Raw genomic sequence first — 72,089 nt, forward strand, 5'->3', positions numbered from 1 at the left:
CCACTGTTTCGTTCAGAATATTTTTTCTTGTTTTCCTCCTCTAAAAGCTAGGTGCGTCTTATGGTCAGGTGCGTCTTATGGAGCGAAAAATACGGTAATTCTAAGCTCATGTATAAGCTCCTTATGCAGCCACACTAGTGTCCTTAAATGCCTCCCGCTTTTTTATTTTGTTGGAATTGTCTGTATTTGGGCCTTCTTCAGTTTTTTACCTTTTAGAAGCTCCCATCCATTTTGGATTCCCTTCTCTTTGAGTATTTCTGACCATGGGATCTCACTCAGTAGCTCCTTAAGCTCTTTGAAATTGGCCTTATTAAAGTCCAGAGTGCATGTCCGACTACACTCAGCTTTTCCTTGCCTCTGTATCATGAAATCCAGGAGCACACGGTCACTTCTTCCCAAGTTTCTCAGTACTTTCATTTCATTAATCAGTTCCTCCCTGTTGGTGAGGACCAGGCCCAGATGCACCAGTGCTTTTTCTGGAAGAAACAGCTCCTGCCCAGTAAGACCATTCTGTACATCTCAAGTCCTTGGAGTTGTACAGTAGTAAAAGAAAACACTTTCTACATTCATAAGGCAGCTCTCTCCAGCATTCATAGGTTCTGGGTTGCAAAAATGGTCTAATGAGGGGGGGGGGGCACCGCAACCCACTTGGCTGAAGCCCTACAAAACTGTGGAGTCTGCTGCCTTTCCTACTTTATTCTAGACCATTTGACCTCTCCACTCTCTTTTCTTCCAGGGGCTCAATATCTGGCAGATTTTTTGCTTTTGAAGAACAGCATACAAATCAATATGGCTAACTTGATCCAAAACACCCACCCACCTCACTCACACACGAAAACAAAGATCACCACAGCCAATCACAAACAAACAATCACATCCTAGGCCAACCCCACCTCTCTCACCACCAAAGGAACACAAGTGAACAACACAAGCACGCTGACACCAAACTACATACATTAAGCATAATAGAAACACCGCTACCCGACCCCACCCCCATCCATCTCCCCTCCTTCCACCCTCCTTCCTTCCTTCCTTCCTTCCTTCCTTTCTTTCTTTCTTTCTTTCTTTCTTTGTTTGTTTTTCTTTTCTTTTTTCTTCTCCCCCTAATGCCTCAACAAATGAAATGGATTTGTAAAAATGTTACACGGGGGGGGGGGGGGAAATACGAGGCATTACACTTACACTGTAAAACAAGAAAACCCTTAATAAAATATTAAAAAAAAAATCTAATGAAGTCTGAAGGCTCATTTTGGCAGCGATGGTGGGAAGAACCTTAAAGAAGTGGATTTGCCCAACATATAAAATGCCTTTCAGATGAGATAATGTGTTTGCACAACATTTTGCTTTTCCTAAATGATGGATCAGAGGTGGGCAGGGGGGGGGCAGGCAGCCTTCGCAGGGCTAAGCAGGGTGGGTGGGTGGAGAGGTCAAGTCTTTGTTCCTTTATGATGGGAAAATAAACAGTAATTGGTTAAATTCCTTTCTGCTTCTACTGAGTGACCGGACAAAAATCCCCCAAGTGTCTTGCAAGCACAGACTGATTAATAATAAACAGAATCTGTCACATTAGCAAAAATATATAAACCCCAGCTGCATAGTTTACTCAGCACACGGAAGATGTTGTCAGCATATTAGTAATCATATTTTACAGCTTAAATAACTAAAGGAGAGAGAGAGAGAGAGAGAGAGAGAGAGAGAGATTTCCACCCTTTTAGAAAGCTTAGAAACTGGAAGTTAGGTCTTAAGAGGAAACAAAGCAGCCATCTTTCAAGTCCTTCAGTAATACAGTCTATATAAGTAAAAATTATGGACTGGTTCATGTCTCCTATTCACTACCAACTTCCAGCACGATTGGGCTTCCATTGGGCAGGGAAGAATCAGAAGTGGGACAAAATAGCACCTGGTTATTCCTTTCTATTGTATTTATTGTTATAGGCTTGGTGGGGGATCAGTCTAGGTGATACCTGCAGGTCTCTTCCAAACCTGTGGTCCTGTGTAGGTAAAGCAACAAATCTTTAAGAAGAAACCTGCTGAACTGGTCAAATTTGTTTCTTTGTAAGAAGCTGGCCAGTTAAGTATTGCCATTTATATGTCTAAAGAAGTTGGCCAGTTGCCATAGAGACAAATCAGTGGCCCTTTTCCCACCTCACCTGGCCGGATGCATCATCATCCAAGGAAGGAGACAAATAGGCCAAGAGGAATATGTGTACGTGAGCTTGGCTGATGCTGGAGACACAAAGGCTTGTCTTGCTCTGTGCTAGAATCAAAGCAATGGCTTGGAGATCTCCCAGGGAACCTAATGGGGAGACAAGATTGGTTGGCGTGAGCTCCTCCGTCCTATCCTCAGGTTTAAATATGCATAAATAAAATCATATGTGCTAAAGACACCACAGTCTCCATTGACCTTCATTTGAAAGGAAACCAAACCCTGAGGTAGCTCAGTTGGTTAGAGCATGGTGGTGATAACGCCAAGGTCACAAGTTTGATCCCCGTTTGGGACACTTGCATATTCCTGCACTGCTGTTTTGGGACTACAACTCCCATCATCCCTAGCTAACAGGACCAGTGATCAGGGATGATGGGAACTGTAGTCTCAAAACAGCTGGAGGGCCAAGTTTGGCCATGCCTGGACTAGATGATCCTCAGGGTCCCTTCCAACTCTACAGTTCTATGATTTGAAATTTGGAACCCTGGAGTCTCTCGCCGCTCGGGAGATTGGGATGCATGTAGCATTATTTTTATAAGTCTTTCCTTCCACTAACCTTTACCATGTCGCAGGGAGAAGTTCCTGCCACTGTGGAAAGTAGGTAGGGAGCAGCAGATTGAGGAGAGGGACGGAAAACAGCAAGACACTTAACACTCTCTGTGAAAAGAGTGAGCTCACGTATTAGGGCATGAACACACTAAAACCCTCTGCAACCAAAGCAGATGCTCTAACCCTCATCCACAACCTTTCTCCCAAACATGGAGGGCAACACCTTGCCTTCTTGGGGAATGACCATTCCAAAATAGACACGTAATGCATATTTTCATAAAGATTACGCTCCACCACTGCCAGGCCTTCAGGGCTGCGATAGCGTAGGAGGGACATTTTGCTCGCAAGCTGCCTATCTCTTTATCTTCCCTCCTGCCCCCTTTGTGGAGTAAATAATGTGTTCGTTGACATCATAGGGTCCGGTTGTCAGATGAGAAGGCAGGGCTGGCAGCCAGAGGGAAACGAACAAGCTAGCAGCCATCACCCGTGCCTCCTCCTGACACACACGCTGCCCAGCTATTATTGCATGCAGCAGCCAATGCTGATTTAAATGCTGCCTCTTGCAGCTAATAATTAGCAGCCTCCACTCAAAGGCCACCCACCCTCTCCCCCTCTGGCGTGTGGTCAATGCATCTCTGACTCATCGAGAGATGTTCCATGCTTTAGGGGGGGAAATTATGTGAAAGATGAAAACAAAACAGAGAGAGAGATTGAAATGTGCCAGATGTCAATACCTACAGACAGCAACGGAGCAGCCCTCTTCTCTTTGCTTACATATTAGGGCAAACATCTCAAATATGTGTGACATGCCAGGAAGCCCCACATTCCCTTCGCATTAGCATTCTTCCAGGGGTGGAAACGTGAGATCATCGTCCCTCCCGTACCACCAAATCTGGACACAGTAATAGCAAGGAGGGAGGCAGAAGACTGCATACCTACAAGGCCCCAGAAGCTGACATTGCAATCTTTTTTTCAGTGCCGGGGCAAGACTTCCATAAGAACATAAGCAGAAGCATTTACTGTGGAATGGAGAGAAAGGCTCAGAGGCTGTGTTTGGTCTACAGACCCCAGGTTCCCCACCTCTGGTCTAATAATAAAAACGTGGGAGATATTTATCATTATTTTATTTATTAAATATGTATACCGCCCTTTACCCGCTGGTATAGACAGGGCCAGATTTAGGTTTGATGAGGCCCTAAGCTACTGAAGGTAATGGGGCCCTTTATGGCGCTGTGGGTTAAGCCACAAAGCCTAGGACTTGCCAATCGGAAGGTCGGTGGTTCGAATCCCAGTGACGGGGTGAGCTCCTGTTGCTCGGTCCCTGCTCCTGCCAACCTAGCAGTTCGAAAGCACATCAAGTGTAAGTAGATAAATAGGTACCGTTCCAGTGGGAAGGTAAACGGCATTTCCGTGCGCTGCTCTGGTTCGCCAGAAGTGGCTTAGTCATGCTGGCCACATGACCCGGAAGCTGTACGTCGGCTCCCTTGGCCAGTAAAGTGAGATGAGTGCCGCAAGCCCAGAGTTGGTCATGACTGGACCTAATGGTCAGGGTCCTTTACCTTTACCTATATGTCCAGCTATCCTTTGTCAACAACAAATTGTCACTGTTTTTTGTGTTGAATATATGGTAATTTATGGACCTAATATGTATCTAAAGCCATTTGCGCATGTTGCCATGCAACCAGTCCATGCAGAATGTAGGCACCCTATATATAGAAATGAGCAAACTAGTGATATTTTAGGGAGCAGGCTAGCAGGCGGGGCCCATTACTTACATCATAGGAGCCTACATAACACAAAACACTGTTGCTGTAAGTAGGTTTTATTTTATTTGTTTTTTATCTTATATTTTGGAAATGTACATTCAGATTTTTTTCCTTTAATTTTTTGGGGGGGCCGCCAAGAGAGTGGGGCCCTAAGCTATAGCTTGTTTAGCTTATACGTAAATCAGGTGCTGGGTATGGATGATAATCCTGGACGTAAGAGAGTCCAAAATTCCTGTCTTTGGTTTTCTCCTCATCACCATCCCTGCAACCACGTTTGCCCTGAACCCCAATTCTCCTTTTCAATGAGGTTCCCTAAAGCTTGCAACCAGGGGAAGAAAGAAGCAGAGGAGGAAAGACCTGTGAACATATCTCCTTCCGATATCAGATGCAGCACTTGGATTGTTACGAAATACACACTTTTAAAACTGTGTCCATGTACATAAACAGCAGCTACTGGTTTAAGATGAGATGATGTAGCGACGGCCATAAATCAGCGTAAGGAACTCCCAGCGAGGGTACTTCTCCTTGCCCTTTCCCTGCTTGCACAAAAACATCACAGCGCTATGTCGGCGCAGTTCAGAACGAAAACACCCGCGTCTGACATTTTCTTAACAGCAGGCTGTGAGCCCAACAATGCAAAATGTTAATTGAAATTACTGATTCACGTGGCTTTATAACAAGCCTCGTCATTTGAGTGAGGCCCACATGGGGCGGGCATGGGGAACCTCCGGGGTGTGAGTCACATTAGGCCCATCAAGGGTCCTAGTTTAGACCGCTTTCTCCAGCCCGTGCCCACCTGCCCCCTCTGATGCCATATGATGTCCAGTGTGCATGGCAGAGAAAGTGCATTAAAAGGCACTTCCAATCGTTCCTCAGCAAGCAGAGCTCGCTGTCTGCACTGACAGCAATCCCAGCTGGGATTGGATGCACCCAGGAGCTTTTGATAGCAGTCAAGTCCTTCCAAAAGCAGGACTTGCCGTCAAGAGCCCCCTGTACATGGTTTTAACAGAGGTAATGCTTGAATGGGAGTGTGGGGGGTGAATATTATTATTATTATTATTATTATTATTATTAGGAACCAGGCAGAGGGCCTTCTCGGTATTCTCGGTATTGGCACCCTCCCTGTGGAACGCTCTCCCAGCACATGTCAAGGAAATAAATAACTACCTGACTTTTAGAAGACGTCTGAAGGCAGCCCTGTTTAGGGAAGTTTTTAATGTTTGATGTTTTATCGTGTTCTTACTATTCTCCTGGGAGCCGCTCAGAGTGGTTGGGGAAACCCAGCCAGATGGGCGAGGTATAAATATACTACTATTACTACTACTACTACTACTAATAATAATAATAATTTTATAGCAGGGATGAGGAACCTTTTTTCTCTTGAGAGATTCCCTTGGCTGGTGATACGTCAGGGGCCTAATGAACCATCTTGGTTGTGAGTCCTGGAAGACCTGCACCCTCCCTTGCAGGCCTTTCCCCACCTGGCCTGGGAACGTGGTTCCTGGATTGACTCCAGCTACAAAAGCTGAGGCTGACTCTTGGCTTGGTGTATTGTTTAGGGGTTTGGGGGAGGGGGTTGCTGCTGTTACTGATATAAATTTTTTGTATTGCTATTTTTAAATCCTCTTATGATTTAAGTAGAAATTGTCCCACTTGCTTGTGTACTTTTTGATGTGTTTTATTTATTGTTTGTGACTGCTTTTGCTATATTTGTAATTCTATTATTTTTCCAAGTTGCATGGCGCCTTGAGCATGACTTTTACTATGGAAAGGCGACATACAAACAAAATGATGTATGTAATTGTGTATGAAAGCGGGGGGGGGGGGGGCTTTGTCAATGGTGGGCAGTGCTAAAGCCAAAAGTGGGTGGGGCACCTTGTTTCTCTCTCCTTGCCACATCCTTTCACATTTCCAACTGCTTCCATACCTCCACATGAAATTAGACCAAGTTCAGCCGTAGGCTGCCCACTCTGGTTTTTCTAGAAACATAGAAGACTGCCTTATATTTGTTTCATCGAGAAGGAGAAGAAGAAGAGGGGGAGGGGGAGGAGGAGGAGTTTGGATTTGATATCCCGCTTTATCACTACACGAAGGAGTCTCAAAGCGGCTAACAATCTCCTTTACCTTCCTCCCCCACAACAAACACTCTGTGAGGTGAGTGGGGCTGAGAGACTTCAGAGAAGTGTGACTAGCCCAAGGTCACCCAGCAGCTGCATGTGGAGGAGCAGGGAAGCGAACCCAGTTCACCAGATTACGAGTCCACCGCTCTTAACCACCACACCACACTGGCTCTCCATTGAGCCCCCACAATCGCCTGATCAGATTCATGCAGGCTGTGGAGGGTCTCAAGCAGAGGTCTTTTCCATTGCTCACTGCCCATTCATTTCAGGTTCTGTATGGTTCCTCCCTGCAAAGCTGGTCACTGTATTTACAACAGCCCCTTAAGGCAGGGATATTGCCACAATATACTGTTGGATTCCAAGTGCCACCATCCCAGACCATTGGGCATGCTGGATGTGACTGATAGGAGTTAAGAGCCCACCACCAACATCTAGGGGGGTCTAGCCTTCAGGTGAGGGACAAGGTCACCTACCCAGCCCTCTAGTTGGCCAGAAATCTGAGTCTAAATCACTGCAGTGCATTCAACCTTTTGTTCATTATTTTGCCATGCTGGCATTGTTAATTTTTAAGAAGACTCAAATTTAGGGCAGCTGCTTATATAAGCATGCCAACCGAGTGACGTCCTTTGCAAAAATAATTTGAGCATCTCAGGGGTATCCCCCACCCCCACCCCTCAATTTTCTGCGAAGAACTGGGTGTGTGTTTTGTACTGCATAGTATGAACAGTCCTGGAAATTACACTGTAGTCATCATGACCCCAGAGGCCTCTTCCAGCCGCATGATTCTAAACAGAACCATTGATTGATGGTTCTTTCCAGAACACAGCTAAGACAGAAATGAACATGTCAGCAGTGCTGACGTCCTTACCAGTGTGCGGCGTTCACTGCAGATGGCTATCAGTGTCAAAGAAAAAAATCCTGCAACAACTCTTAACCCTAGCAAATAAAAAGCAATTTTAATAAGAGTACTCCCAACACACTGCTCTTTCGAAAGGCATTCTCTCTCACTCCCGCTCTGTGTCAAATTTATTTTTCCTCCCCAGCAATGTTGGGGGAAGAGACCAGCGAAACCTATGTACAGCTTGTGCTGCTTGCTCCTACGGCTGAGAATAAAGCAATTTAGCCGTAGGAGGAAGCATGGAAGTTAAGCCTAGCTCTGCAGACACAAAGCTCTGTAGTTTTTCTCATTCAAGAATTGTTTGCACTCTTCCTAAGCATGCCACTTTCAATCCAGAGTGAGTCTAGATCCTCCCATCCCAAAGGATTGGGTGTGGTTACTCCACACCCATTTGAAAACTCTTCCCTTGATTTAAGTTATCCCTTTTCCTCCCTGCACATGTACCAGGTGCAGAAGGAAACTCTGGTCGCAATTTGGGTACAGGTCCACCAACAATGTCCTTTGGGCAGGTGTGGATACACACATGGGCACACTACAGGGGTAATGCAGAATCAATCTGTTTATTTCTTCAGTTCCCATACCCTCCAACATTTCTCCGATGAAAATAGGGACGTCCCATTCCATAATGATAATTTTACTATTTATACCCCACACATCTTACTGGGTTGCCTCAGCCACGCTGGACAGCTTGGAAACTGTCCAGAGTGGCTGGGGCAACCATTAAACATTTTTTTAAAAAAACAACTTCCCTATACAGAAATGCCTTCAGGCGGCTCGGGGGTCAGATAACTCCACACCCTCCAACATTTCTCAAATGAAAATAGGGGCATTCTAAAGGAAAAGCAGGACATTCTGGGATCAAATCAGAAACTGGGATGGCTTCTCTAAATCAGGGGTGTCGCTGGAAAATAGGGACAATGGAGGGTCTCAGTTTCTCAAGAAGCACATTTCGGGGACAAAAGGTATGCAATAGATCGAGACTGTGCATGGATGGCATAGAAAAAACAAGTACTCTCCAATATTTTTAGAATAAAATGTTGTGTGTGTATATATATATATAGCAATGACACGGAGCCATGACTTCTCCAGATCATCATTTAGCATACAATTACACCTATCTAGGGTGTGCGCATCACAATTCCAAAGGAATTCAAGAAGTCTAGAATGGGAGTTGTGAGTCTGGCAGGCTCTTGATAATCTCAGCTTTCTTTTCATTTATTTAAAAAACCACCACCATGTTTCTAGGCCTTATCGTTGTGAAGATACGTTGTGAAAGCAGGTGCAACGCATACTGAAGTTCCAGAAAGCCAGAGAGGTGGATGAATAAAATTTTCATTGGCTCAGGGACTTCCGGAGGTGGCGCAAAACGGCAATGGCGGTCCTCTTTACTATGTGAAGAGGGGCTCCGCGAAAAAGGGTCGTCCGCTGCGGCAAAGCGGAGACCCATCAAGAAAAACCACAGGCAGAGCGAGCCTGTGGCCGTGGGACTCGGCGGGCGCCAAAAGCCCCCCCAGAAACGAAGAAGGAACCCCGTAAGGGGCTCCGGAACGTGAAAGGGGGAGCGGCGCTGTGAGTTCATCGCTCTTTTCGTGGATGCAAAGCCGCGCTGCTGCTGCTGATGAGCGCCGACCTTTCTTCTTGAAAACATCGAAATTGGCTGCAACATACCCGTGAGTAAGGGGAACTAAATATCGGACTAAAATTTTGGAATTTGGCTGAAAACGGGAGGCGAGTAACAGGAAGTCCGTCTCCCGATCTTGCTAACTATATCAAAGCAACGGTTCAGAAGAGCGCTGAAGCGTATAAAAGGGATTGCAAAAGCAAAACGAGGGTGTATTTGATAGACTTTGTAGTGAAAAGACAAGCAGGAAATCTTTGTAAAATTTGTGGACTTTATTCTTGGAACTTTCTTCCTAATTTTGAACTATGCGGAGTTAAAAGGGACAACCCAGCTGTCGGACTGTCAGTGTGCAAAAGAGAACTGTCAAACTGCTGATACTGTTATTGGAGTTTAAACTGATACATAGACTGAGACATTAACGTTTAAACACTGTTGCTGGGACCTTTCTTGACACCTTGTGGCCTTTTTTCAAGAAATAGAAAGCCCGGGGGACCTTCCTTTTGTGCTCTGGAACTACTAAGATTTAATATAGGGAACATAAGAACTTCAATGGCGGAAAAGAGTTCTCTCCTTCCTTGAAACTTTGAAATACCCCCCCTAGAGGATTGTGGAGACATAGAGGCCTGGGAACTGTACTTTATTGTGATTTTCTGTGGTTAAATTGTTTACACTCTGGACTTGTCTGACTTATGGAACAAAAGAAAATTTGACCTTGAACAGAGGCAGGTGTGGAATGAGTGGCTCAGGGAGAACAAGAGCAGCTAAAGCTAAAGAAAAAGAAAAGAAACCAGTGCAACTTGTTCAAACAACCCTATCTCATCAACGAAGATCATCTGTCCCAACTGTGCTGACAGCACAGGAGGTGGAAGCTGAAGAGCCTGCTGCAGAAGATATGGCAACTGGAGGATCTGAAATAGTCCTGAAACAAATTTTGGAACAACTGGCAATTTTAAATCAAAAAGTGGACAATCAATCATCAAAAATTGACCAAGCTACATCCTCTATTAGTAAATTATCTGAGCAGGTTTCCCAGCACACTCAAGCAATTGAGAAATTGCAAGGAGCCACGGCTGAAAACTATAAATTAGCTGTGGAAGCTAGTCAAAAAGCAGAACAGGCGAACAAAAAGGTTGATGAGATCAAGGGGGAAGTAAGGCCTCTGAAAAGACAGGTAGGGGAACAACAAGCCTACCTGTCATTGGTTGAATTGAAAAGTAAGGAAAATAATCTCAGGTTAAGGGCCATCCCAGAACTGGAGGAAGGAAATTTACAGGGATTTTTAACACTTTTGTTCTCCAAATTCTGGGGGATTGAGGAAGACAAGGATTTTAAAATTGTGACGGCCTTTAGACTGGGAAAATCGATAAAGAAGGATAAGTCCAGAGACTGTTTGGTTATTTTGAGATCAAGCGAGGAAAGAGACAAGATACTAGGCCTACATTTTAAAAAATCTTTGGAGATAGAAGGTAAAAAGGCTGAAATTTACAGAGACATACCCAAACATCTTTTGGATCTTAGGACCACTTACACAGATTTGACCAAACTGCTGAGATACAACACAATCCCTTATAGGTGGGAGTTTCCGCAAGGACTATCATTTACTTACAAAGGAAGGAAAGTAAGAATTAAAACACCTGAGGACCAACAGAAGTTCTTACACGACCACGAGGAGGACCTCCAGAAAGGAGCCGCAGCTTCTTGGCCACCACCACCACCGGGACCATCTCCAAAACCTACACCGCCTGGATCTGGACCAGCATTACCACCTCCGGGATCGGAGGGAAACCTAGACACCCCACTGTAGGACCCACCAATTAGACCAGGATGTCGTTGCAGCTTCTCAGTTGGAATATAAATGGCGGAAATTCTCCGGAAAAAAGAAGAAAAGTATTTCATATTTTGAAAAAAGAACAATTGGACATTATTTGCCTGCAAGAAACGCATGTGACAAGGCTCCACAGAAAAGTGCTAATTAACAAAAGACTAGGCCAAGAATTTATTTCTTCGGATAAAGTTAAGAAAAGAGGGGTGGTGATATATGCAAAGGAGAGCCTGTCACCGAAACTTTTATTTAAAGACGAACACGGCAGAATTTTGGCGATTGAAATTCAGACACAAGGAGAAAAATTTTTGATATTAGGAATATATGCTCCAAATGAAGGAAAATCGGAATTTTTCAGGAAGCTGCATGAGATTATGCTGGACTACTTAGACTACAACAACATTATTATGATGGGTGATATGAATGGGGTTGTGTCTGTAAATATGGATAAGTCGCAAAGCGCTAACATAACGAAAGATGGTAGACTACCTAAAACTTTTTTTGAAATGACTGACAATGTGGACTTAATTGACATATGGAGGGTTAAGAACCCCCTAGGAAAAGAAGGAACTTTCTTTTCTGAAGCTCATCTGACATGGACACGAATCGACCAAATATGGATAACTAGAGGACTGGCACCCAAGACTAGAAAGGTGGAAATCTGCCCAAAAACCTGCTCCGACCATAATGCTTTGAAAATGGAACTGAGACTAAATACAACCGGATCCTTTAGATGGAAAATGAATGACACCTTACTAAGGGACGAGAAGATTGTTAAGAAGGCCCAAAAAACTTTAAAGGACTATTTTGAGATAATTTTAAATACCACTGTGGAAAAAAGAACAATCTGGGACGCAAGTAAAGCAGTCATGAGAGGGTTTCTAATACAACAAAATACGATCAAGAAAAAGCTCTGGAATGAAAAGAAGGAGAAGATATTGGAAAAAATAAGAGATGGAGAGAAAAAACTAAGATCCAGGCCCAAGTCGAAGGAAGTGCTGAGAGAAGTGAAATTTTTCCAAGCACAATATTTGAAATTGATAAATCAAGAGGTGGAATGGAAAATTAAACAAATGAAACAAAGATCTTTTGAATCAGCAAATAAGTGTGGGAAACTGCTAGCATGGCAGTTGAAAAAGAGACAAAATCTTAATACAGTTACAAATCTAGAGATTGAAGGGAGAATGGTTCAGAAACCTGAGGAAATTAGAAAGTGCTTCCAGAGATATTTCAAAGAACTTTATTCACAAGGGCCACAGAAAGATTCGGAGGTGGACCAATTTCTTAAAACCAACGGATTACAGAAAATACCTCAGGAAATGAGAACAATCCTGAATAGTAATATCACACAGCAAGAAATTGCAAGTGCCATTCAGAACCTCCAATTAGGCAAATCTCCAGGCCCTGATGGACTTACCTCCAAATATTATAAGGTTCTGAAGGACTACTTGATACAACCTTTGTTGGAGGTTTGTAACCAGATTATGGAGGGGAGGAAGGCACCGGAAACGTGGAAAGAAGCCTTCATCACATTGATACCCAAACTAGAAACTGAAAAGACCCAGCTTAAGAACTACCACCCCATCTCACTCCTAAATGTGGATTACAAAATTTTTGCAGACATTTTGGCAAGTAGGTTTAAAAAAGTGCTTAATGAAGTGATCCATAAGGACCAGGCAGGCTTTCTCCCTGGTAGGCATTTGTTTGACAACACAAGAAACATCATCGATATTTTGGAACTTTTACAAACAAATCTCAACACTAGAGCGGTGTTAATCTTTATTGATGTGGAGAAAGCCTTTGACAACATTTCTTGGATGTTTATGAAGAAAAATTTGGAAGGGATGGGAGTGGGGCGGGGGTTTGAAAATGGAATAGAAGCAATATATTCAGAACAAAAAGCCAAATTGATAGTAAACAATGTGGTGACAGAGGAGTTTAAAATTGAAAAAGGGACACGGCAGGGGTGCCCTCTATCCCCCCTATTGTTTATTTCAGTTCTGGAGGTGCTATTGAACATGATTAGAAAGGACCGGTTGGTACAGGGAATTGAGGTCGGAGTGAAACAATATAAATTGAAAGCATTTGCAGATGACCTGGTATTAACATTACAGGAGCCAGTCTCTAGTACTAAAAGAGTGTTAGAATTAATTTCTGACTTTGGTCGGGTGGCGGGATTTAAGCTGAACAAGCAAAAAACTAAGGTTTTAGCAAAAAATTTGACAACTACAGAAACAGATGAGTTCCTGAAAGAAACAGAATTAAATGTGGTTAAAAAAGTAAAATACCTAGGGGTGTATCTGACCTCCAAAAATTTGAATTTGTTTAAAGACAACTACGAGAAATGTTGGTCAGAAATCAAAAGAGATTTGGAAACGTGGTCAAGATTGAAACTTTCCTTGTTGGGCCGAATAGCAGCTATAAAGATGAATGTATTGCCAAAAATGTTATTTTTATTCCAGGCCCTACAGATCGTGGACAAGGTGGAATGTTTTGGAAAGTGGCAGAAGGATATTTCTAAGTTTGTTTGGCAGGGCAAAAAGACCCGAATAAAGTTTAAAATATTAACTGATGCGAAAGAAAGAGGGGGATTTGCCCTGCCAGACTTGAGGTTATATTATGAATCCGCAGCCTTCTGCTGGTTGAAAGATTGGATCTTACTGGAAAACACTGATGTCCTAGATCTGGAAGGGTTTGACAATGCTTTTGGGTGGCATGCATATTTGTGGTATGACAAGGTTAAAGTGCACAAATTGTTTAAAAACCACATTGTTAGGAGAGCAATTTTAATGGTCTGGACAAAATATAAAGACTTATTGGAGAGTAAGACTCCGAGGTGGCTCTCACCGGTGGAGGCCAAGGCACGTAAGAGACTTAACATGGAGGCCAATTGGCCTAAATATGGGGAAATAATTGAAAAGATTGGAGACAATTGGAGGTTGCAGAGCTTGGAAAAATTAAAAAACAAGGTGCGAGATTGGTTGCATTATGCACAAATTCAAGAGGTTTTTAAAGTAGACAAGAAGGTTGGATTCCAGGTGGAAAAATCGAAACTAGAGACAGAACTGTTAGAACCAAAAAGTAAACTACTTTCGAGAATGTATAACCTGCTGCTTAAATGGAATACTCAGGATGAGACAGTCAAATCCGCCATGATAAAGTGGGCGCAGGATTTGGGGCATAACATTATGTTTGAAGACTGGGAAAGGTTATGGAACACCGGAATGAAATTTACGGCATGTAGTGCCTTGAAGGAAAACATTATGAAAATGATATACCGGTGGTACATGACCCCAGTCAAGCTTGCCAAGATATATCACCTGTCTGATAATAAATGTTGGAAATGTAAAGAGGCGGAAGGGACATTCTTTCACCTCTGGTGGACCTGCCCGAAAGTGAAGGCCTTTTGGGAGATGATTCATAATGAACTAAAAAAGGTACTTAGATTTACCTTACCTAAGAAACCAGAGGCCTTCCTCCTGGGCATGGTGGACCAGAGAGTGCTTAAGAAGGACAGAACTTTTTTTATGTACGCTACTACAGCAGCAAGGATCCTGATTGCAAAGCATTGGAAGACACAAGATTTACCCACACTGGAGGAATGGCACACGCAGTTGATGGACTACATGGAACTGGCCGAAATGACTGGCAGAATCCAAGACTTGGGAGAAGAAACAATTGAGGAGGACTGGAAAAAATTTAAGGACTATCTGAAAAAACATTATAAGCTGTATGAATGTTAAAAAATGCACCTTTTAGGAAATTCTAGCTTCAGTAATGTTAAACTAAAGAAATGGAAATTAAGGCACAAGAAGTCAGAGATAGAATAATGAAACAACTTTATTGTGTTTAAATGAAAATGTACATGATTTGGGTTATAACACATTTGAAATTGGGTAACATGATAAAATGAAGGATACAACAAGTATTGAACCAAGTTAACAAATTGCTGATGTTATGTATCACAGAGAATGCAGGGTTGGGAGGATGTGGGGAAGTCCAGTAGACTTGGAAAAAAGAACAAGAAAATTTGTAACCTTTCTACTTTACTCTTATAATATGTTCTTTATTCTTTTTTCTGTATTTCACAAACTCAATAAAAAATATTATAAAAAAAAAAATTCATTGGCTCAGGAGGAAGCATCCTTGCCTCTCCCTTGATAAGGGAAAAAAACCAAGTGATGCAAATGCATTGTGTGTGTCTGTGTGCAGAATTCAACATTTCTCAGTCCAATTTTTTTAAAAGCACACACTGGTCTGGCTATGCCTAATTCATTTGTAGATAGCAATCAACATGTGTCCCATTCATGGTTTTCATATAGACCCATAAAGGGAATAAAGTAGTCTTTCCTGGATGAAAATCCCAAAGAGTTGGGGCTGCCAGCTTCAAATTAAAAGCGAAGCTCACGCGCAAGGAAATCCCTAAACTGTTATGTCTGAAATAAAAGCTCTTCGTTCTGTTTAGGGAATGATAGTGCTTGAAGTGCAAGTCAATCCCGCAACATAAGGGAAATCCCTCAACCTGGCATCCTATTAGAAAGACCTGGACTGAAAGCAGTGGGTTTTATGGCAGTTCGCGACCAGCCTTTTTTTCACAGGCAAAACCACAGATCGCTCTGCTTCCCTTCTTCGGCTCCTAAAGAACGCTGGTACATCTGTTGGCTTGATGCTCATATAAACAGACTGCAAAAAACTGCAGCTAAACTAAAATGAACCCCCGAGGTCTGATCAGCAGCAGATTTACTTCTTGCAGGCACTGCTGTGTTTTTGAAATTGGCGCAGGGGGCTCAGCGTGGCTGTTTTATTGATTGGATTTGGAGGGGGGGACAAGTGGGCTGATTCGAGAGACGCCATCATTGAGTTGTGTTTGCAGCTTTGACAGGAGCCAAAAATATCCCCGCCCCCCTCCACAATTGGGTTATTGGGGAAGAGGAGGCAACGCAGAGGTGAGCAGCTCATCTGGGGGTTTGTGTTTGGAACTGGCAGCCTGAGGAACAAATGACCCGACCCTCAGTGCTGTGCACATGTTGAAAACAGCAATGCTAAACACACATTAAAATAATTAAATTCAAATAAAGATGGCAGCAACTGCTAACAAACCTAAACGGCAGCAGAAAGGTCCTTAACATATACTTGATGTCTGTTTCAAATGAAATGACATGCTTGCCGCATGAATGGCATGAGGTAGCTTAGGTGCCGCCACCAACCAGGCCCTGCTGCTGATAGCCATCCGATAATAATACAGTGGTACCTCAGGTTACAGACGCTTCAGGTTACAGACTCTGCTAACCCAGGAATAGTACCTCGGGTTAAGAACGTTACCTCAGGATGAGAACAGAAATTGCTGGTGCGGCAGCAGCGGGAGGCCCCATTAGCTAAAGTGGTACCTCAGGTTAAGAACAGTTTCAGGTTAAGAACGGACCTCCGGAACGAGGTCTTAACCCGAGGTACCACTGTAATCATCATCATCATCATCTATACCCCACCCATCTGGCTGGGTTTCCACACCCCCCAACATTTCTCTGATGAAAATAAGGACATCCTATTTCATAATGTTGTTGTTGTTGTTGTTGTTGTTGTTGTTACCCACCCATCTGACTGGGTTGCCTCAGCCACTCTGGGCGGCTTCCAACATACATAAAAACATGATAAAACATTAAACATTTTTTTAAAAACTTCCCTATACAGGGCTGCCTTCACATGTCTTCTAAAGGTTGCATCTCCTTGGCTCGTGGGTCGCACAACTCCACAGCCTCCAACATTTCTCCAATGAAATTAGAGACGTCCTATGAAAAAGAGGGATGTTCCGGGATCAAATCAGAAACTGGGACGGCTTCTGTAAATCCGGGACTGTCCCTGGAAAAAAGGGACACTTGGAGGGTTTGCCATCCATCAACCTCTATGGGGAGGGGAATCCTAAGCAGGGCTTCAGATAAAGCTATTGGATAGTGCTCCACCTCAGATACAGGAGAAGAAGAAGAGAAGGAGGAGGAGGAGTTTGGATTTGATATCCCGCCTTTCACTCCCCTTCAGGAGTCTCAAAGCGGCTAACATTCTCCTTTCCCTTCCTCCCCCACAACAGTTACAGATAGGTAGCCGTGTTGGTCTGCCATAGTCAAAACAAAAAAAATTCCTTCCAGTAGCACCTTAAAGACCAACTAAGTCAGTTCTCCCCCACAACAAACACTCTGTGAGGTGAGTGGGGCTGAGAGACTTCAGAGAAGTGTGACTGGCCCAAGGTCACCCAGCAGCTGCATGTGGAGGAGCAGGGAAGCAAACCCAGTTCACCAGATTACGAGTCTACCGCTCTTAACCACTACACCACACTGGCTCTCAGAGAAGTGGGTGGCAGGCTCTCAGAGAGGTGAATTCTTTGTTACATTTATATCCCACTGCTTCTCCAAGTAGCTCATGACGGCGTACATCAGGTGTTGCTGAACTACAGCTCCCCCAGCCAATGGCCAGGGATGATAGGAGTGGTAGCTCACTCGCATCAGGGGAGCCCAAGGTTCCCCACCCCCCTGGTGTATATGGTTTCTTCCCCCTCCCTCTTTGGTCCTCACAACAACCCTATGAGGTAGTTACAGATAGGTAGCCGTGTTGGTCTGCCATAGTCAAAACAAAAAAAAATTCCTTCCAGTAGCACCTTAAAGACCAACTAAGTTAGTTCTTGGTATGAGCTTTCGTGTGCATGCACACTTCTTCAGATACCTGAAGAATCTGAAGAAGTGTGCATGCACACGAAAGCTCATACCAAGAACTAACTTAGTTGGTCTTTAAGGTGCTACTGGAAGGAATTTTTTTTGTTTTGCCTATGAGGTAGGTTAGGCTAAGACAGAGCGACAGGTCAAGTGAGGCTTCTTGGCCGAGTGAAGATGTGAATGGGGGTCTTCTCACTGCTAGTCACCCCGGGGCTCTGTTGGGAGGAAAGGGAATATATAAACTGAATAAAGGATACCATCATTATCTGGTTCTAAGCCAGACTAAGGCATTTTTTATCCACTCAGGCCTTGGGTCACCTCTACAGTGATGCTCACCTTTTAGTGGAGAAAGATAGAACTTCTCCTTATTGTGCTATTGGATGAATATTTTAGATGTTCTGTATTACGCATTGATTTAATATTTTCTAGCTCTTGTTTGCATTTCATCTTGATACTAAAGCAATAAATACAAATCATCATCCTGATTCTCTAACCACACTAATCATATAACTGCCTGACTAGTGATAGGTTTTTTTTTAGTTTTTGTTACTGCAGCTTCTGGTAGGGTATTTAATTTAATCTGGGTCTCATATATATGCCCTGCTATTTTATTTTGCAGCCTTTTCCCTATTGGCAGCCTAGTTAGACAGGAGCATCATCTGGAATTTTGCATGTCATGAACCAATGTGCTTTGAGTAATGATGTGCAAAATTCCAGAGTCTGTTAACAGGGAGTGACTCAGATGACCTGCTTGCCTGCCAGGAATAGGAAACAGGAGTGAGCGCTTTGCATTATATAAGAATAGGAAAAAGCAGCTGCTGCACGCAATGTTAACATACAGTGGCCTTCACTGTTAAAAGAATCTCTTATAAAGCACATAAATTCCTGCCGGTTGTGGAATAATGTGCCAGGCCCTCAGCACCAGCAGGAAGACACCAACAAATTCCTCAGGGACCTCCAAACACATGAATCTGCCTGAGCCCTACACTCAGCACCAGAGATCCATCCCCATGTTTCTCTTCCAAAGGAGGTGCAAAAGGTGGCAATGACAGAAAAGGCCTTTTCAGTGGTGGCTCCCCATTACAGAACTTCCTCCTCAGGGAAACTCACCTGGCACTAACACTCCCAGCTTTTAGGCACTGGGCAAGGTTTATCCAGGTTTATCCAGGTTGATCATAAAGGCGTGTGATTCTCTTTTTTTTAAAAAGATTTTTATTAAAGTTTCCAAGATTTTATAAAACACGAAAATAAGCAATACAATAATACAAACAAACAAGGAAAAAATAAATAAATAAACAAGTATAATTTCAATCCCTTATTTTCTTGTAACTTACTTCCCCGACTTCCTCATACCTCCCCTTTCTGTATTCCAATTTCTAATTTATTAATTCAGCAAATCCTTTCCCTTATTTTTCATTTAATTTTTAGTCTCTCTTTTCTTTTACTTATCCATTACAGCTGGAAACCACATAATTTCTAAACCAACGTCATTCTAACATTCATTAATTTTACAGTATTTCTTAAGATAGTCCTTGAATTTCTTCCAATCTTCTTCCGCTGTCTCTCTCCCCTGGTCTCGGATTCTGCCAGTCATCTCTGCCAGTCCCATATAATCTATCACCTTCATCTGCCATTCTTCCAAGGTGTGTAGATCTTGTGTCTTCCAATACTTTGCGATGAGTATTCTTGCTGCTGTTGTAGCATACCATAAAGGCGTGTGATTCTCACCTGGAACTCAGTAAGATACAATGATTTGAATGCGCTATAAACATGCAACCCCAGAAGGCACCAGAGAGCAGGAAATTTTTATACAAGTTTTTCCAAAGGGTTTTGTTGTTGCTATAACGATCTAATTTCTGGCTTATTTATAGTGTGTTTTCCCCCCCCCTCTGTGTGTAGATCCATCCCTGGTTTGGGTGTTCACCTTTTACTGGGGCAGGATTAGCCCCTTTTCTTCTTGATGATGGAAAGTGCATTATTCCATGTCATGGTTTTAAAAAGTTCTGCATTTTAGTATTGTGAATTTTAACATTCTGCAAGTCACTTTGAGAAAAGAGGTGAACAAATATAACATGCAACAGCAAAATAAAGTAAATAATAAATTGGAGCATGTCTGGAAGAGGGAAACCATGCTGGTAAGGAGTGTGGAAATCAAATCTTACAGGGAATCGTTGAAAGGGCTGGGTTTGTTAGCATGGAGATTAAGGGGAGACATGATAGTGGAGATGCGATATCTGAAAGGATCGCATGTAGAAGAAGGTAGAGCAGGCTTGTTTTCAGGCTTCCCCCCAAAAACTGCTGTGGGATTTCCCTGATCCTCTGAATCAGATCTGCGGAATGTGTTGAGCGCACATGCAGGAAGAAGAAGAAGAAGAGGAGTTTGGATTTGATATCCCGCCTTTCACTCCCTTTTTAAGGAGTCTCAAAGCGGCTAACAATCTCCTTTTCCCTTCCTCTCCCACAACAAACACTCTGTGAAGTGAGTGAGGCTGAGAGACTTCAAAGAAGTGTGACTAGCCCAAGGTCACCCAGCAGCTGCATGTGGAGGAGTGGGGAAGCGAACCTGGTTCACCAGATTACGAGTCTACCGCTCTTAACCACTACACCACGACATGGGGGGAAAGTTCTACTATGCAAGCAGGAATCCTTGCACTGCTTATCACTGCATGGGACACAGCCATTTGTCTTGCCCTCTGGAGCAGCTGAAACCGAGTGCTCTCCATCTTCTGTACGACAGCCTTTTAGGTATTTGATTACCAATCTCCTGTCTCTCCTTACTTTCTGCAATGGGTTGAAAGGTGCAGGGAGGAAGATTTCGGCAACGTGTTGTTGGCATCCGTCTGTCTGGGGAGACAATGGAGGAGTGCGCCATTGGGGACAAGTCAAGCCATTGGAGAGTTACTGCACCTGCTGTAGCTGTAGAGACCGATATGGGAGAGACATGTTTTGTTGCAGATCAAGGCGTCCAGTTGTGCTGATGGCATTTCTTCTCTCTGCGCTCCTCCCAGCCATCATTCCTCCTCTGGCCACTGCTGTGGATGAACAACCTGACTGTCTGTCCCCAGGCACTGAGGTCATCTGCAAGGGATTCCCACATGGCGGGGGTGATGTTGCCAGCCTTTATGTTTTGTCTGCAGACCTCTTTGTAACACGCAGTTGGTCTGCCAACGGGCCTGGTGCCTGAAGCCAGCTCCCTGCAGAGCACACCCTTGGGGATCCTGCCATCTTCCATTCTGTGGACATGACCAACCCAGCGTAGACGTCGCTGAGACAGAAATGCAAACATGCTGGGACAGTGGGCTTGAGAGAGCACATCTTTCTTTCTTTCTTTCTTTCTTTCTTTCTTTCTTTCTTTCTTTCTTTCTTTCTTTCATAACTTTTTATTCAAAATTAAAACAAAACATATTATCCAGAAATATATCATCCTTATTTCCCCCCATTTTTCCTCCCTCCCCCCACAGAACCCACCCACCCCCTGACTTCCCTCAGTTCCAGTCTATGATTTCTCTAATAATGCTGTTTTCTGCATGTTACACAGTTGTATAAATCCTCAAACTATTTAGCTGATTATTATCAATAAAAAAATTGTGAATGTTTATTCAAAACCAGCCAAGGAGTCCAGTTCGCTTTGTTGTGTCTTCAAATACTCTGTAAAGGGTTCCCATTCATCTTTAAAGTCACAGTTATCCTTGTCCCGTAGCTTACATGTCAGTTTTGCCAGTTCTACATAGTCCATCAATTTTTCTTGCCATGATACTTTAGTTGGGGTTTCTTCAGTCTTCCATCCTTGTGCTACCAGAACTCTCGCGGCCGTTGTCGCATACATGAAGATGTTTTCCAGCTTTTTAAGCAGATCTTTCCCTACAATCCCTAATAAAAATGCTTCAGGTTTTTTTAACAAATGTTAAATGGAACATTTTCTTCTATTCGTTGTATATCATTTCCCAAAAATTTTAAATTACCTTACAACCCCACCACATATGATAAAATGTCCCCTCCTTTTCCTTACATTTCCAACATATATTTGAACTAGTTTTGTACATGTTCCCTAACTGCACTGGTGTTGTGTAGCATCTGTACATCATCTTCATGTAATTCTCCTTCAATAGGGTACAATCTGTAAAGTGCACATCTTTCTTTGAGACTCTGCCCTGCCATGGGATGCCCAAAATTGTCCTCCTATGCACATATGGAAGGCATTGTTCCTGGAGGGTGCAAGTTGCCCACTATAGGAATAACAGAGATGACGGGAGGTTGAATGCGGGTGAGCTGTGCAGAAGCACGCTGGCAAGCATGCTCCAAAGAGGCCGCCGGCTAGCTCTGCCGAGGCTCCTTTTATTAGTAGAAGTCAACAATTAGAAACAGTAGTGAAACTACCCTGAACATGACGTATTTCCATCTAAGCACATTTCCAGCGTTGGCAAATACACGTGTCAGCAGGTGTTTCCTTAAAATATTCCCCGATACTTGATTACGTCTGCATCCCCGGTCATGCTCCAGCCAAGCATTATATCTAGTAAACATATCTGTGAGAGGACAAATGGTCAGGGGGAAAGCCCTGTTTTCTAGTCAAGAAGGCAAGAGGTCAGGGAGAGAAGGTGCAATGCTCCTTGACACACTGTTGCATGTCTGGTGCGAGGTTTGCCTTCGCAAAGCGGAGCGTTACCTCAGCCCATGGCTCACTTCCATAAGGCAGCGTGCTCAACATGCAAGCCTGGAGACACTCCCTAACAGGAACACTGTCTGTCATTTAGCTACTGGGCCAGGCTCAAGATGTTGGTAGGTAAAGGTAAAGGGACCCCTGACCGTTAAGTCCAGTCATGACCGACTCTGGGGTTGCAGCACTCACCTCGCTTTATTGGCCAAGGGAGCCGGCGTACAGCTTCTGGGTCATGTGGCCAGCATGAATAAGCCGCTTCTGGCGAACCAGAGCAGCACAGGGAAACGCTGTTTACCTTCCCGCCGGAGCAGTACCTGTTTATCTACTTGCACTTTGACGTGCTTTTGAACTGCTAGGTTGGCAGGAGCAGGGACCGAGCAACGGGAGCTCACCCTGTCGCGGGGGATTCGAACCGCCAACCTTCTGATCGGCAAGTCCTAGGCTCTGTGGTTTAACCCACAGCGCCACCTGCGTCCCCAAGATGTTGGTATCAGTGTACAAAGCCCGGTATACAGCTTGGGAGCAGGATATTTAAAATATTGTCTAACTGCCCTAGATACCCAACTAGTCACTGCAGAAGAGAGCATCCAGCAGATAGCATCCTATCAGGAGGCCCATTCTTCACAATGTTCAAATCAGTCCTTTAGTGCATCAAAACCAGCCCTTTAGAACTGCATCCCATTTTTCATCAGACAGATGCCCTTCCTATTTTCCTTTCATAGAATCATAAAATTGTAGAGATGGAAGGGACCCTTAGGGTCATCTAATCCAACCCTCCGCAATGCAGAAATCTCAACTAAAGCATCCATGACAGAAGGTCGTCCAATGTCTGCTTAAAAACCTTTTAAAAAAAAATAAAGATTGCAAACTGTATCAATCAAAAACTGATTAATTTTTTCCCTCTGGGCCAGAGGTTTATGCACCATTTTCCATGGTGCCAAATGCTGTGGTTGCTAGGCATGCAAATAGGGCTGAGAGGAGGGTGGGGATTGGTATAATGGCTGCTGCTATTGCAAAGACCTTGCTGGCTCACTAAAAAAGAAGAAAACTGTGATAGACTCCCTCTGCCATTCCTTGGGTATTGGCATTTGGGGTCTCTCTCCGACGTGAAAGGTTGAAAACTTCCCCCAGACGCAGTCAATTAGTTTTATTTTCCTCTCCACTTCCCAACAGTTCCTCTCCCTCTCCCACACTGGAAAAGAAGTTCGGGAGTGTAAAGCAGACTCAGAAAGGTTTTGAAACATTATTAGAATACATTTGAATATACATCAGAGTTAATATAACATTTGCGTTCTTCATTGACAGATGGGCCCTTTACGCCCCCTTCCTTTTTACAAACACCACGTTTGTGCCCCTAAGAAAAATCGTTAGGGGATCAATGTTGCTATTTGAAGGATATTTTCCATTCCAGCGGAGAACAAGGAAAATTGGTATTAGGTGACATCTACTGACTGACGGAAGGTACCACAGCTCTGCTTTCCACAGAAACCCCAAAGCCAGTCTTGTTTTTTTAGAATGCTTTCCCCTTTTCACAGGAATAAACGGATAGCCACCAGCTTGCAGATGAGGACCTATGAGTAAGTGACGATAAGCTGGGTTTTCTTTTTGTGTGCTGGGTACGTCCTTAGTGGACTGGGCTCTAAGACCACACGGTTCCAAACACTTTTGATTTCTTTTGGCTTGTGGTTTCAGGCAGGATGCTATCAGTAACTTCCTAGCAGCAGCACCATTTCCTAAAGGTTATTCATCTAAAGCAAAAATGGGAAGTCTTTTTTCAACTGAGGGCCACTTTCCTGTGGAAGTAATCTGTCAGGGGCCACGTGTCAGCAATGGGCAAGATCAGAGCCAAAAACAAAGATGCCTGCATTTTTAAAAATGTGCATGCTAAAAAATGCAAAAGCAAATTCAATGTGATGTTTAGTGTTGGTCCTTGCCGTATCTGGTTTTCATAAAAAAAAATTTTTTTTGCATGAATTTTTTTTTTGGCATGAACTTTTTTTTTTGCATGAAATTAAAGCAATTTCCCCCAAAAAATGATAAATTTGGTGCCCAATCCAATGTGGGCATATTCTTAGTCAATCAAAACATTGGAAGCAATTGATTGGCTCGATTGCCTAAGCCATGGGTAGGCAAACTAAGGCCCAGGGGCCAGATCCGGCCCAATTACCTTCTAAATCTGGCCCGCGGATGGTCTGGGAATCAGCATGTTTTTACATCAGTAGAATGTGCCCTTTTATTTAAAATGCATCTATGGGTTATTTGTGGGGCATAGGAATTTGTTCATTTTTCCCCCTTCAAAATATAGTCCGGCCCCCCACAAGGTCTGAGGGACAGTGTACCGGTCCCCTGCTGAAAAAGTTTGCTGACCCCTGGCCTAAGCGTTGCAGCCCACTTTTTATTTAATAACATAGTCTAATTTTGGGGGGAAAATCTGAGCAGTTGTAAAGGCTTAAGCACCCAGCTACGCCAACCCCAATGCCCTGGATTTTGTGGCTGAGGTGAGCATAGAAGCCCGTGCGCCATTGTGCACTTGAAGGGAGCTTAAAAGCCTGAAACGGAACTCCATACAATGCCGCCCGACTGCCAAACATTACACCCACAGTATGTTAAGCGAAAAGAAGTGACTAAACACAGCTTTCTCTCTGTTTGGAGGGGTTTGGCAGACTGGCACAAATTGGAAGGCTGTGGTGGGCAGATTTGTTCCAGCTATTTTTTGATTTTATGCAAATAGCAGAATGCAGAATGCCAAACTATCTCCGGCTGTGACTGACAGTGCTGACAGTCCCACATTGCAATGACATCTGGGGAAGTGCGAGGAGAGGGGGGGAGGAAAGCCACTCCGTTTCCTTTAATAGAAAATATAAAGGACAATCATGGAAGACGAGATAGTGCTGGCGGGTGCTGAACATGAATAATCTCAACCTATCTGTGCAGTGTCTGCCAAATTGAAAAGACACACACTATGATGTTTCCTACTAATGAGACATTTAGGAACATAGTTTAACTTCTTCAGTTCATGAGCCTCCAGATTGCTGGGTGAGAATTCTGGGTATTGTAGTCAACCCAAGATTCCCTGTTTTAGAATTTAGGAGGCTGCCTTACACGGAGTCAGACCCATTGGTCCATCTAGCTCAATATTGTCGGCACTGACCGGCAGGTGCTCCCTAGGGTTTCAGAAAGTAGTCTATCTCCCTACCTGGATTGAACCTTGGTCCTTCTCCATGGACAACAGATGCTCTGAACTACAACCCTTTTCTCAGTCTCGCCCGCATCTCTGTGTGAACCTCTGCTTTTGGCTTGGTGTGTTAGCATCAGATTGGCAACAGTCAACCAACCAACCAACCAACCAACCAACCAACCAACCAACCAAACTGTTGCTACTTAGGCAAAGGCCATGTCATGGACTGGTTGGACTGGAAACCATCTGGTGGGGGGAACAGTGGCGTAGCGTGGGTTGTCAGCACTCGGGGCAAGGCAAGTAATTTGCACCCTCTAACCTATGGATTTGCGCCCCCTAACCCGTGGATTTGCGCCCCCTAACCCTAACCCCCAGATGTTGCGCCCAGTGCGGCCAGCCCCCCTGCACCCCCCACGCTACGCTACTGGGGGGGGGGGAACCATCTGGAGGACCGTCAAGGGAAGAAGGATACGTCTCCCAAACTGGGCTAGATTTAGGCTTGATGAGGCCCTAAGCTAGTGAAGGTAATGGGAACCTTTATATGTCCAGCTGTTCTTTGTCAACAACAAATTGTTGCTGTTTGTTGTTGTTGTTGAATATATGCTTTATGGTAATTTATGGATCTAATAGATCCATACACAACACAAAACACTGTTGCTGTATGTAGGTTTTATTTTATTTGTTTTTATTTTATATTTTGGTACATTCAGGTGTGTGTGTTTTTTTAATGGGGAGGGGGCAAGAGAGTGGAACCCTAAGCTGTAGCTCGTTTAGCTTACATGTAAATCCGTCACTGCTCCCAAAGACAACTCTGCTATAAATCCCAAATTGGCACGGGAGAAATTGTCCAGGGTAGAGGGGCGGAGATGATGATGATGATGATGATGATGATGATTTCAATTTATACACTGCCCTATACTTGGAGGTCTCAGGGCAGTTCACAAACAAGACCACAACATATAAAATCAAGCCAAAAACAATAACCCAATAGAAAACACTCTGAAAAGAGCCACATTCTAAAAGGGTGTTAGATGTCAATAAGATCAACCAAAGGCCTAAAGGTGCACAGTGGTACTTCTGGTTAAGAACTTAATTCATTCTGGAGGTCCGTTCTTAACCTGAAACTGTTCTTAACCTGAGGTACCACTTTAGCTAATGGGGGCCCCCACTACCGCCGCGCGATTTCTGTTCTCATCCTGAAGCAAAGTTCTTAACCCGAGGTACTATTTCTGGGTTAGCGGAGTCTGTAACCTGAAGCGTCTGTAACCCGAGGTACCACTGTATAATGAAGACACCAGGCAAACTTCCTTGGGGAGAGCATTCCACAGATGGGGAACCACTGCAGAGAAGGCTCGTTCTCGTGTTGCCACCCTCCGGACCTCTCGAGGAGGCAGCACATGAAGGAGAGCCTTGGAAGATGATCTCAGGGTTCGGGTAGGTCCTTGAGGTATTGCGGTCTTGGGTCGTTTGATAAGTAAGGAACTTAGAAGGAAATGCTTAGGGATGAACGTACATATTTTGGGGACAACTAAACCCATCCAAGGGACGCAGGTGGCGCTGTGGGTTAAAGCCTCAGCGCCTAGGACTTGCCGATTGAAAGGTCGGCGGTTCGAATCCCTGCGCCGGGGTGCGCTCCCGCTGCTCGGTCCCAGCGCCTGCCAACCTAGCAGTTCGAAAGCACCTCCGGGTGCAAGTAGATAAATAGGGACCGCTTACCAGCGGGAAGGTAAACGGCGTTTCCGTGTGCAGCTCTGGCTCGCCAGATACAGCTTTGTCACGCTGGCCACGTGACCCGGAAGTGTCTCCGGACAGCACTGGCCCCTGGCCTCTTAAGTGAGATGGGCGCACAACCCCAGAGTCTGTCAAGACTGGCCCGTACGGGCAGGGGTACCTTTACCTTTACTAAAGCCATCCAAAAGCAAAACACAAACATAACCCTGGTGCTGGAATGTGATGAAGTGATAACAGAGGCATCTGCTAGTTCAATTTATGCCTGAGCAGCTTAGGAGGGATTTGATATGCATTTATTATTTTTGAAATCCGTAACGTTCTTATCTCTTCCAACTCATGAACGTATGTGTGTATGTGCTGCTGCGGGAACATGTGAGAATGTGTGACAGCAATCAGTTTAAGAGCCATATACATTTGCGAAAGAGTCCAGACTTTCCAGACAGGGAAAGGCAAAGATCTCCGTCTTCTAGCAGAGGAACGCTACAAGGCATTATTAGAATCAAGTTTCGGGACCAGATCTCTAGAGGTTCACAGTTGACGTCACTGCCTTGACTTCAGGCCCTCGTGCCTTAATTAAAGCATGGCACTTCCACCATTTTCCTGCTAGGCAAGGCCCTCGATGTCACAGAGTCAATGGGCTCAGTGCCAGGAGCATGCCCTGTGCCTGCCAGCAGTGGCAAGGTCAAGACAATTCTTTAGCGCACAAGTGAAAGGCTTTGCAAGCATGGGAGAAGGCATTTCAGGTCTTCTAACATGATCATCATGTATACACTGCAAATGGCCGCACATGAACAAAACACTTGCTTGTCCTTGGACACATATATTACACAAGGGACAAAAGTTCTGGCACTGGTCCAGCACAGCTCAACACAAAAAGTAGCTCTGTTCACGTGCCGCCATTTGTAAATCGGAACCCCTGTTTGGTTTCCTAGTGATCTGGGCTGCTTTTTGCTCTCTCACCCCCACACCCCCCCCCCCCCCGTATTCAGCATGCACATGCCTCAGAGGTATTGAGGCAGCTGACACTTCTTCAGTATAACTTTCTAGCTCGTGTGAAATGCACAGTTGTAATATCTCAACGTAGCATGGCTTTGGAAAATCCATACAGAGCAGCATAGCTGAGCTCCTGCTGCTTCAGGTCACGCCACCGTTCACTTCTGCTACAGCCCCCACGGGCCAACCGTCTGGGTGGAATGCAAGTCAATAGAGATTCAGTGATTGAATGAATGATTTGCCAACACTGGCTCGGCGATATACATTCCTGAGCAAAAGCTCAGAATATCCCCGGTGTACCAGTAAAATGCATGGCTCTGCACCTACTAAGGATGTATAGAGAGCTGGTACCAGAATTTGGGTGATGTGGAAAGGGTTCCAGAAATGACAGGGCCCTGGGAGAAGATTAGATAGATAGATAGATAGATAGATACCCTCCAAGTGTTCCTGTTTTCCAGGGACAGTTATGCATTTACAAAAGCTGTCCTGGTTTCTGATTTGATCCCGGAATGTCCGCTTTTCCTTAGAACGTCCCTATTTTTGTCAGAGAAATGTTGTAGGATATGGTAGGACATTCCTATTTTCATCAGAGAAATGTTGGAGGGTATGGAATAGGACATCCCTATTGTCATTGGAGAAATTTTGAAGGGGACGTCTCTATTTTCATGGGAGAAATGTTGAAGGGTATGTAGATAGAAAGATACAGATATGGATAGATTGATCGATCACCCAACTTACTTTCCCCTTCATTCGCTGTTCAGCTCCCCAATATACTTGTTTTTAATATTTTATTTTCAAAATTTATAATCAGAATAATGCATAAATTCAATACTTTCCCAAAAATACAATATAGACTCCCCTGCTCCCCTCTCCTGGATTCCAATTTTCTCCCCCATAATTTCTTGCATCTCATTTTATTTCTCCAAACTCTGCTTTCCCTCTTATTTATCTTAATTTCTGATTGTATAATTACATAAACGTTGTATCAAACCTTGTAATGTTTTAATATATTTACAGTGGTATTTTAGGCTATAATTTTTTTTCATTCCTGCTCAAACTTTTTCTCATCTTGATCTCTGATCTTCACAGTCATCTTTGCCATTTCGGCATAGTCTATCATCTTAGTTATACATTCTTCTTTTGTTGGTACCTTCTCCTCTTTTCAGTTCTGGGCAAGCAGCATTCTTGCGGCTGTTGTCGCATACATAAATAGTCTTTTTAAAGTCCCTTGGAATTCTATCAATGCACCAATTTCTGGTAAACCCACCCAAGTTTCAAATGAGTTAGAAAACACACACACCCAGTGAAAACCAAAATCAAGGCAAACAAAAAGGGGTTAAATCAATTTGATCCAACCTGAAGGCCTTTAGATGATGTGGACTACAACTCCCATCAGTGAACGTGACTTGTGGAGTCGAGTTCCAGTCCAAAACAAATGGAGGACACTAGTTTGGGGAAGACAGGGTTAAATGTTCTCCCTGTTCCTTCTCTCATTATACTTCCTTCCTTTTGTTATACTTGGGGGGGGGGGGGGGAATCCCAAGTAGAACAGCTCTTGTGAGGGAGCTATAGACTGTAACTAATTGCAATCATCTGCTCTCAAGCACCACCCCACATAACCCAAAGAAACCCTCTACAAGTCCCTAAAGGCCAGCAGTGTTTAAGGGACTTCTCAAGTTATTTATTAAAATATTCTCTACCATTTATTTATATAAAATACTTGTATACCGCCATTTCATTATTAACCCGCCCATTTGCAACAATAGCAAATCCACTATAAAATCTGCATGTGTATGTATGTGTGTGTGTATATATATATATCACCAGCTTACAGAAAGTATTTTTAATTGCCTGCATAAGCAGCAGAAGAAAGTTTTTCAGCCAATTCTTAAAAAGATTAATATAGAAGATGTCTGCTATTGTTATGTTATCACCATGTTTTTAAAACCTCAAACCCTTTTGCAGGGCAGGGCAATGTTTTCTCCCTTGATATTAAAATGCACCAAACTCATTGTTAGGCAAATAATATGTAGGCGTGCCGCGAAAACGAAAAGTGGCAAGAAGCCGTCGTATGAAAGGCAGCCTACTGTCTGTCGAGTCTTCTGCCGTACCATTATTTAGTCCAAAAAGAAAGTAATTTCAAAATCTAGATGCACTAAGTGCTAAAGGCTGGCTGTATGGGGAGGGAAGGGGGAATGAATGGGGACATATTGAGACTGATGGCTTTGTTGTGATGACAGTGAAGTTAATAACACAAGAGACAAGCAGCAAAATCCATTTTAGATTTCAAAATTAAACTGCGCAGCGCTGACAGCATCCTAGTGACCATTACTGGAGCTAATTTTTATCTTGTAATGACTTTGTAGATCTGACTAGACAATGAGGCACGCTACAAAACGCTCCGGAAATGCTGTTAATTACTTTGATTTGTTATTCAGTTCTCATCTCATATTATCTTCAAAGCCAATGATTCAAGGCAGCAGTGTTCAACCTTTTGAGACCCAGGGCTGCCTTTGAATCCATGCCCACTTTTTATTACATATTTGTCCTGTCGATCTGCTTCTTTTTTTCTCTCCAGGTGGGAACAGCCACAGCCCATGCTGGAGAACATACAAGGTGGTGCCAAATCTAATCCTATACATTTCCAGCTGAAAGGATCATGTATCAAATGCGATGGAAGACCCTCTTCCTAAGACCTTAGACAGCGGATGCCTGTTGGAATAGACAGCAGCAGTGGAAGGGCCAATGATAGGATTCCATCCCAATCTTTCTCCTTTGCACCTACCATTATCTCTTCTCTCTAAAAACAACATTGAAAACAGCCTGTTTCTGCATTGGGGGAGGTCTGTAGTAGGGCTGGGAGATCTATCATCCAAAATAGGTTTGAAGTCATGGTATCAGTTTCATAATTTTTGACCTGGCAATATATCACAAATCATGATATATGTATGGGTGTGTGTGCGTGCGTGCACTATGCACAAATCACAATGCAGGAAAAACCATGAAGCCAGCCAGCGCCTCTACAGTGGTACCTTGGTTCCCAAACGGCTTGGCTCCCAAATCGGCTTCTGAACGCCGCAAACCTACAAGTGTTCCGGTTTGTGAATATTTTTTGGAAGCCAAATGTCCAACACTGCTTCCAATTGAGTGCAGGAAGCTCCTGCAGCCAATCAGAAGCCGCACCTTGGTTTTTGAACGGTTTCGGGAGTCAAATGGACTCCCGGAACGGATTACATTTGACAGCCAAGGTACCACTGTAGATAGCTCTATCCTTATTTCAGACACTGTGACATATCAGTATATTGCACTGTTTAGCTGGTGATACCTTGTGATGTTGAAGACCAGTTATCGAGCAGCCCTAGTCTGTACTTCAGTGGTAGAATATCTGCTTTGCCTGCAGAAGATCCCAGGATTCAGTCCCTGGCATCTCAAGGAAAGTCTGGGAAAAATTCCCTCTCTTGTAACCCTGGAGAGCTGCTGCCAGCCAGTGTAATTAATGCTGAGCTAAATGGACCAATGGTGTCCCCATAACTTCATACATTCCTAAAAGGCAAAATTTGATGGCAATTGTACGCATGCTGAGTGGCTGGGGGTGGAAAGCTTGTAAGTGTGGACCTGTCCTTCCATCATTTGGCCCCTGAAGCTTCAGGGAAGTGCCAGAAGACACCTGTATGGCTGGGTCCTCAACAGTCTGCTTTAAGGCTCTGTGAGAATTTGAGTCCAGGCCTCCTCACCTCCAATGCTCAGTCCACAAGTCTACATGTATCCCAACAGCAAAGCGGGAGATTAATGCAGCTGGCATACGCAAACGGCACATTCAGAGCAGGAGATCGCTCTGAAGATTATCTCGCACAGCTCTGCACAACTTTATATTTCCCATTCTTCAGCTTCCATGTGTCTGCTTTATAATGTAGAATCACAGCAGTAAAGGAAATTGTTGTTGCCTGCGCAATTTAATGGTCTGAAATTCTTTCCACAAAGAGGCACTTTTAGGATCAGTTATAAAAATACATAAAGGCTTATACCGTATTTTGATATAGATGCCGATTCAGAATATACTGCTCAGATCGTTTACTTTGACTTGAGAATACAAACAAGCCTGAAAAATGTCTGGAACCAGGGGATTTCCCAAAAGCAGAAGAAAAGCACTTTTTAGTTGTTGTTTCACCCCCTGCTCTGAAGTAGCTTAACGAAAATAAAAAATCAAAAAATCGTGAATTTATACATTCATCCCTAATCTAATACACCAATGCATCCAAGTCAATAAATCATGCTAAATATATCAGTACACTGACTTTGCTCACGAGATCTAGAATCCTGCACTAAAGTTATGAAAACTGCTCATCAGCATGCAGCATGCCATACGTTATTTCTTCTGCAAGTTAAGGAGGTACATATATAGGGCTCTCTGTGCACATTTATTGTGCTAACGTTTAAAACACAACTTTGTGAAAATTCACTGTCCTTTGCCTGGCAAGATCTGTGCCTTATGAATAAACAAATGGATCAAATTCTGCTCTCGGTTACGTTACCATAAATCCAAAAAATTGCAGTTGACTGCAGTGGCGCTACTGTTTTATTAAAGTCCAGAATTATGCCCTAGGAGATTCTCTTTTTCACATCCCATTATTAAGCAAATGAAACACATAAGAAGTTGCTATCCAGCGTACACTTCCTTGGGAGTAAATCTCACTGAACTCAGTGAGACTTATTTCTGAGTAGGCATGCACGGGAGCAAGAAATAAGTAAGTTATCTAATGGTAATTTTAAAAAGAGCCATCTATTTTCCTCTGCTATTTCACGACTTCCCGGGATGCTTGGGATTACACAGAATTAACTGTCATTGGGTTTGTTTACAAATTCCCAGAGCGCTCAAAGTCAAGGCATACTAGTTAGACGGCTTGATTTGTATCTTTAGTTGCAAATAGAAAAGGAGGGAATTTTCTAACACATTTTCTTTTTTTAAAACCTTGGCTGCTAGCTTTCCCCAGTTAAGAGGAGGTATGCCTCAATCCATTAACTGTTTTCTTACGTTTGTGACTGCACATCCCTGGTTTTCCTGTGTAAGTAGACAATACCCATCTACAAATGTGTCTAATCCGTGACCCGGTTTATCAGACATGATGCCCTAATGAAATCTCTTGTGTTCAAAGGATGTGTGCCACTAAGCCAGCCTTCCCCAGCCTTCTGTGCCCAGATTTTCCTGGACCTCCACCCCCATCATCTCCAGCCAACATGGCCAATGGTCATGGGTGGAGGGGGTTGCAGTGGGTCTTAGCAGATTCCCACCTGTATTGATTTAACTATCTTTAAAAAGGAATCCTTCACACAGTCAATGGAAATATAGGAATGGATGGGGAAAGTATTAGGAATTCAGAAAAAGTATTTTAAGGTGAGCAGCAAAGAAGGGATGGAAAATAAGCACCATGAAAGGAAAGTGGAAAGTCAGCTTTGAAATTAGTGGTAAATTAGAATTTGTTAAAAATTTGGAAAGCTAATAAAAATTAACTGGCAAAAATAAGTAAATAAAAAAGGAAGCCTTCTGTCAAGAATCCTGCATCAATCTACGACCCACGCAAGAACAGAAATGGTAAGAGGTATGTAGACTGTTGTATTTTCTTGATGAAGTCTCAGTTATTTTTAAATAATAGAGCCTTTTTCCTCAAAGTACATTCAGAAACCAAGAGCCTGATACCATCTCAAAACTTACAGATTTATGACAGTATGTGATTTTGAGTGTGCGTCATGCATCTGATAGCATAGATTCCAGCCCATAAAAAGATTAAGCAGCAATAAATCTTGTTTAAATTTAACATGTGACAGCTCCTGGTGTTTTTGTTGCAGTAGACCAACTTGACCACCCATGTGGAATTTGGTACATTCAGAAATCATGAGGGGGAGCCTTTTTCAAGAAAAATGTAGAGCTGCAAAGTTCAAAATCTATTGAGCCATGAAAATAAAACTGGTCTCCTAAAGCAGCTTTTGATATTTTCGTCCAGCTTCTCTTAAGAGTTTTGGATCTTTTCAGTTATTAGCATTGCGTTTGTACTACAGACGAACAGGTTGCAGCTGCCGTGGGTTTAATTGCTAAGAAAAGGGAGCAATGAAAAAGGTGTGGTTGCAGTATTTTATTACATTTTTGTGCAACAAAACCTAAACTGTGTGGATGGTTTCAGCCGAGAACAAAGATCTATTCTCTTTCTACACGGCTGTTCTTTGGGTTTTACCTTGAAAAAGAGCCCCATCCATTCAGGGTAAAATAGTGGGTTGCCAAATAATCAACACAAGCTGTCCACCCTGGCCTGAAAAATAAAGCTTAATTTTATACAGAATTCATTCATTTAATAAAAACTCTTTCAGCAATCATAATAAAAATATTAACAAACAGGTTGCAAATATTGTATAGAACACACATTTTTATACACATTGGCTGTACAGAAGTTTGGGTATTTTGGAAATACTGTGTACTACTGGAGGGGAAAATAGCAGAGGAATAAAGGATTATGTTTTCAGAAAATACTTATTTCCCTGCCCAACAAATAGTATCAGCTGCCATAATGAGAAAGAGAGAAAGCATATTTCAGTTTCTCATTGCCAACATGGCATTTATGTCCCAAATGAGATTCCGTAATTGATCCATAATTTGCTTCAGCTGTTGATTCTTCTGTTTCAGTTTCTGCGGAAAGAAAAAGTTTGTCAACACTGGCGTCTAGTCAGGTTACGTATTCTGAATTTAAATTGTGGGGGTGTGTGGCAGGGCATAGGGCAGCACAGAGGTCTACTACAGGAAACCCCCAATTTGCCACGGGGGTTGCATTCCGAGTCATCGTGCGCATAAGCCCATCCTGCCCCCTTCTGGGTACAAAAATGGTGGGCGCATGCACAAACACATGCAAAACAGGGGGTGCCTGCACTTAGTGCCAAAGAAGCATATGGGCAATTGTATATCGAGTAGTTAGTGATCTGACATGGTTACCCTTCCTGCCTCTGTTCCTTCCCCCTCCCTGTCTCTTATTAAGTTATTTGACGGCATGGGAACAGCCTTTAATGTCCTAATCAGCTGGGAGGAAGTGATAGCGCTGGTTACCTTCTTTGATGTTGGACATTTTTTTGAGAAAGTGAGGCCCTGGGAGGGGGGTGGCTAATGAATGATCTGCACACAGCCAGCTAGGCAAGCCACACAGGCTAGCTATCTATAAACTGGATGGTTGTGGGCAGAGTGTTGGAGAAGCTCGTGCACGGACTGATCGGCCGCGGGGCCGTGCAAACTGAGGCTACCTGGGGGAGTCACTTCGTCGCTTCTTGAGGGTTTCTAAGTGGCAGATTGAAGTGCTTGCTTGGTATGTATCTATTGCTTGCTGTCTGGAATAAAACCTTTAATCTTCTCACTCACTTGTGTTTTGTATTACTTCTGAATCTCATTTTAAAAGAACCACCTTGCATTTGGCAAGACAAGAAGCACATCAAGGTGGAAGGCCCTAGATTAATGACAGATGTTGACAGAAAATAGCAGTCAGTCAGGGCACACTGTAGCGGATTCTCCCAACCTGCTGTCATCTGGATGTTTTTGGATTACAACACTCATCATCCTGGACAGTTGGCTATACTGAATGGAGCCGATGGGTGTTCTAGTCCAAGACATGTGGAGAACACCAGGTTGGGGAAGATTTCATTATAGAAACATTCTCTTTCGGCGTATCCTTGCCCATCTTCCTTCTGCGGACAAGGCCATTTCCATGAAAAGCCATTGGAAAAGGGCAACACGCACCTCATTCTTCTTGCAATATTGTATTTCCATATTAGCAAGCAGACCTTGGTCCAGATTCCAGAGGAGCAGGTCTTTCGATATGAAGCTAATGTACACTGCGTAGGAATAATGTTCAGGCATTGGGAAGATTGCTAGTGTGGGGGGAGCCATGGAGAAAGAGCCGTGCCAGCTTGCCGAATAGCTTTGCCAATACACTTTGAGCTTGATTTACAGCTGAAACAAATCCCCTTGAGCGAAAACGTCTAATAGTGCTGAATTCTATTAAGCTCCGAGAGGTCCACAAATAAATCCTAGCCTTGTACTTCTATGATAATGCACTCCCAATTCTGCCCACCAGTGCCTTCACTGATAACACAAGGAACTTGCACCTGCACTTGCCTATTGTTTTAGCTGATAGCCACCAGTTTGTGCAAACCTAGCATATAACTTGGTGTTGCCATGAATTTTACAAGTTGCTACAAAGCTGTATTTTACATGGCTGTGAAAGGCTTATCAAAGCGCTTTCAGTGTTGCCAAGAGGAGGAATTATTGCTCTGCCTATACATTCATGGTGACTGAACACCAAGTATGTACAGAGGCGTTTGCAATTTCTGTTTCACAGTGTGATGTCACTTAGGCCTTTTGACATAAAGAATTTAATCCTCATTTCCCCCCCTCCTGGAGCCATTTTTTTTTATTCAGCCAGAATCTAATAAAGTTCAACTTGGTTTGGCTGAATAGCATTTTGCCTCCTATGTTAGCAAGTGCAATGTGGATTTGCTGTAGAAGATAGGAGCCATGCCAACCCAGGGACATTGCGGATGATGAATGTGCTTCCCGGGGTGCAACTCTTCAGATCTGAGTGCTACATACTGCACGGCTTTGCCTCCAAAATACCTCTCTGGGATTTTCTCTGGACTGTAAAAAAGAACTCTCCACCATGCTGTGACTTTTAAACTTCCAATGCTTTTTAATTTTTTTGGAACACTCAACACAGTTCACACAGTGTGGAGAAAACACTTTTGAGCACTGCAGTGCACTCCATAGCTGCTACTGATGCTGCCAAAGCCACACTGGACGCATTTCAAGCATATTCCATATTACAAGTTACACCCAATACCACATGCTTTAAAAAGAAAAAGGAAGCTTCAAGCCCTTTGTGCAAAACTGGCTGGTTCATTATATATATGCATCTCACAGCTGCTTCTGATTTGCCAAATATACAGAATGTACCCAAAGGAAAATGGCACCTAGCTGAGTTATCATTCTCAAACCGAGCATCAGGGAAGTGGATTAGAAGACACCCCGTTGCTTGAGGATCCAAGGACAGGGGATTCTCTGCCTAAGAGGAAAGAGGCGAGCGGTTTCATCCCCCAAAGGGAGGACTATATTTAGGTTATTGGGCTAAACAGCTTTGAAGAGCCACAGTTGAATGGCAGAGCATCTGCCTTGCATGTCGAAGGTCACAGGCTCAATCCCTGTCATCTCCAGGTAGGGCTCGGAATGCCCCATGTCTGGAACCCTGGAGCGTCGCTGCCAGTCATTGTAGATAATAATGAGCTATATGGACCAACTGGTCTAAGGCAGCTTCCTATGGTCCTATGGCGCTCTGAAGTGTACCATCAGTGATACAAAACACACGTAACACTGATGTGGCTTCTTAGAAGAGCAAAGCTGTGAGGTGAAGTTGGGGTGGGGCTGTCTAGCAAGGCTAAAGTTAGCAAGACAGACAGTCCAGTCCCTGGCATCTCTAGCTGAAAGGTTGCTGGTGAAACAGGCCTGGGAGAAACCTCTGCCTTAGTCCATGGACTACAAGTCAATAACAGAAAACACTGGGCTAGGTGACCAAAAAGTCTGATTCAGTATTATCACTATTCTACTGCACGAGAAAGCACAAAACTGCCCTTATTCACAGCACCGGAAGAAGTTCTTTACACTCATGCAATGCTAAATTCTGCAAACCACACATACCAAACGCCTGGCCTGGACTAGAGTCTGGATGGGCATACAAGTTGTCCCACACAAACCGCTGAACACAGTAACCTGATCAGGTACTGCCACAGAACTCAACTCACTTGCACATCCTGAAAGTACAAAAGAAAAGGGAGCAGAGAAAGGGCAAAAAGGGGAGAAACCGTTTGAAAAAGAGATCCACCATAGCACATGCCCCATTGTTACAGACCAGAGGACTGAAGGGAACCAGCTGTTTTGCACAGTTCGTCTATTTGCTTGTAGCGGTACAAGTGCTGCTATAGCAGCAAATTCTTGACAAGGCAGCACTTGCATCTGGGAAGCAGGCCTCCCTTTGTAAACTGCAAGGGAATGGTGATTGATCACAGGGCAGAATGCTGCCAGCTTCTCATCCAGGCTCTTAACTAAATCATTTTAGTTGGGGATCCTGACCGTTAGTACTTGAAGATTCAGTGGGTATAGTCAATGCCTTGATGAATTAGCAAGTCCTCAAGAACTCCCCTCAAACACAGCTGAAGCGCCTTAAGAGGATGCCATCACGGCCAACACAGGGAAGCAGATGCTGGATCACGCCTTTAGCCTGTCCTCAAATAGTTGGCATTCAAGTCCCTTTGCCTTTCCTGCAGCTCTGCTTTGAATCCCCTTTCTGTTTGTCAGCAGTGACCTTTTGCGCCACTGTCATTCTGTTGACTCGTGAGCAGTCTGTTCTTCACCATCACCCTCCAGTGTTGTTGCTGCTGAGCCAGCCAGAAATCCCTGAGCCCTTGCACCCCACTTGTACATCAGTGATAGCATTAAATATAAGTTGTTTTTACTGAGCTTTTAATCTCTGGTTCCAATTTCCAACAGTGTATTAAAGCACTAACTCTCCATCTCACATGAAAGCCTACATCCAGCATTCTACAAATTTCTTTCTCTCTCTCCAACATTATCATTTTCCCCATACCAGAAACTGCAGCTGTATAAGTCAAGGCACTGGATGGAACATCTACTTACAGAAAGAATGCCTTCACAGCTACGCACCCAAGTTCGTCCTGACTTGGCATCAAATGTTCAAAGGAGTTCTGTGCCTTGATATCTGTTGGAAAGGCTCTTTCTAATCACTAGGATTAGTTACAATTCAGATATTGCAACTTGGAATAAAGCCCCTGCAGCAAATTTTTAGAGCAAAGGGGTGAGGGAATATGTGTGCTGTGGGAGGCAATAAATCTGAGTTGTCTTGACAATTTTCCTCCCGCCCTCCCTTTTTAAGGTGTCCTTGAGAGTAGAACCCTATAAAGGGTTCCATCTTTTCTTCTCCCAACCTTTTGCCAAAAAGGACAAGTGAATCGTTTTGCGCTTGCTGCTTTCATTTTTTCAGCCATAGCTACAGTAAACACTGAAGGTTTCTATGAAATCACTTGGCTTCTTCATATAACCCATCCTTTTATTAAAGTTGCTGTTAATACCAGCTGTGTCAAATGCCCAACAAGAGCGCATGCAGAATGAACCACTGCAATTATTACTAGATTTCATAGAATAATAATAGAATTGTAGAGTTGGAAGGGACCCTGAGGAATATCGAGTCCAAACCCCTGCAGTGCAGGAATATGCAGCTGTCCCACACGGGGATCGAAGCTGCAACCTTGGTGTTATCAGCACCACACTCTAACCAAGTGAGCTATCCACTGGATTCATAGTGTAGTTACAGCCAGTGTATTTTCTGAAAGCTGGTCTTAACCTGAAAAGCCTTTGTCTTGGGGCCCCACGACCTGAAGGAACAACTCTCCCCATGCCTCTTCCTATATGTGCCCCACCAAACAGTAAGGTTATCTAAAAAGGTAAAGGAAAAGGACCCCTGACAGTTAAGTCCAGTCGCGAACGACTCTGGGGTTGCAGCGCTCATCTCGCTTTACTGGCCGTGGGAGCCAATGTTTGTCCACAGTTTTTCCAGGTCATGTGGCCAGCATGACTAAGCTGCTTCTGGCGAAACCAGAGCAGTGCACGGAAACACCATTTACCTTCCCGCTGGAGTGGTACCTATTTATCTACTTGCACTTTGATGTGCTTTCTAACTGCTAGGTAGGCAGGAGCAGGGACCAAGCAACAGGAGCTCACCCCGTCGCGGGTAATTCAATCAGCAAGCCCTAGGCTCTGTGGTTTAGACCACAGTGCCACCCGCGTCCCTTTTAAAGTAACCTATAGAGACCCTTTTCTAGGTGCCGCCTCCTGCTGAAATTCGGAGAGTGGCAACAAAAGAAGTATTCTCAGTGGTGGACTCCCGCCAGCCTTTGAAACGAGCCCAGGGAAACTCACCAGGCACCCACATTACAATATTTTTTTTGCCACCATGCAAAGGCTTCCCCTACTCCCAGGTTCTTCAGCTGTTTCCAGATGTTTAGTATCCATAGTAGTTGTTTTAGTGTTTTGGGGGTTTTAACATCTTCTCCTAGTCAGTGTTGAATATGGCTTATTGGGACTGCTGCTTCCTTAAGGAAATTCTGTGTGTCTTATTACAGACTTTGTTTAAACTGAGATTTTGTTATTGATGTTTGTTTTATTATTTACTTATTAATTTAAATGCTATTTAATGCCCAGATAGGCTTCTAAGCAGTTTACAAGCATAAAAACCAATTGCGAAAGCATTAAAATATAAACGCCCATAATTAAAATATGCAAGAAAGCAGTCTCATTAAAACAAAGGAGTCTCAGGTCAACGGATCATGGGAACGACTGGTAGGATGCTTTCTTATGCATGCAATTTTAAAATTCTATTTGTGGTATTGCAAATTTTTGTTTTAACTGTACGCTGCCTAGAAGCATTTTGCATTAGGCAACACTTAAAATGCTGTTAACAACTACTTACTAATATAAGCATGGAGCAATTGTCATTGGTGAACAAATGCCACTGACCTTGTGTTGTTCTTCCTTATGGGAGGAAGGCTGTTCCCCAATAGGGATGCCAATTGCCCACCCAGAGGTTGTGCATGTAATTTTAAATGCTCCACACCATTGAGAGAGGCTAGTTGCTCTGATTCCCTTCCTATACTGCCCTCCTTGCTCATCCTTCTTTCCCTCCTGCTTTTGTCTGAAAAAAACCTTTATTCCATCCCTACTCGCTTGTGGGGATGGAATAAAGGTTTTTTCAGACAAAAGCAGGAGGGAAAGAAGGATGAGCAAGGAGGGCAGTATAGGAGGGGAATTTAAAGCTAAAAGGACAGTCCTGGGCAAGGACCTAGCAGTCCTATGCAACCGCCAATACTTCTGACTATCACTGTTTACCTCCCAATGGTTGAACCAGGCTGTAAAGAACGTTCCAGCAGACTCCCAAGTTCATAGAAGGACCATCTCAAAAAACACCCTTTTGCACACCATCTGCCTGTGTGATTGCCAAGTTCCTGGATTGGTCTGGCCTTTGCTTGGCTAACACAGTATGTGTTTGAGGCTCATGCTTCCAGTTTCAGCAGCTAACTTCCAGGAACCTGTGAAAAAGACTGCACCCTCCCAGCCAAAAGCTTGAATATGGTTGCCTGCAGCCTGGACATAAGTCTTTGGATTGCAAGAAGTGGCCCAATGTTCCAGGAACACAGAATCATAGAGTTGGAAGGGATCCTTTGGGTGATCTGGTCCAACCCCCTGAAATGCAGGAATCTCAACTAAAGCATCCTTGACAAACACAGATCTTCTGTATGTCCAACTACAGATATTGTTATTCGCCATTTTTTAAGAAGCATATGTGCCCTTCCTAAAGTAGCTGCTTCTCAGGCTCTAGATATTAAATGAAATAACTATATATAGGAATGAGAATGTGTCCTTCAGAAAACTAACATGACAGGTTAGGCAAGGGACACAATTAGAGTTGCTGGTGACAGCTCAGCTTTTGTCCCACAGGCAAACATTCAACTACAACGTTCCTATCAAATAGGCTACAATGCCAGAAAATAAGGACTGATGCAATTTTTTCTACACAAGACAAAATCACAGCTATCTGGAGCAAGGAGACAGTGATGAGCAACAGATTGGTTAAAACAAAAAAAACAACAGAGTAATTTGTTAAGATTATGGGCGGCATTCAATTAAGTTTTACTGTGAGTAGACCCACTGAAATTTAGCAGGCCTAAGTTGGTCATGTTTATTAGCTTATTAATAAATTAAACTTATTAACTGAGACCTCCAGGTATAGGGCAGTATATAAATTCAATAAACAACAACAACTTCAATGGGCCTATATTCTGTAGGACTAGCAAATACCAACCCATGGGTTGTATCCAGTGCAAGACTTACTCAGAGTAGATCCACTGGAGTTAATGAGCATAACTACATTATGTTCATCAATTCCAATGGGCCTACTCTGAGTAGGATGAGCATTGGCTGTAACCCTATGGATAGAATTCAATGTTGCATTAAGCTAACTGTTCTGTCTGGCAAGCAGAAATGCTTGTACTGATGGAGCAATCTTCCCTCTTCTCCCTCCTACTCCACACATGCTGTTCTGGGGGTTCTTCTGACCACAAGCCAATTGGGGGTGTGGAGGGGGAAGAGAGCAGGGAAACTCCAATGCACTAGCTGGGCTTCTTGCTGTCAGTTTGCATTTCTTAGCACAGAAAGTATTGATCTGATGTGGAGAGATCTTTTCTATTCTGATTAGTTCAAGAGGGTTCTAGAAGGTTTCTTCTCTTTGTGAAAGAAGTTTTATTACTATGTGAGACTTTGCGCCTGCCCATTTAGGGGAAATAGGAAGCCCAGAGCATTTATTTTTTAGATGTCCCTTTTATGACGAGATACGCAGAGATACCATTGACCCTCAGCTGGAGAGGCTTGCTAACCTTTCGGATAAGTCTAAACTCAATTCTCTCCTCTTAGGCAAAGAACACAAGACGACCTGGATGGTCGCCAGATTCTGTGCGCATATTTGCAGGCGCAGACCACACCCTGAAACAAATTAGTTCACTAGGAAAACAGTTGAAGTTGGCCTCCATGGTTTCAGGGCCAATTTGTATGGTAGCCCAAATTTTAGGCCTTTATGTGTATATGCGTTTATCTCAGATTTTAATCTTTAAGCTGTTGTTGTACAAATGTTTTAAATGTATTTTTTATTCTGGTGAAAGCTGTCCCAGTTGTGCTTTTCCAGCTGGTCTTTGACCGTAATAAAATTATGTACGTATGTACTATGTGAGAGAGACAGGAAGAAGGTTTCTGATGTTTGGGTTATTTCTCTGGGGAGCTGAGTACAGATGGTTTAAACTGTTACTGTTATCTTTCTGCCAAGGTCGCATTGACTATAATAATAGTGCCAGGAGGAGCCTGGGTTTCACTCACTTTCTCTTCTATCTCTCTTTTTTTCTTATGTTCTGTTTCTGTATGCTATAGTGTTAAGGTTTAGTCTTATTATAAGTTTGTAAGTTTTATTGCAAGTGCTGCAACTGGATTTTTATGGACTGTGCCAATCCTAAATGTTTTAGATTTGTGACCATTTATGTTCATTTGCCTTTTATACCAGTAAAGCTCTGCTGGATGAAGCACAATTGCCTCTGGTCTATTTTTTGGAAACTCTGCTACGTGTTTTAAGTTTTTTCCTCCTCCTGCACTGGCACGACAGTTGTGCTGGCTTTCACTACTACAGGTATTTAATTGAATCTGGCACTATTTCATTTCCGTGACTCAGAAGTATGTTTAAGGCTGTACAGGCAAACTAGTAAAGAAAGCTTCTGTTAGGAACTTTGCTGCATGCAAATCGTATCAACTATTACCTTGTTCACTTCCATGATTTCCCTTCTCTCTTCACTAGCAAAGAGAAGCTGGCTGGCTGCTCCTCGATCATCATGCTTAGAGCCATCCTCCTCGACATAAGGAATGAGTTGCTGCAAAGGTTAACAAAGCTGCTGTATAAAACATGCTCTATAAAATATCCTGAGAGCTTTTCGTAAAACCACGAATGAAAAACCATGCCCTAAAACTTGTCAGCCAAGATAAATATGAAATTACAGAAACACTAGCTTTTTAAAATCACATTTCTATTTTATTTATTTGTCATTGGACATCTTAAAAACTGAATACAGCTACTCTTGTGCAAATGCTTAATACTGATTATTATTTATTAAATTTATATCCCACCCTTCTTTCCAAAGAAGCCTTGGGCAGATAAAAAGAAGAGTTCAAACAGCTTTAAACAATTCAAATACAGATGCAGGCTGGGAAAGATCTCAAAAGGGTTAAAAATATGCTCCATGAAATATTTCCCCTCACAGCCAAGGGGCATAAGCAGAAAAGAGGAATTCTAAAATGCACTGGTTCAAGCCTGAAACCAGAGAAAGTGGTCCACAGAATGGGAAAAATCCAGCAACACACAAGTAGGCATCCACTTTGTTACGCAACTTCCTCTTGCCCCCTGCAGCATCTCCTGCTCTGGAGATTGGAGGACCCCCCTAGAACAGGTTTTGGGGACATACTATGGGGTGGGAGTGGGGAAGGTGGGAGAAGGGAAACCAGATGCCCTGTTGCACAACTGTAAAGCAAGCGGTTACAATTGGATCTCTCACCATGTGACTTACTGACTTACTGAAATATATACAGCATGATCTAAATATCTGTACCACTCCTCCACTTACCTCTATTGGAACAGTTTCAAGTCCTGCACAGTTTTCATTGCATTTGTCATAGACCAATCTGAGTTTCCTAAAAAGTATTGCAAGCTGACGCAGATGTTCTTGAAGCTTCCCTAATCGGTCTTGATATGTGCCTGTATGATAGGTGACACCGTTCGGAAGCTGGAGGGGGAATGAATGAAATCCATGATTACATTTCATCTATACTGAAAAATCAAAACAATTACAGAGATGCATATTTCTTGCAAACACCTCCCCCAGCCATTAATGCTAACTGCAGTACTTGTTCCAACTAGTTCAATATTGTTTTCATTTATTTACTTTTATCCTCTATGTGAATCAGCTATTGTGTACATAAATTTCGTGAGATTTCGGGGGGGGGGGGGGGAGTATAGAACAGTTAGCCAGGTACTTCATTCCAGCTCATATTCTCCATAAAACTGTGGAAGTTTTGGTTCTAAACTTGTTACATCGAAGTGAGCCCTACCAAAATGAGTGGAATTTACATATGTTTTAGTACGCTAAGGATTGAAGGCTTTTGCAAGACCATTTTTAATCAATTATGAGGAAAGAATATTATTCTGCAAGTAAAGAATCTGGTGACAAAATCTTTCCTAGGATGGTATATAAACAATATCTCATGGAGCAATACATTCCAGGGAATATATTCTGCACTTCTGAAAGATTTTTTTTAAAATGTACTTTCCCAGTATTAGGTATAAATTGGCGTATCCAGTGAAAATATTGAACTGTTTAAAAAAATTCAGAGTAACCTAAGTAGAACAGTACCTGCTATCCCCAAGGTGTACAGAGCTAAAGGAGTGTTGAGTTTATTTAGTAAGCAACGCAGGACATTTATTCCATACTGGAATAAAAAAAGTATCCTGCGAAGAATTTGCAGAGAGCTACTGTCGTCATTGCTGCAGGCCAGTTAGTGCCAACTATAACTTTTATCTGCTTGTCTTGTTCTTGCATCTGTATAATATTTTAATGTTCCATTATTTTAATGTTGTATTTTATTTTTGTTTTTCAGTTGTAATCAATCATCTTGTTTTTATTATTGCTTGTAAGCCGCTCTGAGCCCGGCCTTGGCTGGGGAGGGCGGGGTATAAATAAAAAATTATTATTATTATTATTATTATATTATCAATTTGAACCATTCTTTGGATGCTTTAAATATTAAAGTGTTTCTGTCTTTATATTACAAGTACTTGGCCAGCACAGTGCCTCAGAGCCAACTCCTCCCTTTCAGGTGCCCAAACTCTTTCCATACCACCTTGCAATTTGCTTGCATTTCCTCTTCTAGATTTGACCCCATTCCGAGAGCTGAGAACAGAGAACTCATTCAAGTGGGTGGGGGAAGACATTGGATGTGTATGTGTGTGTTGTTTGTGAGGAAGACAGAGAGAGACGGGTTTCTTCGCCTGCTGCTGCCCACCTGCATGTTCCTCAACAGCTGGAAGATCTCCATGGTGCGAAACACAATGTCCTGCACCGTCTCTTGCCCGATACGGCACAGCGAAGCCGTGTTCACTTCCCGAGCGGCCTGGGATTGGGGTCCCGAAAACGGCCCGGGGGCCATCCCTGCTCCGGCCAGGGGAGGGGTGGACATGTTTGCTGCTGTGTGGAGGAAGGAGAGGTTAAAAAAACCAAAACGGCCTCGGTCCAGTATACCTGAAGGAGCATCTCCACCCCCATCGTTCAACCCAGACACTGAGGTCCAGCTCCGAGGGCCTTCTGGCGGTTCCCTCATTGCGAGAAGTGAGGTAACAGGGAACCAGACAGAGGGCCTTCTCGGTAGTGGCACCCGCCCTGTGGAACGCCCTCCCTTCAGATGTGAAGGAAATAAGCAGCTATCCTATCTTTAAAAGACATCTGAAAGCAGCCCTGTTCAGGGAAGTTTTTAATATTTAATGCTGTATTGTTTTCAACACTCGATTGGAAGCTGCCCAGAGTGGCTGTGGAAACTCACCCAGATGGGCGGGGTATAAATAATAAATTATTATTATATTATTATTAAAAACCCACAAAAAAACGGAACGTCAAGACATGCATACACGTGTGTGTGCCACAGCCAGCAGGGTTATATTTCTCTGCGCTTTCTCTACGGTTCTGGACCTGATTAAAGGATTCGGGACCCTTGGCCCAGAGCAGCAGCAGCAGCAGCCACCAACCCACATTCAGGGGCACCCAGAGGCACCTAGACGAGCCTCCTTCCGTACCGGCCAGCCCGGCGTACTCCAGCGCTTTCCGGGCCGGGAGAACCGAGAGAGGCCGCCGCCGCCGCGAGAGGGGAGGAGACGCTTCCTTCCGCTTCAGGTACAGAGCAGCCGGGCAGAGAGCGCGCAGCTCAGATTAAAAGCGACGGAAGGGAAAGGAGGGGGAAACGCCTCGCGACGGCGACGGCGCCGTGACGCTACTTCCGCTTCCGGGAGGGACGACGTATCCTCCCCTTGGCCGTCCAGTGTCCTTCCCGGAAACGGAAGCGAAGGGTCTCCCCGCAGAGGGTTGTGTTGGTGGGTCTGGGAGCATAAAGCAGATGACGTATTATCCTAGGTGCTAATAAAGCAGCGGGGTATATGAGTATTAACAATAGTATATTAATGGGCAGCCCGGGTATGGAATACAAGAAAATTTAGTTATTATTAATTAATTAATTAATTAATTAATTAATAATTATTAATAATAAAGTAGCGGGGTATTTTAATTAGTATATAAGTATAGAGAATAGTATATTCATGTGCAGTGTGGGTGGGGAATACAAGAAAATTTAGTTATTATTAATTAATTAATTAATTAATTATTATTAATAAAGTAGCGGGGTATTTTAATTAGTATATAAGTATAGAGAATAGTATATTAATGGGCAGTGTGGGTGGGGAATAGAAGAGAATTTAGTTATTATGATTAATTATTTAGAGGTGGGGTGTTTTTAATGCATTTCTTTAACACACACCCCAAATTTTAGCTTTGATGTATTTATGAGTTGGCTGGCTATAACTCGGTTTGGCATGACGAAGCAGCTAACACGTTTAATAGATCGCTGAACGTCACAGTGAGAAAAGCGGTTCAGGTGGGTCGAGGGATATAAGAAAGACTATATCCATAAAGAAGCAGGATAGGATGGGAAGTTTTAAGAAATATCGGCATTCCTAATAAAGAGGCAGGACAGGGGAATGTAAGAAATGTTATTTCTTGCTCATTATTTAGAAGTGGGTGGAATGTTTTTAATGCCTTTCGCCCCCGCCCCCAGCTTGGTTTTAATGTATCTGTGGACGGGGAGAGGGGCTTGGCGGGTCGGCTTGGATTTCAGTCGCTTTGGCGAAACAAAGGGGGCAAGCAGATAAATGAAATAATGAGGCAGCCAGTGCCAGTGGGTAGAGGAATGTGAGGAAGATTATTAGTTAAACTGATGTTAATGAAATAGTCAGTGTAGGTGAGTCTGGAAATTAAGGAATATTGTATTAATAAAGAGGCAGACAGTGCGGGTGGGATGGGGAGTATAAGAGAGATTGTTATTAGTGTTAATAATGAGGCATTATTAAAGATGCCAGCAACAAGATTATAATAATATCTGTAAGTAGGTTCTAGCTTTCCTATTATACTGAAAGCTATGCTGTGTCACCTGGAAACCTTTCGTTTAATTTCAGCCAGCAAAGGAGGGAGATTTGCTCTGTAATGCTCAAAGGCATGTTTGTTTATTATTAAATTGTTAATTGACTTCCTAGATTTTGGCCCAGCAGGCAGGCTCTCTTTTAATTTTACTCTGTACAGCACCACAGGTTATTAAGAAAGAATCAAGTGTTATTAAATCCACTGCTTGCCCTTGCCCATCATCTTTCTTCTCACCCCCCAGTTGTGTCACCAGTGTCAAGTTTTATCATGTAATATCCTTGGGGCAAGATGGTCCTATGTTAAACAAATGTCACTGATAATACTTCTAGTGGCGTAGTGTGGGTTGTCAGCACCCGGGGTAAGGCAAGTAATTTGCACCCCCTAACCCGTGGATTTGCGCCCCCTAACCAGTGGATTTGTGCCCCCTAACCCTAACCCCCAGATGTTGCACCCGGTGCGGCCGGCCCCCCCTGCACCCCCCACGCTACGCCACTGAATACTTCTTCCCTCACTGGTTTTCATGTCCACGTCCAACAGTGCCCAATGACTAGGTTTAGTCTCCATTGGGCTGTTTTGGTTTTTATTTGTGGGAGGGCTGACACATTAGTACCCAACTCCAGTAATGTTCAGTGTTATAATTCTGCTGTTGATAGCTATAAGCAGCTTTCTCTTCCTTAAAGGTAAAGGGACCCCTGACCGTTAAGTCCAGTCGTGGACAACTCTGGGGTTGCGGCGCTCATCTTGCTTTACTGGCCGAGGGAGCCGGCGTACAGCTTCCAGGTCATGTGGCCAGCATGACTAAGCTGCTTCTGGCGAACCAGAGCAGTGCATGGAAACGCCGTTTACCTTCCTGCCGGAGCTGTACCTATTTATCAACTTTCACTTTGACATGCTTTTGAACTAGTAGGTTGGCAGGAGCAGGGACCAGGCATCGGGAACTCACCCCGTTGCAGGGATTCGAACCGCCAACCTTCTGATCGGCAAGCCCTAGGCTCTGTGGTTTAACCCGCGTCCCATTCTCTTCCTTAGCACACTTAAAAACAGCTTCTCATTGTGAAGCTGCCCAAACAATGGTTCTTATTGACCCTTCATATCCCTATAAACGTTTCTATATGAATCTTTCCAGCCACTCCATAATTCTCTTTTTCCCTCCCACCTGTTTGTTTCATTTTTATTTGCTTAGGGTTTCCATTTTTCGAAAATATTTTGGGATTTCTGCTAGCCTTGGGATCATCCTGAGTCGCTCAGTACCTCTGGCTTGTGCATGGGTGGAACACTTTCAGCTACATAAGCATGGCTCACATCTATGAGTATATACAACTGGGGTCTTACAAGAAAGAAAGAAAGAAAGAAAGAAAGAAAGAAAGAAAGAAAGAAAGAAAGAAAGAAAAGCTTGTGTTCAGGATTCTTGAACATCATTCAGTGGTCTCTTCCTCCTTCCCCATTCACACACACCTGCATCTGTCAGTCTGCATGCCCACTGAGTGTGCTCAGTCCTTGCCTGTTTGGTGTCTGTTTTTGTTTGGCTATTTTGAGTGGGTGGGATGGACACACTTGTGACCAGTCCCAGTTACATTAAATTAATTCATTTCTCAATTGAAGCCTTTGGGTATCTCTCCTGTCCCTGGGAGCATTTAAAAATAACTTTTCAGTGTGAACCAGGAAGAAAGGCATGGCACACACACACACACACACACGCATCCAATGTGAGGCTGGGTTAGCTAGCCATGCCATTTCCACTATCAATTATGTGTCCATTTATTATTGCTTTGTGTACAGGCTAACTTGTTTGTCCCAGTAGTCTGGAGAAGGGCATTGTTGGCATATGATGGCCACCAACATAGAGTTAAAAGGAGATTAGACAAATTCATGGAAGATCAGGCTAGTACAGTGGTACCTCGGTTTAAGAATGATTTGGTTTACAAACTCGACATAACTGAAAATACAGTGGTACCTCGGGTTAAGAACTTAATTCGTTCTGGAGTTCTGTTCTTAACCTGAAACTCTTCTTAACTTGAAGCACCACTTTAGCTAATGGGGCCTCCCGCTGCTGCCGCGCCACCAGAGCACAATTTCTGTTCTCATCCTGAAGCAAAGTTCTTAACCTGAGGTACTATTTCTGGGTTAGCGGGGTCTGTAACCTGAAGCATCTGTAACCCAAGGTACCACTGTAGTGTCTGGGTTTGAGAACTTTACCTCAGTCTAAGAACAGAATCTGAACGGTGGAAGGGTACCGGCGGCAGGAAGCTTCATTAGGGAAAGCACGCCTTGGTTTAAGAACGGTTTTGGTTTAAGAACGGACTTCCGGAACGGATTAAGCTCGTAAACCGAGGTACCACTGTACCCCTTGTGGTTATCTACTGCCAGCACTGCTGGAGACTGTTGGAGGCAGTATGCTTGTGAGTTTCAGTTGTTGGGAAATACAGGAGTGGAGAGTGCGGTTGTGCTCTCATCCTCCTTGCAGGCTTCCCAAGGGCAAGTATAGCCACCCTGAGAACAAGGTGGGCCATTGGCCTGATGTAGCAGGGCTCTTCTGGTTGGCCTGCTGCTGAATTAGATGGACCTTGGGAAGGATTAAGCAGAGCTGCTTTTTTGCATTCTAGGGCAGGCAGGAAAAACGATGGTTCTACAGCCCTCAGCTGACAACCATACATCCACAGGGGGGCTTTTGGATGAAAAGAGCAACCAGTTCAAAGAAACTGTGTCAAGGTATTCTGTATACTGATGGGACTCTCTTGAATGACAGTCAAAACAACTGCATCCATATGGTGGAAGGGATGAAATCAGCCTCGGCTTCCTTTCTTGTGCTGAGGCTGATAAGAATCAAAGTTCCTGTTTTTTGCAATTATTATCACACTTAGGGCAGTTGTTGTAATGATTCTGGCGCTGACCGCATGAGACGGCAGATGGGGGCATTTATACACCAGTGATTTTCTATTTTATTTTATGTATATAAAAAACGACAACAACTATGCAGCGTTTCAAGATCAAAGAACGGCTGGAGTGTTGCTGTGTTAAAACTGACGGCACGTACATTCTTCGGTATGCAGTGTGTAATGCTTGTAACTGGTTAGGAATCAAAAAGTGCAGCTTGGTAAACAGCCTTACTTAAAAGGGAAAAAAGATGAAAGCAGTCAAGGAGCATTTAGGGATGAGAGCTGTATAAATTTTTGATAGGATTTAGCTTCCACAGTAGAGAGCTTTACTAGGCTTGCCATATGTCCGGAAAATTCTGGACACGTACAGAAATCGGATGCCTAAAATGGCGTCCGGGGGGACTTTTTGAATTTTAAGAGATGTCAGGAATTTCCAGGACATATGGCAACCCAATTCCCCCCCCCCGCTTTTCTGTCTCACCCCCCCCAATTTTTTGTTTTTGTTTAAAAAAAATTATGGGGAAGGCTGTGCCCTGGCGGCAGTGGGGCGCTGCTGCCACGAGCCTGGCCATTTCTCTTTTTCCCCTGAGTTTTCTTCTGGGGTTTTCCTGAATTTTTTATTTTTTGCAATTTCCCTGTCAGAACAGGGGAGAGTGGCCATCCATATGTGCTGGGCAATAATCGGCCTGCGGTGTCACGGTCCTGCAACGGGACAGCCAGTGGGTCTCCTCCACCAGGGGTGGCAGTTATTCATAAAATCCTGCTAAGTGTCAGGGCAGAGGAGGAATGATGGAGACTGCGTCCCCATCCTGACCCGTCCAGGGAGGAGGAAGAGGAAGACAGTACATACGCTTCAGGTTACAGACGCTTCAGGTTACAGACTCTGCTAACCCAGAAAAAGTACCTCAGGTTAAGAACTTTGCTTCAGGATGAGAACAGAAATCACGCGGCGGCAGTGGGAGGCCCCATTAACTAAAGTGGTACCTCAGGTTAAGAACAGTTTCAGGTTAAGAACGGACCTCCGGAACGAATTAAGTTCATAACCAGAGGTACCACTGTATAGATATACAACAGTGGTTTGTTGAGGTCACAACTCAGAGTCAGATGAGGGGAAAAGCTGGGAAATAATGGGAGAGCAGGAGGAGGAGGCCGAGTTGGAGCAGCTGGCTAACATGTTATCACTAGAAAGCATTCCAAGAACCCGGCGAGGCCTTAAAAGTAGGAGAGCAAAGAGCTCAGAAGCAAAGGGCCTTCAGCGTCACCAATAGAAGAGATGACGAATGAAGAAGGGGAGTGGAGATTTACTCAGGAGAATGCCATTATTCCAAGAGGCTGCATTCCCAGGCCTCTCTCTGTAAATACTGAATAAAAGCAGATGGTAAGGACTTTGTCTTGTCTTATCTGTTCCTGGCAACCTGCCGTGGGGGTTGGTTCCTCAGCCGCCTGACACCAAGTGTCCCTCATCTGCAGTTCAGGGCAGAAGAAGCTTCCACGTTTTCTGTCTTCCTCCTTGAAATCCACAGCCAATGGGGAGGGACCAGAGATGCTTCTGCTGCTGGCAGTTGCCTTCCTGGCCGAAGGCAGATGGTTCCTTTGAGGGTCCCCCTCCTGCAGGGGATTGAGCGCAGCCAGACAGCCGGACATATACATGCAGCAGAATAGGGTGCTTGAGAGGCTAATGGTGGGAGGCTGCCCCACATTCTTACTCCTCCACCTCCTTAAGCAAGTAGCATAAAGGAGCATTAAGTTTAAAATTAATTAAGAAACCAAGGCAGGTAGAAGCAACGCCTCTTCCCATCCCATCTGTGCTGAACAACTTTGGGGGTGTCAGCAATTTGACTTTTTGAAATACGGCAAGCCTAGCTTTACCCTCCTCTCTAACCAAATCTAAAACACAGTAACAAAGAATCAAATTGAATATCCTTTATTAGGCATAGCAAACCACACATTATCAAACAAACACCGTATACAAATTGTGCAAAATACGAGTTCAACATAACAAGGTTTGTCCCAGTCAAACAGAGAAACGTATTGTTTTTACTTAGTGGTTACATATTACCCTAGCAAAACCTCCATTATCTAAACTTTCTGTTGTCCTTCTAAGACCTGCACTGTGTTGGGAGCTATCCAGTTCTGTTATGACAAAAAAAAATTCCTTCCAGTAGCACCTTAAAGACCAACTAAGTTAGTTCTTGGTATGAGAACCAAGAACTAACTTAGTTGGTCTTTAAGGTGCTACTGGAAGGAATTTTTTTGTTTTGACTATGGCAGACCAAAATGGCTACCTATCTGTAACCAGTTCTGTTATGTAGAGGGAAGAAACTGCTCACACTCTCTAGGGCTGCAACCCTAGGAAGGCTTGGGCGCAGCTGACCCTATTGATTTCAGTTGAGTTTCAGCATAGCTAAGGACCAAGCTCTGATGACTGCCCAACAGCTAAATATATTTTTTCCTCCGTAAACAACTACAGGCAAGGGGACTCTCATTCTTCCTGGGGAAGCAGGGTGTTATTTTCATTAGTCATTAAACGACTTGGAAATTGATACCTGTGTGTAACCACAACCCAAGGGGGGAAAGGAAGCAACAGAGTTGCGCCATAGGGCTCAGTGCTCTGATTTCCAGAGAAGACCAGTTACAGCAAAGCTGGGCAATCTGGTGGACCTCAGCTCTCCTCATTCTTGACCATTGGCCATGGTGGCTGGACTGATGGGAACAACCTCTGGAGCGTACCACATTAACTGCTCCTGTCCTGCAGGATGTGGAAAGGGATAGCACAAAATCATTGTTATTTAGCAATTGTTGCTGATGGAAGAACAAGTCTGGGAGTGAAGATGCACCCACCTCCTTGACAGAGGAACACAAGATAGTATGCAGGATAGTGCACACCCCGGAAATGATCTCTTTTGGCTTCTGCCTTCTGGAAGAAGGTACAGGGTTATAAAGAATAGGACTTGCCGCCTGAGAAACAGTTTCTACCCAAATGCGATTTTGGTTTTAAACGCAGTGTAAGGAGTCTCTATGGGAGTATATTGTATATAAAAATGGGGTGTCAGAGTTTTTAGGGGACTAACCAGGTTGGGATAGCTGGGATAGCAGGCTTGTTGGTTTTTGAATGTCTTATGTAGATTTTTCAATTTCGTCGTTCTGTATGGGACAATGACAATAAAGATTATTGTATCGTAAGCAGCACTTTGGTTTGCCTAGGACTCCTCCTCACAGAACTGTCCCAACCCAGTCGCAAAATGCCATGTCCTTTGGATGGATTTTTGGCTTTCATTCTGCAGCGATATGGAATGCTTGTCTGCTGCACTCTGCATGAGGAGGAGGAAAGGAAACTGTCTAGCTACAAGCTGTCAATCCTGCCAGCCGTTGCCATTTGCAGAATAGCTGACAGGAGACCAGATAAAAGTTTTATATATATTTCAAATGTAACATGAGCAAGAGCTTAAAATCTGTCAGCTCAAGCTGGCTGATGTGGCTGGGGAATCTGGCACTGCTGCAGTTTCACATGCTCATCAGCTTCAGGAACAGAAGTTCTATCCCCCCCCCCCCCCCGAATGGAGATGGTAATTAGAGATTTGAGATTTTTAAAAAAAAAACACGAAGAAGCAAAAATGCTTATTAGCAAAGCAAGGAGAGTATCAGATGCTGAATAGCAGCATTGCGTGGAATAGGCATGCTAATACGTGCAGATGCTGTGGAGTTCAGATTTTGGCTAACAGGGAACATTTAAGCTTCACCCAGGTGAGATCTGATGGAATGGCAGAACCCAACCCCCTCCAGCCATTTTTAAAAACAGATAATGTTGCCTTTCTGTAGTCCTACTTGTACCTGTGTTCATAAATTTGGTATCACTTTCTGACTCAATTCAAAGGATAAGGTTTGTTGTTGTTTTTGTTTAGTCGTTTAGTCGTGTCTGACTCTGTGTGACCCCATGGACCAGAGCACGCCAGGCACTCCTGCCTCCCACAGTTTGGTGAAACTCATGCTGGTGGCTTCGAGAACACTGTCCAACCATCTCATTCTCTGTCATCCCCTTCTCCTTGTGCCCTCCATCTTTCCCAACTTCAGGGTCTTTTCCAGGGAGTCTTCTCTTCTCATGAGGTGGCCAAAGTACTGGAGCCTCAGCTTCAGGATCTGTCCTTCCAGTGAGCACTCAGGGCTGATTTCCTTAAGAATGGATAGGTTTGATCTTGCAGTCCATGGGACTCTCAAGAGTCTCCTCCAGCACCATAATTCAAAAGCATCAATTCTTCGGAGATCAGCCTTCTTTATGGTCCAGCTCTCACTTCCATACCTCACTACTGGGAAAATCATAGCTTTAACTACACGGACCTTTGTTGGCAAGGTGATGTCTCTGCTTTTTAAGATGCTGTCTAGGTTTGCCATTGCTTTTCTCCCAAGAAGCAGGCGTCTTTTAATTCCGTCTCGATAAGATTTACGCTATATATTTTAGCGCCAAAGGTCCAGAGGGCTCACGTTTTCTCTCCAAATGAAGCGTTCTGGATGCGTTGCGATACGGAGGTCATGTCGGAACCGGCCCACCATCATCCTGCCTGCTTTCAGTGTCTTGCACGGAAGCAATTGATTTAAAACAAAAACAAAAAAAAAGCAAGACAATTGGAGCAAGACAATTTTATTCTCCATCTGCCCCATCTGTCCTTTGTGTGTTTGTTAAGAAACATGCTGGGCAAAAGGCTGCGAGTTCAAGGTTTGATCTGGGAGACACAGGAACCAGGTGTGTTGTGTGGACCATGGACTGTTGAACCCAGAGCAGAGATTCTTTGGCTCAAGTTCCTGGTGAGCCATGAAACTCATTTGATGCCTCAGCTTACCCTCACAGGGTATTGCAGATTAAATAAATGAGACAGCCCCATCTATATCACTCTGAACTCCCTGGAAGCAGCACAGTAGTCACAAGCTGGATGTTGTATGGTTGTCTTTGAAATTTGAATTCCAGGCCTTTCTGAAATTCTAAAATGCAGTTTGGGAACACTCATCTGGCTAAACATCTTTGTGAGGTGTGCGTGATGCACTCAGAACAAATGTTCACATGCTCTTGCTAGTGTCCAAATGTGGCTTCGTGCCAGAGCAAAAAGGGGATAAGGAACCATTTCCCATTAATTAAATCATTGAAAACATTTATATCCCACTCAGCTAGAAAAGTTCCCACAGTGGATAACTGATCAATAAACATAACACAATCCCTGACATCAGGCGTACAATCTAAAAAAGCCACAACACAAAAAGGAAGGGGTGGGGAAGAGGGAACTGTTGGTGTGTCCTGAATTCAGGATCTCAACAGAAATAACATATTCCAGTTCACACCTAGCAGAGGGAGATTGGCTTGATAGGACAGACTGTTTTATCCATAACATGCAATGGGGTTTATCTTCTAGAGAAACTTTAGTTGTTCATGTGTGATCTCTAGAAATACAGAGCCTTCATCTTTACCTTTCTTGTATTTTACAGATGCAGATACCAAATTACTGTAACATGAAAAGCATATATAAATATCAAATTTAAAGGATATATATATATATGCAGAAAAATTCTTTTTACAGCCTTTAGAGAATCAAAGTCTTGGTCTTGAAAGCAAGCTTAAAGGTAAAAAGTCTGCGTCCTGTTGTTACTTCTATAGTTGAGATGAAAGAGTTTTTAATTTTATCTGGAATGTTTAAAGTTCACTGATACGGTATGTGTCCCTGCAGATTGATTCTTCCTTCAAAGCCGAAAACACATTTTATTCATGCATCGCTTCATGTTTCAGCTGGAGGGGGAAATAATCAGGCAATGCCTTCTCATCAGAGAAGCCACTCATCTTTCTACAAGGCTGATGGCCAATGGTCAGGCAGTCAACTTACTTGAAGGGATGTGCGTGCAAGGAGTCTCAAGCCAGGAGTTCTGGCAACTGGGATCAAGCCCCTCTCCCCCACTTCCTCAACCACCACTGGAGCATCACTCCCCACAGTGCAAAATGCATAACTGATTCAAGACTACAATGGAGGGTTGTAGCTCCCTACCAGTTAAAGTCCCCAACCTCACCTTAGGATCCCAACCTCACCTTAGGATCCCAATGTGCCTTGGAGCCTCAGAAGCTACAATTGGTGCCTTTTTTTAGTTTGATTATTAGGATGCAGGACACCAGAGATCGCTCCACTCTTGGAAGAGGGACTGTGAACGACACTGGGTGGTGTGTGTTTCCAGGACAAAGACAAAACTGGAAACCTGCCTTGGTATTTTTGCTGTTGGATGCTGGATGTTGTTTACATAATCTTGTTATATTTATAGTACAGTGGTACCTCTAGTTACAGATGCTTCAGGTTACAGACGCTTCAGGTTACAGACTCCACTAACCCAGAAATAGTACCTCGGGTTAAGAATTTTGCTTCAGGATGAGAACAGAAATCGCGCAGCGGCGGCGGGAGGCCCCATTAGCTAAAGTGGTACCTCAGGTTAAGAACAATTTCAGGTTAAGAACGGACCTCCATAAGGAATTAAGTTCTTAACCCGAGGTACCACTGTACTGAAATGTTTTTGTACGTTATTAGATTTGCTGTTGTGTTGTTTTGCTGTGTTGTTCTAAAATGGTTTTTGCAGTGTTTGGTTTTGAAACGCATTCCTGTTTTCTTTGAACATTCCTGTGTGGTAAGGTAAAGGTAAAGGGACCCCTGACCATTAGGTCCAGTCATGGCTGACTCTGGGGTTGTGGCGCTCATCTCGCTTTATTGGCCGAGGGAGCCGGCGTACAGCTTCCAGGTGATGTGTCCAGCATGACTAAGCCGTTTCGGGCGAACCAGAGCAGCACACGGAGACGCCATTTACCTTTCTGCCGGAGCAGTACCTATTTATCTACTTGCACTTTGACGTGCTTTTGAACTGCTAGGTTGGCAGGAGCAGGGACCGAGCAATGGGAGCTCACCCCGTCGCGGGGATTCAAACTGCTGACCTTCTGATCGGCAAGTCCTAGGCTCTGTGGTTTAACCCACAGCGCCACCCGCGTCCTCCTGTGTGGTAAAGTGGCATACAAATAAAAGAAATGGATAAGCTCTGCTTGATACCACGGGCCATAGAATCACGGAAACGTGGCCTGGCATAGAGACTGAGAAGGGGATGCAGAGGCGGGAAGCCAGTCCCATTCAGCGTTGCTTTTAGTTCCCTCTTACAAAATGAGGAACAGATCTCAAAATATCTGGCCGTGGGCCTGACCTCCGCGCCAACCCCTCTTCAGATTCCTCTCAGAATTCCTAAAGTACTGAATCGTTTAAAAAATGTACACAGTGATGCTGTTTCCATCACTGGGAGAAGCATATTTCTTAGCTAATGCACAGTAATAAAGAAGGGCATGGGAAGGAGTCCTTCTGCAGCTTTTGTCTGATGACTAATAACTCCAGGCCTGGGAGAGAATTAACGGCTTAGCCAAAGCCACTCAAGGAAGACAACCTCAGTCTAGGGGTCAAGGCGTTTATTTTTTTAAAGAAACATCACATGATGGCTACTTTGGGGTTACATTTCCAAGCCAAATCTCTCAATTGCATGAAAGACGAGGATTTTGTCTTTTGATTTCTCCCAGGATTATCTGGTGGTTCTGTGCTGCAAAGGAATCCTGATGTCTCAGTGGCTTCAGACCAGTCTCTGCCCAAAGCTGAGGGGGGCAGGAGGGGGGCAGGTGGATGACCTCTACCTCAAATACAGTATCTCAGGACGCAGCTGGGTGTGACCATGATGTCAAGAGGTCTGTGATAGATCTCCAGCAGTTAACAATCAAAAGTGAATAGCTGGGATGGGTGTGTGTGAGAGAGAGAATAAGATCTGTGATATGGAACTGGGCAACGGAGTTAACCATCCCCCAGTGCCATTTTCTCAATTAGCACCCCCAGAATGATCGAATAATGCTATGGGTTTTGGTGAACAGAGGTCTATCACTGTGGGTTGCCTGGTCGAAATCCTAAACTTGGCAAATGAGTGTGAATAGCTCCAGTGATGTTCTTCCATGGCTACAAATGGTTAGATGATCTTCCTTAGGCAGATAGTGCCTGCAAACAAGGGGATATATTTCTCTCCACCACACATTGCTAGGAATAAGCTAGCAATCTAGGGGTCTCTATGCAAATAGAACAATATCTGTGGGTTCCGAGGGAGACTAAAACCCTAGGCAGAGTTCCCAGACACAGGGAGAATTCTGAGCATGCTCAGAATTTGCAAGACAAACACCCCTCCAGACCTTCCCTTCAAAGACAGGGATATCTAAAGCAGATCAGAGACATGTCAGGATATTGAGAGTGGAGCTTGTGGGCATACTTTTAAACTCCCCAAGACAGAGGACTCAGCTTGGACCCTGTAAGCCAACAGCATTTTGGGTGTCAGGTCGACACATTCTCTCTCTGAAGATCTATTGTGGGCAAGTAGGTTTGGCTGTTTGTTGGAGCGCGGAGATATGCCTCCCCCTATGCTCGACCTCAAAAAAACTTGAATACAGTGGTACCTTGGTTGATGAACCTAATCCATTCTGGAAGTCTGTTCTTAAACCAAAATCATTCTTAAACCGAGGTGCGCTTTCTCTAATGAAGCCTCCCACCGCCAGTGCCCTTCCACAATTCGGATTCCATTCTTAGACCGAGGTAAAATTCTCAAACCTGGACACTATTTCTGGTTTTGCGGAGTTTGTAAACCGAATTGTTCTTAAACTGAACTGTTCTGAAACCGAGGTACCACTGTATTGTCAAAAACAACAACAACAAAACAACAACAATGGTAAGGCTCCAGTGGCTTCCTTCAAAGGGTACCAAACATTGGTAACCGCTGCACTCCTAAAACACCTCACCACTTCAAAAAGTGGGATGAGCAGTAAAAGAAATCTACTTGTTGCTAGGTAGGCAGAACATAATAATAAATCTTGCTTGCTTTCTCTTTCCCTGCCCATCTGGCTGGCTTTCCCCAGCCACTCTGGGCAGCTTTCAACAGAATATTAAAAACACAATAAAACATCAAATATTAAAAACTTCCCCAAACAGGGCTGCCTTCAGATGTCTCCTAAAAGTCAGGTAGTTGTTTATTTCCTTGACATCTGATGGGAGGGCGTTCCACAGGGCAGGCGCCACTACTGAAAAGGCCCTCTGCCTAGTTCCCTGTAACCTCACTTCTCACAGTGAGGGAACAGCCAGAAGACCCTTGGAGCTGGATCTCAGGGTCCAGTCAGAACGATGGGGGTGGAGACACTCCTTCAGGTATACTGGGCTGAGGCCATTTAAGGCTTTAAAGGTCAGCACCAACACTTTGAATTGTGCTGGGAAACGCACACAACAGCATCATCCACTGCTCGAATTACAGGAAGAGGGGGCACAACCTCCTCTCCCTCTGTGACTCAGTGCTGGAAGCCACAGAATGGGAGGAATGCTATTGTGATTGTGTCTGGCTTGCTGGTTTTCCACTGGAATATCATTGGCCACTGTGAGAATGGGATGCTGGACTAGGTGAGGCGTGGGCCTGATCCAGCAGCCTCATCCTATGTGCTTTTGACCCCTGTCCCGTGCTTTAAGAAATGCTTTGGGGAAGCCATGATTTGATTCCGTTTTTGAAAGGACAGAGGGTAGAGCTTGTAGATTTCATTAAGGGCTCCCTAATCCACCCAAAGGGACGCGGGTGGCGCTGTGGGTTAAACCACAGAGCCTACGACTTGCCAATCAGAAGATTGGCGGTTCGAATCCCCGCGACGGGGTGAGCTCCCGTTGCTCGGTCCCTGCTCCTGCCAACCTAGCAGTTCGAAAACACCTCAAAGTGCAAGTAGATAAATAGGTACCGCTCCGGCGGGAAGGTAAACAGCGTTTCCGTGCGCTGCTCTGGTTTGCCAGAAGCGGCTTAGTCATGCTGGCCACATGACCCAGAAGCTGTACGCCGGCTCCCTCGGCCAATAAAGCAAGATGAGCACCGCAACCCCAGAGTCGGTCACGACTGGACCTAATGGTCAGGGGTCCCTTTACCTTTACCTTTAACCCACCCACCCACCTACCCAAAAATAACTCAGAGCTGCTGTCATCTAGCAGGAAATCGGCTGCAATCACACCTTCCACAGCTGCAAAGAGAATATTAAAGTCTATGTACTGATCTTTGGGGTTGGTTCCATTGTAGCCTAGCAGTGAACTTAGATAGGAGAGGTTCAGCCATGGAGTTCATTAGCTCAGTTGGTTAGAGTGTGGTGCTGATAATGCCAATATTGCAGATCCGATCCCCTACATAGTCCTGCACTGAAGGGGGTTGGACTAGATGATCCTCAGGGCCCCTTCAGACTCTGTGATTCTTGGGCCAGACACTTTCTCTCATCTTAAAGTACTGCACAGAGTCCTGGTGCGGGGAGCTCCAGAAATGGGAGCAAGGGAGACATCATACATCAGCTCAACTCCCTTGGGAAGAGGACAGGATAAAAATGCAATAAATGCAATAAGCAAGGAGGGCCGCTGTAAAGAACCATAGCTATGAGAGTTATGATTTGACAGCTTTGTTGACCAGTTCTTGTGAGAAAGAATTTATTTTCCTCTTTCCCACTGGAACCTTAGAAGCGGCGCAGAATACTTAGGCCAAGTAGGAGATGGAAGACTGAAATATGCAGTTCTTTCAGAGCAGCCACAGAGCTATGCGTCCACAGCATAATAAACTCTCTCTCTATATATATATATGTTATTGAAAATTTTCAGTGAGAAAAGAAAGCAACAGAAAAGAAGAAAAAGAAAAAGAAATACATAAAACAGTGATACAATACGAAATATAGGCATATAAGTAACACAGTTTTTCCAAATTCAGGTAGGTAGCCGTGTTGGTCTGATGCAGTCGAAATATTTTTTAAAAAATTAAAAATTGTCCAGCAGCACCTTAGAGACCAACTAAGTTTGTTCTTGGTATAAGCTTTCGTCTGCATGCACACTTCTTCAAATACTTCTTCAGATTATCTGAAGAAGTGTGCATGCACACGAAAGCTTATACCAAGAACAAACTTAGTCAATCTCTAAGGTGCTACTGGACAATTTTTTAATTTTTTATATATATTTTGACAGTTATTCCAACTAATGTAAAATCACTAACAAGACGCTGAGATTTTTTATAAATGCATTTTTATGAATGCATCCCAAATATCATTGTATTTATCTATGCATAATCAGTGCCTAAAACAGGCATAGGCAAACTCTGCCCTCCAGATGTTTTGGGACTACAACTCCCATCATCCCTGACCACTGGTCCTGTTAGCTAGGGATGATGGGCATTGCAATCCCAAAACATCTGGAGGGCTGAGTTTGCCTATGCCTGGTCTAAAAGCAGTCCGTCCATATCTTGTGAGAGTTTTCATATCTTCCATCCATTGCTCAAAGAGGGACATAGTATTATCTTTCCAATGAATCAGTATCAGTCTTTTGGTGGAAGTTAGGGTGCGGAGAGTCCATCTACACTGACCTGCTGTTATACCCCATGTCATTGGTATATGGTTTAAAATGATATTAGTCACCAGCACAATCAACTTAAGGGGTGAAGAAACCATTCTTTGGTTCAAATGCCTCATTTCCTATTTTATTTCACCACATCTGTTTATTTTTAGGGTTGTTACCCAATCAAAGAAAGTTTGGCACAAACGGCAAACCGCAAAAAAACTCATTTGCTGTTTGTTCCAGTTCAGCATTAAAGAGCAGGTTTCCTGGGGAAAGCAGTGGGGCTTAAGAAAAAACTCCCAGACACAGATCAGGACAGTGCAGGCCTATCCTGTGCCTAGAAAACATGGGGTTAAACATAAGTGAGAATGAACCCACTGTTTAACCAGGCATTACCTCCTGTATGAAACAGAAGGACCTATTTCAAAATGGCACCCACAAGCTGCAATTTTTGTAACCACTTCTACTAAAAGTAATTAACAAATTTTCCTTTGGCAGAAATGCTGTTGGATTAATTGAAAGCACGTTTTAATTTTTCAAACAGCTTGTCATTGATTAAACCATTAGATTATTCAACCAAACATTGCAGCCCTGTTTTTATTATTATTAATTATTTCTGTCCCTCCATTTCGGCCTCTAACAAACCCTCCGGAAGCTGCTTATGATACAGTGTTGAAAAGCAAGCACGCAATAAGCAGCCATGTAATATCTAGCAATAATACTATATCTAGTAACACTACTAATATATCTTTAGCTATAGGGAGCAGGTGGCTCTGTGGTCTAAACTACTGAGCCTCTTGGACTTGCCGATCGGAAGGTCGGCAGTTCAAGTCCGCGTGAGGGGGTGAGCTCCCGTTGCTCTGTCCCAGCTCCTGCCAGCCTAGCAGTTCTAAAGCACACCAGCATGAGTAGATAAATAGGTACCGCTGTGGCAGGCAGGTAAATGGTGTTTCCATGTGCTCTGGCACTTGTCACGGTGTCCCGTTGCACCAGCAGCGGTTTAGTCATGTTGGCCACATGACCCAGAAAGCTGTCTGAGGACCAACACTGGCTCCCTTGGCCTGAAGCGAGATGAGTGTTAAGTTGTGGGTTGACATAGCAGCCGACACAGCGATTTCTCCAAGTAGCTCTTTATTTTGTAAGCTGGAATAGAACTGACTGCAAACAGCTCAGCCGGCCTGCTTTTATAGGCAGCCGGCTGTCAACATTGTAGCAACAACAGCCCAGAGTTCCCGCCTAAAATAACTGACGTGGACCTGAGTGAAAACTATCTACAGACCTGAGTGAAAACTATATACAGTATCCCCCTGCTGGCCCAGGGTGAAACTTCACTACATAACAATGAGCACCACACTCCATAGTCAAGTTTGACTGGACTTAACCATCTGGGGCCCTTTACCTTTACTTCACCTATACAGTCGTACCTTGAAAGTAGAATAGAATCTGTTCCGGAAGTCCGTTCGACTTCCAAAACGAAACCAAAGTGCGGCTTCTGATTGGTTGCAGGAAGCTCCTGCAGCCAATCGGAAGCCCCGTCGGATGTTCAGCTTCCAGAAGAACCTTCAAAAACTGGAACACTCTCTTCCGGGTTTTAATCGTTCGGGAGCCGATTTGTTCGGGAGCCAAGGCATTTGAGATCCAAGTTATGAGTGTCTTTAGCTACAAAATCAATCTGCATCTCGCTTTTCCGCTGATGCTTCTACCTGTACTTCTATTCCAGTTTAGCGTGATGAACTAGCTGAGCCCCAACAGTCTTCTATAAAATCTGGCAGCTACTCTGTCAGTGTTGAGCCACTTCAGCTTTTTTACTCAGGAAAATCTTGGCTGGATTTTACCATTTGTTGCAAATTGCCTTTTGTGGGGATGATCTCCGGTAGCCTCCGGGCAAAAATGAATCAACCGCAAAGAAGCTTGTAATTCATTTAGCAAGCGGATCTGGTAAGACACTTTATAGCCTGCCCACGCAGGACTCTTTTTGGAAAGTCTGGCTGTGGATTCCCAGCGCAATCCTAGGCATGTTTACTCAGAAGTAAGCCCCGCTGTCAGTCGCCTTTTTTTGCAGGTGCCTACTGCTGACAGGCAATTTCAGTGGAACGGCAGGAGGCAGAGGGAACTGGGATTCGGACAACCATTTTGAAACGCCGTGTGATGCATGCTGCCAAATTTCCAATTCATCACCCTCCAAAGTTGTAAGGCTCAGCAGTTCCCCCCTCCCAGCACTTCTGAATCATCATTGACTTTATAGATTTCCCCCCTCCACCCCAGTCCTAAATCTCTTTCTCAGGCTGTATCATTTTTCATTTTAGCAGATTATTATTTCTCGCGATTCCTTTTTTTGGCTTCCTGACTTAAAAGTTCAGAGTAATTCAGAAAACAAGGAGAGAAAAAGAGACAGTTGATCAACGGCGACGAAGCTGCCAACTGAATTGGAACCTTTCTTTGGCTTGTTAACTTTTGTTTGCCCAAATTCTGGCATCTTTCAGAGCATCTTCTCCTTCTGAGGGCAGCAGCAGATTTAATATTTTAAAATGACTGGGAGAGCAGTGCCTCTGAGCATGAACAGAATACATTTCCAGTGATATTTAGTTGTTTGTCTGAAGCATTATCACCATACACTTCAGCCAAAAAGGCTCCCAGAGTTGCTCACAAATGTTTAGTTAAAACAGGACAGTATCTACCCACAGGCTTGCAATCTTTTTAAAAAAGACACACAAGGGGCAAGGAACGGGGAGGGAAGAGGAAAAAAGCAAACTCAGGCACCCGTTCTTAAATAGCAGTTCAGAAACAGTTCAGGGATGGGAAGTGTCTGACTGGTCTTTCAGAAAAGCTGATAAAACAAGCCCGGCATCATGATTCCTGCCGATGGAATGAACATGATTTTAGAAAGAAAAGCGGGGAGGAACAAATCCCAGGATTCTTTGGAGCATGTGCAAAGTGCCACTTTATGAACAGCACTATATTTTTAATATGAAAACTGCTACAACTATTAACAACAAAATCCTGTAAAAGCATTTGTGGTATCGTTTGAATATCTATGCCTGGAAGAAAGAAAACTCTGATCCTAAACCTCCACTGCCTTGTGGCTATATTCACTCATTAGAAAGGCTTCGGGAGTAAAGCCCAAGGAAAAATCTGTACCTGCTGCCTTGTGGGACACCTTTGAGAGAAGAAAAGTGTTATGTACTGAATTGAATAGGATCCAAAATGCAGCAGTCTGATTGGTCCTAGAACAATAGGACCCAGAATGCAGCAGTTTGATTGGTTCTAGAACAATAGGACCCAGAATGCAGCAGTCTAATTGGTCCACAGGAGCCACCCAATCCAGCTCCAGGTGGAAGTGAATCCGCAACCTGATTGGCCTACAGGAGAATCCCAGAATTAGCCAATCATGTGGGGCCCATTGTGTAAATAATGTATATAAAGCAGACATTCTGGGGGAAACTTCCATTCCACCTTACTACTATGACCTGAATGAAGAGCATGAAATCCACTCTCGACTCCGAGTATATTTCAAAAAGGTTAAGGAATAAACCCTAAACAAATCCAAAGTGGAGTCCCTAAGGCAGTTGGATAGTGTCTTGTACGCCTCCTTCCAGCAATTCCTGCAGCCAAGCTGGTGCCATACGTATTGCTCTACTTTCCTTTGGAGGCTGAGAGGGTGGTTTTGTCGTCTGGGCAGCCCAGGACCTCCATACACACTGCGCAGGCTAGCGCCCCAGAGAGATCACTTCAGTGCTGCTAATGCAGCAAAAAACACACCAGAGGCAGCAGTTACGAGTTGCTGTGATTCTCCATCGATTTGACTTCACCCCTGGAGGCGCACTCTATTGTCTCTCGAGACAGATGGATGCCAACAACCTGGAAGAGCGGGGGAAGGGGTTAACTAGAAACTACATCTCTCTGGGTTCTGTAGTCTGGGAGAAAGGTAAGTTGTTATCAATGCCATAAGAATGCTACATAAAAAATTTAAATGAGAGATGTAGCTTTGAAGTGCTATGCGTCTTACAAACTTGAAATATATATTTGCCATCACTTGGTGGGGTTACCAAGAGCCAAATGCAATTGCCTCGGAGGCTGGATCCAGCTTATGAGCTGCCAGAGTCCCACCCTTGCTTTATTTAATACAGTTGTACTGATGTGCAGAATTTTTCAAGAACTGTTCTGTCAAGGGAGGTGGGGAAACTCACGTTAGCCTATTTGTTTATCTCTATTGTTTGGCTTTGAAGTGCACTTTCTCCCTCTCTCTCCTTTTATTATTATTATTATTATTCAGCAAGACGAGCAGCTGATCTGAATCTCTCTCGGATGACACGTTGACAAAACAACAAGATTGGCTCGGGCACGAGAGCCTCTCTGCAGAATTCGGGACGGCCTTGGCAGCCAGGGAACTGCTCGCTTGTGACAACCTGCCATTTTGCTTCTCATTGTCCAAACTTCATCCTTATCTGCCAACAGTTCTTTTTCATGCATTTAGACATCCGTTGCTAGAGGGGCAACTTTCCACAGTGCTTTTGCAGGCCTCAGCGAAAGGATGCGTCCCTCTTGAATACCATGCCCCTCTCCCCACAATCTTCAGAGAATGCTAACAAAGGATGTTTTTGCAGCATAGAAATGCCTGGCAAGTTAAAGTATTCCTCCCTTTGATCCTTTCAACTAGATTGCAAGTGTGGCTATGCTCGGTATATTCCTACTGCGTCCTTTCACTTTATTTTCTTTTCCCCCAGAAATGTGCTTCTTGCTTTCTAATCCTAAGGGATTTTCTCCGGAGCTCTGAGGCACACACACTCATAAATTATCTACTTTTCGTTAATATCTAGGGGTTTCTAGTGTATGTTAGTCATACTCATTGCAGACCTATCAACATGAATGGGCATGATTAAATTAGATCCATTAATTTCAAAGGGTCTCTTCTGAGTAGACCTTTGTTGGAGACAACCCTAGGACAGCAACCAATTAAATGATAATAATAATAATAATAATAATAATAATAATAATAATAATAATTGTACCCCACCATCTGCCTGGATGCATTTTAATTGATTGATTATAAGGACGTGCAAAATAGTCAAACCAAGGCGATAAAGTCCCTGGCAGTTGGGTATGTTTAGCTTGGAAAAGCGGAGACTGAGAGGAGATATGATAGCCACCTTCAAGTATCTAAAGTGCTGTCACATGGAAGATGGAGCAAGCTTGTTTTCTCCTGCTCTGGAAGGTAGGACTCGAACCAATGGCTTCAAGTGACAAGAAAGGAGATTCCAGCTAAACACCAGGACAAACGTTCTGACAGTAAGAACTGTTCAATAATGGAACAGATTCCCTCAGGAAGTGGTGGACTCTCCTTCCTTGGAGGTTTTTAAGCAGAGGTTGGATGGCCATATGTCATGGATGCTTTTGTTGAGATTCCTGCATTGCTGGGGGTTGGGCTGGATGACCCTCAGGATTTAAGGTTGCCATAGGTCCTCCTTTTCCAGGACACGTCCTCTTTTTCAAGGGTAGAGTTGTCATAGCGATCCATAACTAAAAGGAGAAGTTGGCAAGTGTGTCCTCTTCTTTGCTCTTCAAAATATGGCCACCCTCTTTCTTCCAACTCTATGATGCTATGAGAAGTGAGTCCCACTGAACTCCATGTGGAGTAAATGCACTTAGGATTGCAGCCTTGTTATGTACTAAGCTTGGATCCTAGAACAATAGGCAAGTAGGATCCTAGAATGCAACAACTGATTGGCCTGCAGGAAAAGGCCAATCAGGCTCCAGGAGGGAAGAAGAATCAGACAATCAGATGGGACTCATTGTGTAAATAATATATATAAAAGCCTGAGTTTTGGGGGGCAATTCAATCACTGTTTTACAAGCAGCAATAAAGAGCATGAAATCACTACAGGACTCCAAGTATATTTCAAGCCTTAACAGACTATTTTGTCTTTCCTGCATCTTCCATCATCCACCTTCATTGGACGACCTCAGGTTCTATTATTATGGGAGGAAAAACCGTATTTCCGCCTGCTTTTTCCAGGTGAGGCATAATTTTGTAGACCTCTACCATGTCTCTCTTCTTAGATTTTTCTAATCTAAAAAGCAATGCAACCTTTCTTTATAGGGAAGTGGTTCTAGCCTCGTGATAATTTTGGTTGCCCTTTTCTGAAATATGTCTAGTTCAAGGGGCCTCTTCTCCCTTTCCCTCCATACCATTATATAGCAGTGAAGCGCTCAAGTATGAGGCGAACGGGGCTGTTTAATGCTTTATATCAGATACAAGGAAAGGGTTCCATGGATGGAGGAGGAAGTACCCATTTTCCTTTTCCTCAGAACATTCCTCCCCACTGGAATTATTCAACCATAAACCCCTTGTTCCCCAAACTGGCAGCAGCCCCCATCCAATCCTGTCGGGGGATAGGAACAGACAGCGAGGTTTTGTATTGCTGTTTATATCTGGATGTGAAACTGTTCTGGGAACCATTTCAGCTGAAGGGCAGCATAGTGTTCCAAATAAAAATAAGATTGAAACATGTTGTTGCAAGTCTCAGCGATTATGTGTGAAGCAGAGAGATATCAATAGCAAGCACCAAGAGGAGAGAATAGAAAAAAAAAAACCCTCATCTGATCATCTGTAAATTACGCAGAAGGCAGACTTGATCCCAAGACTTTTTCCACCGACAAAAACATCAAGGATGATGGAAAGCTGCTGTAAGACCCCAATCCTACCCATGTTGACGAAAGAAGTCTCATTCAGTTCAATGGGATTCATTCCTAAGTGAAGTTCTCTTCAGAGCAGTGAGAGTATAAACACGCGAGGGTGTGTGTGTATATGAGTATGGCAGCTATAAAACTGCTGGCACATTTGCAAAGCTAAGCAGGGTCCAGTAGGGTTTTAAACTGGATGGGAGACCTTGTGGTGAGATTCCTTTGCATTGCAGGGGGCTGGAAGGGACCACCTTCTGTTTAAGAACCTCAGTGTCAGGGACGGGGAGGAGTGGTGGGGAGCTTCAGCCAGAGGGAAGCTCTAGGGAAACCTCAGAAGAAGAAGGCTTCAAGCCAGGGGAGTGATGGTGGGATATGGAAGATAGGTCATAGGATGAAGAGGAGGGGGCAGAATGGTTGGGTGATGAACCAGCAACAGGCTTAAGTGAGAGAGAGGAAGAAGAGGCAGAAAGCACTGCGGGCATAGAACAGGCAGCTGAGGAGACAGTGGAGGCAGAGGCTGCAACAGATTCAAAGGAACCTGTCGGTCCTACTGTATTCAGCTCCCCTCTTCCCTTGTCTCCAAGGGCCTGAAGGGCTCTGCATGCAGCAGAGCACAGAGAGCGCAGGGACTCCCTTCCTGTTGAAGTTCAAGACTGCTGGGGAAACAGACAGATGGGGAGGAGACTTTGGGGGAAGTGTGAGGCGATCGTCCGTTCTGGCAGCTGCTTCACCGCGGCCAGTCTTGCCATAGGTTTCCCTGTTTGTATGCTGTGTCCTTCAATAAAGAATCGACTTTACTGCCCTTCTCTGAGTCTCTATGCTGAGCTGCAGCTGAACCAGCCCTCAAAATTATACAGGGTCTCCTGCAGAGATGGAAAAACCCTCTCTTCATATATGTTTTACATTCATGACTGGAGGCAGTATGCCTCTGAATACCAATAGCTGGAAATAACAATAGAACAGAGGGCTATGACACTCATCTCCTCCTCTTGGCAACCCACAGGAGTCTGGCTGGCCAGTGTGAGAACAAGATGCTGGACGAGGTAGACTAAGATGGCAGAGTTATTATGTCTGTCTATTATCATCCCTCTTTTATTCTATGCGGTTTGTGGTGTACAGGGAACCAGGTAGAGGGCCTTCTCAGTAGTGGCGCCCACCCTGTGAAACGCCTTCCCACCAGATGTCAAGGAAATAAACAACTATCTGACTTTTAGAAGACATCTGAAGGCAGCTCTGTTTAGGGAAGTTTTTAATGTTTGATGTTTTATTGTGTTTCTAATATTCTGTTGGGAGCCACCCAGAATGGCTGGGGAAATCCAGGCAGATGGGCAGGGTATAAATAATAAAGTACTATTATAAATAATACTATTAGAAATAATAAAGTACAGTGGTACCTCAGGTTAAGTACTTAATTCATTCCGGAGGTCCGTACTTAACCTGAAGCTGTTCTTAACCTGAAGCACCACTTTAGCTAATGGGGCCTCCCGCTGCCGCCGCACCGCCAAAGCACGATTTCTGTTCTCATCCTGAAGCAAAGTTCTTAACCTGAAGCACAATTTCTGGGTTAGCGGAGTCTGTAACCTGAAGCATATGTACCACTGTACTATGAGAGGAGAAGACTCCCTGGAAAAGACCCTGATGTTGGGAAAGATGTAGGGCACAAGGAGAAGGGGACGACAGAGGACGAGATGGTTGGACAGTGTTCTCGAAGCTGTGAACATGAGTTTGACCAAACTGCGGGAGGCAGTGGAAGACAGGAGTGCCTGGCGTGCTCTGGTCCATGGGGTCATGAAGAGTCGGACACGACTAAACAACAACAACATTATTACTATTATTATTATTATTATTATTATTATTATTACCTAGTTCTCCTGCTCCCCATTTTATCCTTCTCACAGCAACCCTGTGAGGTAGGCCAGGCCAAGACATGGCAACAGGCCCAAGGTCGCCCAGTAAGTTTCATGGCTGAGTAGGGATTTGAACCTTGTTATCCTAGATCTTTGTCCAACCCTCTACAGGTACGAAGAGGGTTGCATCTGGAGAATTGATGCATTGGGCTGGGGGATCTTCTTTAAACCCTCCCCCCCTATTCGCATTGATTCTTGTCAAATCTTGTCTTTTGCTGTGTGACATGCACTTATGAGATGGACCGCTATTCCATGCAGTTCCCCTGGGGATGTCTCAGGCTCATTGAGCCAATGCTCTGTTGCACCCAGCTACTTACTTAGCTCACTGCTTGCTTTCCATAGCCTTTTGAATCCAATATATCTGAAGACAACCTAATAGCAGTCAAGATGGGTGCCAAGATTATGTCTCTGCCTGGTTAATCCATCCAGAAGGGGATTGACAGGTACTGAAGGCATTCTGCAGTTTGATTTATTCGTCATAGCAGAGGTAAGAGGCTGTTCGTCCGCACATATACAGTAGCACCCTGGAGAATGCAAAGCTCAGAGCCCGGGTGCAAAAAAAATGTCCCCTTGTCATTTCTGCTTTTCCTTGGTAAATCCAGCTCAAAGCAGCTTACGGCACCGAGGAATTTACATAAGATAATTCTCTCACAATTACGAGATGAAAAATTTAAATGGTCATATCAACAATAGGCTAATGAAAACATCTCATTTTAATAAATAGACCATAACATGGAACAATCCACTGATGACTCATAAGGAGATCTAATAAATAGGCATGTACTCCAGATAACAGCAAAAAGTAAAGAAAAAACCATGCTCCAAAAGCAAGTATTGATCCCAGCAGCAATTCTTAAAATAATATCCCACCCTGATAGACTCTGGATACCATGAGCAGCAGAAACAGCTTTTGTGGCTGCAGTAGGGATGGGCAAATCGGTCCATTTCAATTTTCTCTCAATTGCACATGTCTGCCTTTTTTTTTTTAAAGCTACATGAAAAATTTGTCAGCATTTCAGTGCAAATGTCTCCCATTATTATTATTATTA

General features: G+C 43.9%; 1 protein-coding gene across 7 annotated transcripts; it reads right to left on the minus strand.

The window, feature by feature from the left end:
* Nucleotides 1-34,358: 34,358 nt before the first annotated feature.
* MED30 (mediator complex subunit 30) lies at nucleotides 34,359-46,957 on the minus strand. 7 transcript variants are annotated; one of them, XM_083749480.1, is made up of 5 exons: nucleotides 46,770-46,957; nucleotides 45,986-46,167; nucleotides 44,551-44,709; nucleotides 43,693-43,803; nucleotides 34,359-34,921 (listed from the first exon to the last, which is right to left on the minus strand). In XM_083749480.1, the coding sequence occupies exons 2-5, from the start codon at nucleotides 46,157-46,159 to the stop codon at nucleotides 34,826-34,828; spliced, it is 540 nt and encodes a 179-aa protein (XP_083605606.1). In that variant the 5' UTR covers nucleotides 46,160-46,167; nucleotides 46,770-46,957; the 3' UTR covers nucleotides 34,359-34,825. The 7 variants fall into 7 exon arrangements, with proteins under 7 accessions (XP_083605606.1, XP_083605609.1, XP_083605608.1 ...); XM_083749483.1 differs by having other exon boundaries at nucleotides 46,605-46,957; XM_083749482.1 differs by having other exon boundaries at nucleotides 45,986-46,164; nucleotides 46,770-46,932.
* Between the last annotated feature and the right edge of the window lie 25,132 nt (nucleotides 46,958-72,089).

This window comes from Podarcis gaigeae (assembly GCF_964106915.1).
Source record: "Podarcis gaigeae genome assembly, chromosome: 7".
Classification (NCBI taxonomy): domain Eukaryota; kingdom Metazoa; phylum Chordata; class Lepidosauria; order Squamata; family Lacertidae; genus Podarcis; species Podarcis gaigeae.

Excerpts from the sequence above, each read along its gene's own strand:
- MED30 (XM_083749480.1), bottom strand. The coding sequence starts at position 46,159 with ATGTCCACCCCTCCCCTGGCCGGAGCAGGGATGGCCCCCGGGCCGTTT. Across the intron at positions 44,710-45,985 it reads AGCTGTTGAGGAACATGCAG|CTTCCGAACGGTGTCACCTA; the intron begins GTGGGCAGCAGC and ends TTCCCCCTCCAG. Across the intron at positions 34,922-43,692 it reads AAATCATGGAAGTGAACAAG|AAACTGAAACAGAAGAATCA; the intron begins GTAATAGTTGAT and ends TTCTTTCCGCAG.